This window comes from Camellia sinensis, chromosome 11 (genome assembly GCF_055761805.1).
Source record: "Camellia sinensis isolate YWXY chromosome 11, ASM5576180v1, whole genome shotgun sequence".
Lineage (NCBI taxonomy): Eukaryota > Viridiplantae > Streptophyta > Magnoliopsida > Ericales > Theaceae > Camellia > Camellia sinensis.
The window spans coordinates 49,377,786-49,449,874 of NC_138971.1; the positions used below are offsets into that span (position 1 = coordinate 49,377,786).

The window sequence follows — 72,089 nt, forward strand, 5'->3', positions numbered from 1 at the left end:
CTGCATGGTAATTGATTGAGGATTTTTCATTTCTCCCATTTGAGAGTGGTTAATTGCATCAGTATGTGTGCATGGCTATCAAAGAGGTTTCTTCTGATGTGTGTCATGTGCTATTTTGGTATTATTGGTTTACCATGATTCTGTTTTTTTTTTTTTACTTTTATTTTCAAGCTCTTTGCTTGTTGTATGGTGAATCATGATTAATATTTTAATTTCTCAGTTTTAAATCTGTCATAACAAAGCACAAGTGTAAATCATGTTCAAATTATGAAAGGCAAGGAAAAGTCTGAGACACTTGAAAACTCAATCAACTTATGAAGTACTGACACTTCAAAATAGATGTGTTTGTGTCAAATTTATGGGGCACCAACATGCTAGGGATACATCTCTGTGTTGGACACGTCACATGGAATGAATTATTTGTTTTTTTTAACTAGACAGTTCACAGATACGTGTGTCCCATGTTTAAACATGCCTCAAATCATATTTGTGATATTTTTTATATGATTTACCATGATGCATTAAGATCAAACTAAAATATATAAAAACAAAGAGAGGAAACTGAGAAAGTAAAAATACACCTATATACATTAATGCCTTTTATATCAGTGTCGCCTAAATTGATATGTATATACATAGCAATGGAAATTTAAAAAAAAAACAAAAAGATTTTTTTTGCTGTTTTTCTGTCTTGTTTTGTCGGTATCTTAGTTTTTTACAAAATTCCCATCTCTGCCTCTGCGCTTCTTAGCATTCAACCACTTGCACATAAATAACTAGGGAAGCAATCCAATTCAAAATGGAAGAATATATGTTCCCTTTTGTAAATATAATGGTGTGTTTTGTTTACACAATACACTTATCCCATACCGTAAGTGTCACACCCGTTTACCTGATTTGTTGTGCTTGTCATGTCATCGAACACGTCATCACAGACTACATGGCCTCGTTTATGTCCACTGCGACATCAACACAACCAGGCCCTATGTGTGCTTGTGGGTACGGGCATTGTGTGGTCAAGATTTCTCGGTCCGCCAAAAATCCAGGATGTGCGTACTACCAATGCCCTCGTTGAGTGGTGAGTACAAGCACCTTCACCTTCTTTGGGATTATTACCTTGTCAAACCGTCACTAATAATTTCATAACTTTTTTTAACCTCAGCCATGTGTCAATTGGATTGGGTGGTGTGACGAGTATGGCCGACAAACGGCTGCTAATAATGACAGAGACAATGTTCGTCGTTTTGAGGCGCGTTTGATTGACATTGAACAGAGTCTGCGTGTACTTAAAGTTGTCACATGTTTTTTGTCCATCATCGTCGCTATCTTGTTGTTCCGTATGTAATACATGTATCAGTGTTTAGATGGTTACTGTACTATGGTTTCCGTATGTGATATATGTATCTGCGTGTTGCTTGTTACCGTACTATGCTTTCCTTATGTAATATATTACTTATCCGTGTCATTTTACTATTGCATATGTGTTGGACAAACATAATAACATATGGTTAACACAACTACAAGTAATGCACACAACAAACTAATAAGTAATGCAAATTATAATGTTCTATAGTCGCATGGCTTCAACTCGATCCGGCTCTCGTACCCCTTCCGGGAAAGGGAAGGGCCCAAAACCTTATCACAGAGCCAATTGGGACTGGGAGAACACACGTATCTACTTGGAACTTGTTGTCAAGGAAATAGACGCAGGTAACAGGCTGCACATGTCAATAAATCCGAATGGGTATCGGTCTTTGGCTAAGACTTTTGAGGCAGTGACTGGGTTGACACATAGCATGAAATAATTGAAAAATAGGTACAATCAACTAAAGGCGGAGTGACATGCATGGTCGAAGCTAATGGATAGCCGCAAAGGCCCAACTGGAATTGGGTTCGACCAAGAGACTAGCTTGATCAATGCGTCAAATGAATGGTGGGCTACAATGGAGAAGGTAACGACTTGAACTCATGTTTACATAATTTTGTGTTTCATAATGTCGTTGAAATTGAATCTGCTGCAATTCAAGTATTCATAGAGACATGTTGAATTCAAATACATTTGATTATACGGCTCTAGTAGGCATACCAAACAAGACTATTTACATCTGAAGTGCTAAACTGCATAATTTCGGGAACCTCGTACCATATATATGTACAGTTCAATGTTGATTGAGGGAATATAATGATGCTCACTTTGTGGTTACACTAGTTTTGGCATGACATGTCATGTGTTTTTTTTAAAACCTTTGTTTGATCTTCTTGAAAACTTTCCTTAGCATCTTAGTAATGTTGAAATGTATAATTGTCAAGAGTTGATTTCACTTTTTACTTTGTGGTTGCCTAGACCGTCTCAGATTTCTACCTTCATTTTTCTTTCACAATTGGATCTATTATCATGTGTTTTTCTGTTTCACCGCTTTCCCCATTTTCTGTCATTGATGTAATGACCTCCAACAATGTGTAATGAATGATGACAAGATATGCTTCTATTTTTAGAAGCCTATTCTGTAAGATCCTGGGAATTACAATTTCACTTTGCTATCATATAATAATCTGTCCAAAAAAATAATAATCTGTTACAATAATCTGTCCAGTAAAATTTTCCTGGACAGATTATATGAACCCTTATCTGTCCACTAGAACCCTCTTACATCGCCTTGTTGGTTTTATTGGTTCTGCTTGGGGGGGGGGGGAATTACAATTTCACTTTGCTATCATATAACAATCTGTCAAAAAAATAATAATAATCTGTTATAATAATCTGTCCAGTAAAATTTTCCTAGACAGATTATATGAACCTTTATCTATCCACTAGAACCCTCTTACATCGCCTTGTTGGTTTTATTGGTTCTGCTTGGGGGGGAATTACAATTTCACTTTGCTATCATATAATAATCTGTCCAAAAAAAATAATAATCTGTTACAATAATCTGTCAAGTAAAATTTTCCTGTCCAGACTATATGAACCCTTATTTGTCCACTAGAACCCTCTTACATCGCCTTGTTGGTTTTATTGGTTCTGCGTGGGGGGGTTTAGGCCTTGTCTCATCTTGGTTTGTCTCATTTCTGGATTTGGTAAATGGGTTATCTGAGAATTCAGAATAGTATTGATGGTTTTGGCACTTTGAATTATGGGTTTTATTAATTTGTTAGTTTTTAGGAGTTGAAACAACTGGGTTTTACGTATTTGTCACTTTGTGGGATTGCGTATATGCAATTTTGATCATTTCTGCGGATTAGACCTTCCATTACGTATGCCCTATTATGAATACTATTTTTACATTGCTATATTGAACATTGTTCCTGGACAGATTATATCAGAAATATGTCTGGACAGATTATATCAAAAATATGTCTGCACAGATTATATTCATGGACAGATTATATCAAAAATATGTCTGCACAGATTATATTCCTGGACAGATTATATCAAAAATATGTCTGGACAAATTATCCCTGTTTGGACATAATTCCTGTCTGGACAGATTATAACAGATTGTATCAGATTTGATTTAATAAAATTGTATTACCTGTTAGCAATGTGTAATCATAGAATTGCCCAGGCAGTTGGACAGATCTGTTATTGGGTAGGACTGTCCAGACAAATCTGTTATTCATAATGCCTGATTAATACTTGTTGAATGTTGGTAGTTTAAAATTTTTTTGGTTCATTCATAATGCACAGATTCCCAGATTCATAAGTTATTCATTGTGGTAATGGTGTACTCCAATTGTATTGTATTACAGGTTGACAAAGAGTGTTGCAAGTTTAGAACAAAGAGGTTGGATTATGAGGAATTAATGCGTCGTGTTTTCACGGGGGCTGCGGCAACGGGAAAAAATGCTTGGACGCCTGGTGAGATGCGGAACCTGCTGGAGGTGAAAGAGGAGTCTGATAGTGCAGACTTCTCTACGGACAACAATGAATTGGGTGCCTCTAAAACTGCAAACTTGATGAAATCTACAAACATTACCGCATCCGGTAGTGGCAGCAAAAAGAGGCACTCATCTGTCACAGCCGTGCAGAAGAAGCGAATCACCGGGGCAGAAGCATTGGCAACAAGCATGGATGATTTGCTGAATACAGTGAAGACACAAAGTAAGGAACTCACTGTTAACCATGTTGTCGGTGGACAAAGTGTCACTATGGCCGAAGCTGTCGGACGTCTTTATGAAATTCAAGGACTTGAACAAACTAATCCACTTCTCCATTTCGGTATTTCCCTTATGGAGGTGCCCAATAATAGGGAGATGGTTATGAGTATTCCTTCCGATGAAGGCATTATCGGCTGGTTCCAAGTGAAGCAACAAGACAAAAAGAGGACGACAGCAGTTCCAACTCTTGCAAGCATATTGCGCAATCAAGGACTTCGTTTCTAACTATGCTTGTTGGACTTCTTATGCGTTATGTGTTGGACTTCTTTTCGCTTATGCGTTGGACTTTGCTTATATTTGCTAAAGGGCTGCATTTTAATAAAATGCTTTGTGTTGGACTTCTTTGCGCTTATGTTTGTTTTGTATTTGCTAATGACATGATGTTTTCAACTATGCTTTGTAAGGAGAATTGGTAGGGAGATGGTTATGCTATTCCTTTTCTTTGCCTGGTTTTCTAATTATGGATGTGCATTGGTTAGGTATTGGCTATGGATTTTACAATTTTAAATTTCAATAAACCATGAATCTGATTACACTCTTCCAATTTGCAGCTTCATAGTTATGTAAACAGTGGTTGTAAATCAGCTATACTGGACCATTTGAACAAAAGTGTTGCTACTTGTAGAGAGACATGTCCAGTTTACTGAAGCCTTCAACTTAAAAACTGGAAGTTAGACCCGTTGTAAGGTACTAAAAAAACAAAATAATTTAAGTTATTATTTTTGTATATTTTAATTTAACATTGTGTTTTTGTATATCTCATTGCAATTTCTGTATTGCTTATTAGTCAGAAAAAGGAAAAAAAAATTGCTTATTTATACATCAAGTATATGTCTTCACGATTTCACCATTGCTAACAGAACTACTTTAATACAATAGAAGGTCTCAGAGGAATTTATGCAAATGAAATAAATTGATTATTTATGCATAATACTCCTGTTATTGACAGCCTTTACAGTTGACCAAACAAAAATTAATTTTTGCATGTTTAATTTTGGCAGAGCAGTAGTCTGTCATTTTATGCTTCTGATTTGATTTGAAGTTATATGATTTAGGCATGGAAAGCGACGATGACACCGATGCACAGATGCAGGAAACGTGTGATGATGTCGCGGCGCTCGCAATTGAGTGGCAGACTGAAATGAATAATAATTATGTTGAAGCATACATAATTGCCTCCGACTACTACAGGGCGCACGTGCTTAAAGTTCCATGTCGGACATCCATCTTGACGGGGAGGGCATGGATTTTGGAAATGTATAATGGACACCATGGCAGATTTCGCTATGAACTGTGCATGCCCAAAGTCGTTTTTACCCGTTTATATGCCACACTAGTGAACGACTTCAGGTTGCATGTACCTGAGCGGGAGCACGACTTGCACGTTGAGGAGAGTGTTGCAATCTTCATTCATGTTCTAAAAAACTTGCCTAACCGCGAGCTTCAAGAAAGATTCCAACACTCCGGTGAAACAATATCACGCCAGTTTCATAAATGTTCTGAAAGCAATGAAAAAGTTTACCGTCGCGCACTGTCGGCCGCCCACAGATTTCCAAACATATGAGGGATTCCCACCTGCAGACCCAACCACAGTATTTGCCGTTTAAGGTGCAAAAAAAATGCAACAATTCGAGTTTTTTTTCGCAAATTCTACGAAGATGTGACTTAAAAAAATTGCGCGGCTATAATGCATGTCATCGTGGTACTAATACGTTGCCTACTTGTTCGAATTGTGTAGGATTGCTTAGGTGCCTTGGATGGGACACACGTGCCAGCGTGCATAAAGGAGTCGGAAGCAGCCCCGTATTTTAGCCGAAAGGGTTGCCACACTCAAAATATTTTGGCAGTGTGTGATTTCAATATGTGTTTCATCTTTGTGTCATGTGGTTGGGAGGGTAGCATGCATGACAGCCGGATTTTAAACATTGTCACCGAGGATCCGCAATATAATTTTCCAACTGCAGTGGATGGTACGTACGCACAGTTTATTTGTTCAATGCCATAACTTGTTAAATTTGTTTGCCCACACGTGAAACAAATATGTATTAATATGTACACATTCACAGGTCGCTATTATCTAGTGGATAGTAGATATAGTAATAAGAAGGGATTTCTCGCACCATATAAGGGCAGCCACTATCACCAACCACACTTTCAACGTCACAAGCTGAGGAATCGTGATGAGTTGTTCAACCGTGCCCACTCTTCATTGCGGAGTGTGATTGAGCGAACATTTGGCGCTTGGAAATCGCGGTGGAGATTCTTGCACAACATGCCTCAGTTTGACTTTCGTAGAGTCCAGGTGCCGTTGGTGGCTGCATCTATGGCATTACACAATTTCATACGTAAAAACTGCGAGGATGATGCGACCATTGCTGCTGTCAGAAATGCGGCGGAGTACACGTATGCCGATATTCCCGATCGCGCAGATTTGGCTGCCCTAGACAAAGCCGTCGTGGCTACGGACGAGGACGTTGAAATGGCGGAGGTGCGTCATCGGATAAGGGCTGAGTTATACCAAATTCGGCACAATGGTAGGTAGTCGGACAGTGTTGTTTACCATGACTGCTTTTAAATGTTTTCCATAGTATGTGTTTTGTGAAAACCATCACTAATGTCTTGTTTTGTACTTTTGTATGCATGACGTACAAAACTGTTTAGATATTTGAAGATGTACGAATTTAAAGATGTACGAATTTCGTCACACATATTACATGCATTAACTGTAAAGTCTATAATTGTGCCCAATTACATCACGTAAAAAACATGGCACAAAATTGTCTTCAACCAACTAAAATAAAAATCAGTATTTCAGAAATAAAATAAAAAAATTAATGTATTTGAAAAATCTTCAAATAAACTACTTTCAATATTGCAAATTGACAATAATTAAAATTTTCTTTTCCAAGTTTCATCTATAACACCACAAACATTACCAACAAAAGTGTCAATGTTATTCATTACAAAATTTGTTTTCGAAAATGTTGTGGACATCAAAGAAATTACCATGTATGTGGACCGCACACCTATGTCAATTTTTTTTTAAAAAAAATTGAAAATTTACCAAGTTTACAAAATTGAGAATTTTTGAAAGTATGGGTGTGTGTGGTTTGGTTTTGGGGGATAAATTTATAAAAAAAGGAAAAAAAAATTGGGGAAAACATTTACAAATTTTTTTGGTTTGCTTGGTTTTATATTTTGGAAATAGTTTCCCAGTGTGAGAATTTAAAAAGATTGTATATTAGTCTGTACTTGAGTGGATGTGTGTGAGAGACAAAAGTGATTCAGAAGGAAAGCGGAGAAAAAAAATGATTGATTTATGTGTAGGACATAGAAAATGATTTTGAATTTTTTTTTGCAAAACCAGTAAACCAAATAATATTTGTAAATTATGTCCCCTACATTTCTTTTCCAATTTTGAACCAAACAAGGCCTACATGTTGCATATCTGTTGGTATCAAAATCCTGAAATTAAAAAAAAAACAAAAACCCAAAAAAAAAAGAACACAAAAAAAAAAATTTAATTAAACAATACATCACAATAGAAACCCAGGAATCTGATTTTCCAATTACATATGTGGCCACGTGTGATACTTTGACATTGGTTACACATGAGTCAAAAAGTGTACAGTACATTGTCATATAAAAAAAAATAAATAAATTAAATATTGGTTAAAAGTTCCAACGGGCAGCTACAACGGACAGTAGCTGCATCTGTCTCTATTTCCCAGGATTCGATTTCCGTGCAAGGGCAAAAATGTCAAGTTTCAAACTTCCATTTTTTTATATTATTTCTTTACACATTTTTTCGTAAAAAATTAAAAAGTTCATCCCAAACAACTTAATTTTTTTTAGCTCATATTTTAGTCAAATAAGTAAAAAATTATTAAATTAGCCTGTTCTCAAACGAGCCCTTAATAACTTTTTAATTAAAAAGAAGGGTTCCAAAATGAGGCCTAATTTTCCCTGTCGTTAACATATTTAGGGACCAAATATTCATTTTAGGGACCAAATATTCATTACCAATTAAAACAAATATTTTGAGACCAAATATTTTTATCATTTTAACCGTTAAGAAGTCGGGCCCTCACACAATCCACAGGCTTTGCTCATTCTCTCTTCAACGGCTTTGCTCAATCTTCAACCCTAAAGTCGGGAGCTTCAAGGCAGATTGAAAGAATCCATGGCAGATTGAAAGAATCCATGGCAGATTGGGAGCTCAATCTTCATCAAATTTTGGTGCGTCTCTCTCTCTCTCTCTCCGCCTATACAGACATATTATTTACAATATTGATCTGATGGTCTCTTTTTCTTTCTCTTCATCATTTTCTAGATCACAATCTTCAATCAATGGAAGATTTCATCATCAATTCATGTTATATAATCAGTGAAGTCTCGGTTGTCGATTCACTTCTCTTCCGAGTTCTCTCTCAACTGGTATCGAAAACCCTAGGTCAGTACTCTGTAAACTGTTAAAATTATTGATATATACGAAGTTTAAAACTCTGAAACTCTGATTTCTAAATGTATAGGGACCAAGTAAACTCTGATTTCTAAACTTTGTATTACTTCAAACTCTGTATCAGAGTTTTATATATGAAGTTTCTGATCTTAATTTCTGTAATTTTTTTATATCTTTTTGTGTTTTGTGATTGTTGTTTGAGTTTCTATATATGAAGTTTTCTATATATGGATTTCTATTTTGTTGGTGTTCGATTGAACTACTACAATTTTATATTGTGCTCACTATGTGTTTGACAATATGCCCAACGATGATACTATGAAAATAATGTGTGTTCCATAGATATGAATCACATAGCTGCTTTAATTGTTGGTGTTACACCTGACTATGCATCATCTTTTGCCTAAATTGTTTCGCAATATATTTGAAGGGAAATGACAAACAACATAAGTCCAAAGTACTTGGGCCTTTTTATAGTTCCAACTATGAGCTTCCATAATTTATGTTTAATACATATATCAGCCAAAATCAAATGATAATAATATAGTAATTAAAAATAAATAAATAAATAAATAAAATAAAATAAACTATTGTAAGCACATGAAGCTATGTTGTGCTTAAAAATGAAATCAATTTTAAAAATAAAAAAACTATGTTGTTTAAGCTCAACTCAGGGTCAGTTGTTTGAAATCAAATTGTTATGTAAACAAGTAAGCTTAAATACATTTTGAAGTTCGCTAAGTTGTCAAGCCAAGTTTTTGTTTCGGCTCAGCTCATATATGGCCTTAGAAGTAAGGTGTGTGAGCACCATGGAGCCAATGCGAGGTCAGATTTTATTTTATGTCTAAAAGAGAAGCAAGGTGAAAAACTCAGACATAGATTGTGTTTTGGGACTACTATAAAATCTGGCTTGTTCCTATCAGGTACAGGTTGAAATTTGTCAATTAGACTATTCATCGTATGGCTGCATGTAAAATCGATGTTCATATTAATCATATAAACCGGAAATATATATAGGGTGTGTTTGGCTTGGTTTTGAGAGACAAATTTTCAAAAAAAAATTTGGGGAGAGAGTTTAGAAATTTTTTTGGTTTGTTTGGTTGTATATTTTGGAAATAGTTTTGGAGTATGAGAGTTTGGGATGATTTGATATTTTGTTGTAGTTGAGTAGATGTGTGTGAGAGAAAAAGTGATTGAGAAGGAAAGATGAGTGAGAAAAAGTGATTGATTGATGTGTAGGGGAGAGAGTGATTTTGAAATTTTTTTTCCAAAATTATTAAACCAAACAAAATTTTCTCCAAAATTTATTTCTCAAAATCAAACCAAACCAAACAATATGAGTTTTCAGCATCTTGTTGGGAAGTATATATAATCTATTCTTTGTGCATTTTTATGTCTGTGATAAGTTGTTTTTGTGCATATTTATAAAATAGTGAGAGTAATAACAAGTCAATCCAACAAAAGTAAGAGAGAAATTCTACTAAAAACTATGAAAGGAATGAGAGCAATGACCATCAAAATATGCATAGGGATTCTTTTATTTAAGAAAAAAATCCATTGGAGAAGCATTGATGATAAACAAAGAATCTTTTAAGTCTTTTAATGGTTAATTGTCACATTGTAAAATCTGGCTTGTTCCTATCAGGTACAGGTTGAAATTTGTCAATTAGACTATTCATCGTATGGCTGCATGTAAAATCGATGTTCATATTAATCATATAAACCGGAAATATATATAGGGTGTGTTTGGCTTGGTTTTGAGAGACAAATTTTCAAAAAAAAATTTAGGGAGAGAGTTTAGAAATTTTTTTGCTTTGTTTGGTTGTATATTTTGGAAATAGTTTTGGAGTATGAGTTTGGGATGATTTGATATTTTGTTGTAGTTGAATAGATGTGTGTGAGAGAAAAAGTGATTGAGAAGGAAAGATGAGTGAGAAAAAGTGATTGATTGATGTGTAGGGGAGAGCGATTTTGAAATTTTTTTTCCAAAATTACTAAACCAAACAAAATTTTCTCCAAAATTTATTTCTCAAAATCAAACCAAACCAAACAATATGAGTTTTCAGCATCTTGTTGGGAAGTATATATAATCTATTCTTTGTGCATTTTTATGTCTGTGATAAGTTGTTTTTGTGCATATTTATAAAACAGTGAGAGTAATAACCAGTCAATCCAACAAAAGTAAGAGAGAAATTCTACTAAAAACTATGAAAGGAATGAGAGCAATGACCATCAAAATATGCATAGGGATTCTTTTATTTAAGAAAAAAATCTATTGGAGAAGCATTGATGATAAACAAAGAATCTTTTAAGCCTTTTAATGGTTAATTGTCACATTAATTGTCTTTAAGAATGCACTTGTCATCACAGTGTGTTTTAATTAGCTATAAAAAGGTACTTCAGTCTCACTCTTGATTTAAGCCATCAAGTGTTGGAAATTTGGTTTTTATAGGTTTATTTTAGGCCAACTTTGAGCCCAAATTTGAGTGGGTCCGCATGTCTTTTGAGTTGGGTCCAAAGAGGTGACGTGTTCCTTACCGCATGGCAAGTCACACATTGAAAACGGTTCGTCAGAACCATTTATGAGTGAATAGGAAGTTGATGTCGATTTCGGGTTCGTGGAATGGACAATTCAAGAAGTAAAAAGTGGGTTTCCTTGAAATGGTTATCCCATATTGGAAACTTAAGAGAACTTATGTGCGTATATTAGTTCTAGATGGCAACACTTGGGTTGGTGTCACGACCCAAACCTGCCCATAAAAGTTTGGACATGACCGGCCTGACCTTAGGCCTCAACTTTGTTATCTTAAGTTTTATTCAATGTTGTAGCCTGAACGGAAGCAAAATTATAGTAGAACAAAACATTCATTGAGTTGTGCCTAAATACTAGGATCTTAATGCATTACCATACATAAGTACATAACATTCCATACACCATTCACATTCACTGAATTTGTAAAAAAGGGTAACAACCCAAGAGTTAAGTATTGGCAATATATACATATATCTACTTCCCTAAGTACTGACAAAACAGGCTATCAATGGATTTCCCAAAAGTAAAACAAAAGAGTCACTTCGGGTGACTCAGCAAAACGGGTCCAGCAAAAGGCTCCTACGTTGACCTAAGGTTGTCCCGTGGGCTGATTACCTACAAAACATCCATAAAAATGGAGTGAACACGACTCAGTGAATGATAGTAATACAAACAAATTAAAAGTACGAACATAATTTAGCAGTGCACATTTATAAATCACAAGTTGGTTTTATTCTTATTTCCTTTTCTGAACGGCCTCGGGCCTACATAAGACAGAACGACTTTGAGCCATTATAATAGCAAAACGGCCTTAGGTCCAACGGAATACAAAACGGCCTTAGGCCCAATGAAATATAGAATGGCCTTAGGCCCATTATAATAGCACAACAGAACAACCTCGGGTCCATATTTCCTATGCCAATGTTCAATCAAACAAACTTATGATGTCAAACCCTGACTCTCATAAGTGCAAACTTCCATTTTAGGGCTTTAATCTCGTCAATTGAGGAAGGATTTAGGATATTGGAGTTGATTTATACTCGCTTGAACTTTAATTTTGAATCTCTTCAAACTTCTTCAAGATCTTAGTTGATTTTCCCTTTCCCTTTCTTTCTTTTTCTCCTTCTCTCTCTATCTCCAGGAGATAGTTTTTGTTTTAGTTGTCTCTAATTCATGGACTCATATATATATATATATATCTAACTAAGGCTTATTTTTGAGTCTACAAGTTGAGGTTAACTAAGGTTAGCCCAATTAGCTCAATTTAATTTGTTACGAATCAAATCAAATTTTTACAAAATTTCATATTATGACCTAAAAATCATGTTGATCATAACTGTAAAGTCAATTTCGGATTATCGCGCCTCTAAGACTTCTAATTTCTAATCTAAATGTCTCAATTTTAACAGGTTTTTCGAATAACTAACAGATATAATATCATAAGCATATAACTAACCCAATTAAACACAATTTCACATAAAATTTCTCATCAAGCATATAATCACACATATAATTAAAGTTGTAGAAGGGTCGGGTTATTACACTCTCCCCCCCTTAAATAAGTTTGGTCCTTCAAACTTGTTGTACCTTAGTTGGAAAATAATTCTGGGTACTGTTGCCTCATTTCCTCCTCTCTCCCAAGTAGCTTCTTTCCCATAGTGTTCCTGCCATTCCACTTTTACAATAGGGATTACTTTACTTCGTAGTTGCTTCATCTGTCGGTCTAAAATCTGAATTGGTTTCTCTTCATAAATCAAATTATCATCCAGGGCAATTTGTTGATAGTCTATAATATGGGACGGATCTTGAAGATAACTTCGTAACATTGATACATGAAACACGTTATGCACTTGCTCCATATTTGGCGGAAGAGCAACACGATAGGCTACTAGACCTACTCTTTCTAGGATTTGAAACGGTCCAACATATCGGGGTGCTAATTTACCCTTTTTGCCAAATCTGGAGTGTTCCTTTATTGGTGTGACTTTTACAAAAACATGATTACCCACTTCGAACTCTAAATCCCTTCGCTGGTGGTCTGTATAACTCTTTTGTCTACTCTGCGCGGTCTTTAACCTTTCTTGAATAGTTTTAATTTTCTCTGTTGTCAATTGAACAATCTCGGGTCCGAACAACGATTTATCACCGACTTCGGTCCAGCACACGGGAGAGCGACATTTTCTTCCATATAAAGCTTCGTAAGGTGCCATTCTTATGCTTGAGTGGTAACTGTTGTTGTACGCGCACTCCGCCAACGGTAAATAAGTTTCCCAACTTCCTTTGAAGTCTAAAACACACATCCGAAGCATATCTTCAACGTTTGTATGGTTCTCTCGGATTGTCCATCTGTTTGAGGGTGGAAGGCCATACTGAATTTCAATTATGTTCCCAAAGCATCCTGCAGACTTCGCCAAAATCTTGATACAAACTTTGGATCTCTATCGGATACGATTGAAACTGGAACACCATGTAGTCGCACAATTTCATCCACATATATGGTAGCCAACTTATTTGCGTTGTATTGAGTCTTTACAGGTAGAAAATGAGCTAACTTAGTTAGTCTATCAACAATAACCCATATGGAATTCATACCCCGAGGTGTTTGCGGTGAACCCACAGTAAAATCCATAGTTAAATGTTCTTATTTCCATTTTGGAATTGGGAGGGGTTGAAGTAAACCTGCCGGCCTTTGGTGCTCCACTTTTACTTGCTTACACTGCAAACATTTTGAGACAAATTCTGCAATTTCCCTCTTCATACCATGTCACCAAAAATTCTGTTTCAGATCTTGGTACATTTTCGTGTTACCGGGATGCATCGTAAATTTGGAGTTATGTGCTTCCTCCATAACTGTTCTCTTGATTTCTGACACATTTGGGACACACAATCTACCTTGAAATTTTAATACGGAATTCTCAATTGTGAACTCGGGCTTTGGCTTTGTTTCCATTTCATCACAAATTTTCTGTAGGAATTTATCTTCCGGTTGCCGTTGCTTGATTTCTTCCATAAATGTCGGTTGGGCTGATATCGCTGCTACTATCACATTTTGGCCATGTAACACAATTCCCACATTCATTCTTTCGAAGTCACGTAGTAGCTCCTTCTGCCTCATGAGCAAACTTGCTAAATTTCCCGTACCCGTTCGACTAAGGGCATCTGCAACCGTGTTAGCTTTACCGGGGTGGTAATGGATTTGTAGGTCTTTAATGAGCTCTAACCACCGTCTCTGCCGCATATTCAACTTCTTTTGGGTAAAGAAGTACTTAAGACTCTTATGATCGGTATAAACTTCACACGTAGTTCCATACAAATAATGACGCCATATTTTCAAAGCAAAGACCACTTCAGCTAGCTCAAGGTCGTGTGTGGGATAATTCTTTTCATGGGGTTTAAGTTGGTGAGAGGCATACGCAATAACCCTCCCATTTTGTATAAGTACACAACCCAAACCTTTGTAAGAAGCGTCACTATAAATCTCAAATCCCTCGGTACTCGACAGTAAGGCAAGAACAGGTGCTATAGTTAACCTCGTCTTTAACTCCTAAAAGGCAGATTCTCGTTGTTCTGACCATTCAAACAAAACACCTTTCTGGGTTAATTGAGTAAGCGGCACCACGATTTTGGAAAAGTCTTTAACGAATCTTCGGTAATATCCGGCTAAACCCAAGAAACTACGCACTTCTGACACATTAGTAGGAGTCGGCCAATTCACAATAGCTTTGATCTTGTGCGGATCAACAATAACACCCTCCTTCGTTACTACATGTCCCAAAAACCCTACTTCGTGTAGCCAAAACTCACATTTCTTTAATTTTGCATACAATTTCTTATCCCGAAGAGTCTGAAGAATTAACCGTAGGTGGTTTGCATGGGCTTCCATACTTGTTGAGTAAACGAGGATGTTGTCAATGAACACGACCACAAAGTCATCCAGGTAGGGCTTAAAAACTCGGTTCATTAGATCTATGAAGGCAGCTGGCGCATTGGTAACCCCAAACGGCATAACTAGAAATTCATAATGTCCGTAACGGGTTTGGAAAGTAGTTTTCTCGATATCCTTAGCTTCAACTTTTAGTTGGTGATACCCAAATCACAAATCTATTTTAGAGAAGACTTGTGCACCCTGTAATTGATCGAACAAATCATTGATCCTAGGCAAAGGATACTTATGCTTTATGGTTACTTTGTTGAGCTCTCTATAATCTACACATAACTAGAGGGTCCCATCTTTCTTCTTTACAAAAAAGACTGGTGCGCCCCAAGGAGAAGTGCTCGGGTAAATGAATCCTTTATCGGGGAGGTCTTGCAATTGGACCCTCAACTCTTTCATTTCAGCGGATGACATTCTATAAGGGGTTTTGGAAATGGACAGAGTTCCTGGCACTATATCAATTGTAAACTCAAGCTCGCAATCAATTAACTCCCCCGGTAACTCTTCTGGAAAAACATCCGGAAAATCACGAGCAATTGGAATTGCATTAATGCCTCCATCCACTGGTTGTCCACCCAAAATACTACATAAAAACCCTTGACAACCTTTTTGTAACAATTTACACGCCTTTACTGCGGAAATCAAATAAGGTGGGGAAATCACTCTCTGCCCCTTGAAAGTAAACTCAGGCTGTCCTGGGGGTTGGAAGGTTACTTGTTTCAACATACAATCAATAGTTGCATGACATTCGCTTAGCCAATCCATTCCCCAAATTATGTCAAAATAAGCCATGTCATGAGGTAACAAATTGGCGTCTACCCGAACATCCCCAATTAGGAGTTCACATGCACAATAAATAGATGCACATACCATAGACTCCCCTGACGGTGAGGATACTCACAAAACATAAGGTAGCGGTTCTATAGGTCTATTTAAATGACTAGCAAATGCTTTTGATACAAAGGAGTGGGTAGAGCCCGAATCAAACAACATGTGCGGAATAACCATTAATAGAGAATGTACCTGATACCACAGCCTCGGTATTATGCACGTCCCCCAGAATTAGTGCAAATACTCTTCCCTGTTTAGCGATATCTTTAGCATTGGCGGGTTTCGTAGCTGCCTTTGTGGTTGGGGTTGGAGTTGGAGTCGAACTGGCTGAACTTGTGGTAACCCTATTCCTATTCTGCTGATCTTTTTGTGGGCATTCTCTAGCTAAATGACCTGTCTTGCCATACTTGAAGCATGCCCCTATTACCCGATAACAAATCCCACGGTGTCTCTTTCCACAATCCGGACAAATTGATGCGGAGTCACGAGTAGAGGCGGATGTACTAGAGGTTCCCGAATACAATTTCTTACTTGGTGGTGCCACTGAACCCCTGGTGACTTGGGTATTCTGTCTCTTCCCTTTCCACTCTGAGACCCGACTTTGAGCGACAATATTACCCTCAGCGATTACTGCCCTTTCCAACACATCAACATACGTAGGTAATTTCAGCACATTGATCCGGTTGAGAATAGCGGTCCGTAGTCCACCTTCAAACTTTCTTGCCTTCTTATAGTTCGTATCCACCATATGTGGTGCGAAACGGGCCAATTTAGCAAATTGAGCCTCATACTCAGTGACAGTCCTATTCCCTTGTCTTAAGGTCTCAAACTCGGTCACTTTCTTGTCTCACATACATTAGGGAAAATACTTCTCATAGAACAGCTCCAAAAACCTAGCCCATGTTAACCCTTGATGTGCCGTTCTTGTGAGCATCCACCACTTCCGTGCTTCGTCTTCAAGAGTGAAGGCAGCAAGTTGTACTTTCTGGGCTTCAGTACAAGGAAAAACCTCAAATAACTTTTCTATACCCAACACCCACGCTTTTGCTTTCATTAGTTCAATTCCCCCTTTGAACGAGGACGACTTCATCTTTTTGAATTCCTTCCTGAGCGTAATTGTTCGATCCTCAGCTTGGTAATCCTGTACCTCTGGTGGTGGCATAGGTACTGGTGGTGGTGGTTGTTGCTGTTGCTGTTGTTGCCTCAAGGTTTCTGCCATCTCCATAATCATCCTTTCCATTCTATCCAACCGTATGGAGGTAGAATCTTCCGGATCATCTGTTCTTGTCCTCACCATGATCTACATAACGGTTAGTTATAATACATACAAAAGTTCACAAGTAGGCATGGAGACCATAGTCATTACCAAGATACATGTCAGTGATTATTGCATGTACAATCTAGCTGCTATATATTATTTTGTATCCATCAAAAGTCACATGCATGTAACTTAAGTCTTTTCTAGACACCCTAAAGCTCAACGAACCTGTGTGTGAGGTAACAACTCGTGCTCTGATACCAACTGTCACAACCCAAACCTGCCCCTAAAAGTTTGGACATGATCGGCCTGACCTTAGGCCTCAACTTTGTTATCTTAAGTTTTATTCAATATTGGAGCCTGAACGGAAGCAAAATAATAGCAAAAACAAAACATTCATTTAGCTGTGCCTAAATGCCAGGATCTTAATGCAATACGATACATATGTACATAACACTCCATACACCATTCGCATTTACTGAATTTGTAAAAAAGGGCAACAACCTAGGAGTTAAGTATTGACGATATATACATATATCTACTTCCCTAAGTACCGACAAAACAAGCTATCAATGGATTTCCCAAAAGTAAAACAAAAGAGTCACTTCGGGCGACTCAGCAAAACGGGTCCAGCAAAAGGCTCCTAGCCTGACGTAAGGTTGTCCCGCAGGCTGATTACCTACAAAACATCCATAAAAATGAAGTGAGCAAGCCTCAGTGAATGATAGTAATACAAACAAATTAAGAGTATGAGCATAATTTAACAGTGCACATTTATAAATCACAAGTTGGTTTTATTCTTCTTTCCTTTTCTGAACGGCCTCGGGCCCACATAAGACAGAATGGCCTTAGGCCCAAGGTAATACAGAACGGCTTTGAGCCCATTATAATAGCAAAACGGCCTTAGGCCTAACGGAATACAAAACGGCCTTAGTCCCATTATTATAGCTAAACGGCCTTGGGCCCAATGAAATACAGAACGGCCTTAGGCCCATTATAATAGCACAACAGAACAACCTCGGGTCCATATTTCCTATGCCAATGTTCATTCAAACAAACTTATGATGTCAAACCCTAACTCTCATAAGTGCAAACCTCCATTTTAGGGCTTTAATCTCATCAATTGAGGAAGGATTTAGGGTATTGGAGTTGATTTATACTCATCTTGAACTTTAATTTTGAATCTCTTCAAACTTTTTCAAGATCTTGGTTAATTTTCCCTTTCCTTTTCTTTCTTTTTCTCCTTCTCTCTCTCTCTATCTCCAGGAGATAGTTTTTGCCTTAGTTGTCTCTAATTCATGGACTCATATATATATATATATATATATCTCTAACTATGGCTTATTTTTGAGTCTACAAGTTGAGGTTAACTAAGGTTAGCCCAATGAGCTCAATTTAATTTGTTACGAATCAAATTTTTACAAAACTTCATATTATGACCTAAAAATCATGTTGATCATAACTGTAACGTCAATTTTGGGTTATCGCGCTTCTAAGGCTTCCAAATTCTAATCCAAATGTCTTAATTTTAACAGGTTTTTCTAATAACTGACAGATATAATATCATAAGCATATAACTAACACAATTAAACACAATTTCACATAAAATTTCTCATCAAGCATATAATCACACGTATAATTAAAGATGCAGAAGGGTTGGGTTATTACAGATGGGCCCCAAGGGGCACCTCAAGTTTGTAGAAGGGAGGAGTTATGGACAAATTGAACCTTGGCTCAAATCACCACACGCGCGTGCAAGCCGCCGCCGCAGACCTGCCGAGCTAGGCCTGGCGTGGGTGTGGGTCGGGTCGGGTCGGTCCGAACATTAATTTTTTGAACAAAATTTGTTTGAATTTATTCCAAAAATTATTGCGGGAAATTAATTCAAATTTTGCACCAAATTTGAATTCAAATTTTGCACCAAATTTGAATTCAAATTTTCTGTCCATAATTGTGCCTCTTCCAGTCCAAAATTCCCAACAGATAAACTGTTTTTTAAGAGGTTTTAACTGCCAGAAACTGCCCACCAGTTCCAGACAGTTTTTCCCATACAGATTCAAATCTGAAACTGCTGCAGATCTGTTCAGGTTTGAATTATATCTGTTGCACCTGTTCATTTGAAAATGAGATCTGTTCGGACAGATTGTTTAGTCACCATTTTGCCTATAAATAGAGGACTTTCTAGCAGGTTTTAAACAATCAAAAAACCTCCAGAAAATCTGTTCCCTTCCCTTTTGTTCTCATTTTGCATTATTTATTCTTCATATTATTTTTAGGAGAAATATTTAAGAGAGTATAGAACACAGGTTTGGTTCGCTGTACAAATTGTTTAGAGTGCTACTACAATTTGTGAAGATTATTGTATCTTGGGAGATAGACGCCTTTTATCCGTAAGCACCGTAGCAAGGCGAATCTGTCTTAAGGAAAGAGTGTTCCACAATCGACTTGATCTTTTTGTGCTTTTACATTTCGGTAAAATAAATTCTGTAAGTGATTTATTTTTATTTATTTGATTTGGTTTCAAATTATTTATTTTACACAGAAGATTGTTCCAACATCAAGATCGTGAGAACCACATGCATTAGAAACCAGTCATCCCCTTACTTTATTTTCCCTAGTCCCCGCTTTCCTTCTCTTTTCACATATGTATTCAACATGGATAACAGAATCTAGTTAAGGGAGATCTTTTGCCCCCTTTCTTCCTCTATGAAACCACAATAAAGTAAAGAATGCGATTTCTTTTCTATGGATTCCACCCATGAGAGAGAAAGCAATTAAAAGAGAATGGTAAAGGAAGACGAGGAAGGATGCAAGTAATTAATTCATGCATCCTTAGCAAGAATGTGATTTTGAATATCCCTTAGATTTGCTGCGTCCCTAGAATGGTCAAAGACGTGTGTAAGCTCCACTTTGAAATGGTTAATTGTTGCATGTGGTTCAATGGTTGATAGGAAGAAAAGCTATTGGGTTAAGGTTGGAATTGCTTCTTGCAGATTGACTCCATGTATTCCATCTAATAAAATGTTTGATAGAGTCTCTGTTTTGTCGCAATCGGAATTCACAGACATGTTACCAAAGATTGATGAAATTTCACCATTCAGCCTTCCAACCCCCGAAGTAGTGGGAATCTGCACACACACAACCCCCTGTCCAAAATGCACCAAAGGTTGGAAGAGGAAACATTAATTGGAGAATGATCATACTAATGGATTAAAACATATCTGAAATTGGATCACTGTATGACATTAATTTCTAATAGACAAATGGATATGGACATGAACATGAACATTAATATTAGGTGCTTGAGTCAGCAAATCCCACATAGAATTCATCTCTCATTATTTTATTCTTGAATTTATTTTGCTACCCATACAATTATTTTCAACTGAATCATGCTATCATGGTAGGATTTTAACTTAGCATAGCAAAAAAGTCACTCGCAACAATAGTCTGTGTGCACACCATAATAGATGCCTTGGAACCTTCAGCCATTGCCCTTACGCAGTGTCATATATCTCATCTGAAACTTCAACTTCGGGAATATTGGTGGAGGATATTCTGCACTTGAAGACAGAAGATAGCGATCAAGAATTAGTTGAGGCGCACATCATATTTGGGTGAGTTGCCACTTTATTTACCATCATAGTAAGCACTTTTTGCTCTAGATAGATCTGTGATATTTATAAATTTAGTGTGCTTGTTATTTAGAACATTTGATTATGATAACGTGCTTGGAGTATTAGTGAGCTATAACGTGCTTGGATTGTCAGATGCATCTCCAAGGAGTTTCAGATGTGTGTTGAACTTTAATATCTGTCTAATATGGATTTGGCTTCTTCATATGGCTTATTCACAATTGTATAATTTGTATCACTGTCATTGAACTAATCTCTTATTGTAAACTTCTGCATAGATAGGTATTTACGTATCACTAACTCATGGTATGTGAGGTAATAATTGACATATAAGATGTTATATTTTTTATTTCCTTATTAGCAATTGCTAAGCATTGCAAGTCCAAGGGTTGACTATGTTTTCCTTGTTTTGCTTCTTTGAAAATGAAAATTACTAGTTCATTAATCTTCGAGGAGGTCTTTAATATAATTTAGAAATCCCTTTCATGGAAAGTCTGTTCAACTTTGCAGAGACGCATAAGGTTGCAGAGACAATATTAACAAATAATACTGGATGATGAAATGTGTCCTTGCTTGAACATGATATGTTCTACAGGCTCGTACCTCTGCTTCCCTGGCTTCTAACAGGAATCTAAGCATGATGCCTCAGCCTAAATTTGGTCATTTAGCTGGAATAATCTACTAATGTTTCAGCTAAATGTTGTATAGTTTTGAATTCGTGGGGTTTGTTTTCCTTTGGTTAGTTTTGAATTTGTTATGAAACAACATACCAAGAATCAACCTCGCCACCCTCCAATATTTATTGTCTCTCCCCTTGTAATCAAGAGAGACAGACAGATATACAAATCTCCCTTGGTGGAGGTCCATGTATGATTGTTAATTTATTATGCCAAAAACAATTGATCCCATAAATTAGAGATAACTTGTTCTAATAGTAACTAAAGAATAGCTGAAAGTCCTAGTAATTGCACATAGTCTAGTTGTTGAAACCAAGTTTCAAAAAGCATTAATATGGTTCTAGGTGACTCACTTTCTTGTTGTGTTGATTCTTATTATAGCTCACTACTACTCCAAGTACACTGAGATAATGTGCTTTTCCATTATTTGTAACTTATTTGATTATGAATGACTATTGATTACTTAATTGAGGTTATGTTGTGTTGATTCTTATTATTTGACTTCTTTTTGAATTTTGGGTTGCAAGGATGTCCAAAGGTGTCACACCTAAGAGCAACTTGAAGCCTCTTGTGCCAAGGCTGTCTGATATAAAGCCTAATATTGATGTTGAGAAAATACTTTTTTGGAGATTCCCTTTGAAGAATTTTTTTTTATTATTCATTTGAACTGTTACTACTTTGATATGAATTTAGAAGCTTTCAATTTTAATTTTTGTAAAATTTTACTTTCTGTATATTCATTATGGCTTGGGAATAGAGTGCCTTTGATGCGTGGATGTCAATTTTTTTAAATATGATTGGATGACATTTAATTTTGTGCATTTTTAGCTATGAGATTAAATGATTACAAAATTCCTAACTTTTGACTTTTAGCGACGAAAATGTGTGGTAGAGAAAGCCATTTATCTTTTAGCGACCAAATATAATTGTTGTTGAAAATGTCATCATTTTGTTTTTTGGGACCACATTGGGACATTTTGTGGCGAAGTATTAGCGATCAAATGTTTAGTCTTGTAAAATCAAACATTTTGTGACAATATAAAATTGGTCGCTAATTGTTATTTTCAACGACACTTTCAAAAATTCATTGCTAAAGACTTTTTTGGTGCACTTTTAGTGACATTTTTAGTGACGAATGTAATTGTCACAAAAGCTATTTAGAGACCAAAATAATGATTTTAGGGATTAAAATAATTGGTCGCCAAAAGTCTTATATGTTGTAGTTTATTTTTCTTTCTTTCTTTTTTCTTCCTAATATGCTATTGAATTAGGTTGAAGAAAATTAATCATATTTTTATTTCGTTGAATTTGAATTTTTGCTTCTATATATTTTTGTCTGGAAGGGTGTTGCTTTTATATTAAGTTGATAATTTATTTTCATATGGGATTGGATTGTGTACGTATTAATCTATTTAAATAATTGTTCATTACACAATTTGTCCTCCTTTTTTTTTTTGGGGGGGGGGGGGGGCGCAAAGCACAGCTGGCATGCTTTATTTGTTTGTCATTTTTTTTTCTATTGTGGAGCATTGATTGGTATGCTTATAATTTGTTATTTGTCTTTTTTTTTTTTTTTTTTTTTATAGAATATTGGTTGATGTGTTTTATTATTTATCATTTTCTTTGTATTGAGCACTGGTTGGCGTGCTTAATTTGTTGCTTTACATTTTTTTTTTTGTATTACAGAGCATTGACTGGTGTGTTTAATTTATTTGGCATTTTCTTTGTATTGCAGAGCATTGAGTGGTGTGCTTAATTTGTTATTTATTTATTTTTTCTATGGTTGAGCATTAGCTATTGTACATCATCTGATTTATTTATTTATTTATATGTTTCTGTGTTTTGGGACTTGCACTTTGGTGTTTGTTTAAAATCTTATATTTTTGTTGTGCTTGAATTTTACATAGCATTTATGTGTTTACTTTTCATTATTTCATTTACTTATAAATTTTGAAAATCTATGTTTAAATTTATTTATTTACCAAGCATTATACAATTTGTTTGTTTTTCATTTATTTAATTTTTTTCACAGTAAACTGACCACCAAACCATGGAAATTGGTTGATTTCAACTATTAGATTAAAATTGATGCAAAAGTATAGCCATGAGATCTCTCTTCTTTTTTTCATCCAACGTGCGCTCTTTGAAAAAATGCGGTATATAGAAATTTAATTGGATGGTGTTGTTGATCAGGGTAATAAAGTGCTTATTTTCTGTTGCAAATTGCAGGTGGATTAAAAAAAAAAAAAAAAAGACTACAATAGTAAATATTTGGTGACATGGTCTTTGTTTGCATTTGTATGAGTATAAAAAAGTAATTGTATCATCACTATTTTCATGTTTTCTTAATAAATTGCAATAATTTCCATCATATTACCTCCACAACTACTAATCATGGACACCACAATTTTTGGTCATTTAAATTTATTTTTGACAAACAAAAATGCAACTATTTTTGCATTGAGAATTTGAGTTAAAATATATAATCACAATGGTATTATTGAAATTTGCTTATTGCTAAAAACAAAATTTTCTAGCAAAACGTATTATTAAATTCAATTAGATAGTTTTTATAATCGTTAAGTTTGCAATATAGATAAGGAGGGTCTAATTTTTTCATTAAATGATAGCTATCTAAATTTTATAATTTTGCAAAATATTTAGATTGATGGATCTGAAAAGTGAAATTGTGACAATTTGTTTTAGGTAACTGCTCGAGCGGTGCTCCTAGTAGTTTGTCTTGCAAGTCGAAGGACTATTCAAGCGAACAAGTGGTCCCTCGAGCAAAGATGAGGGGGTTCCCAGTATCTCGTTTAGTAGACAGAGAACTGAGAGGTTTCATTTACCGCTTGAGCGGTGAAAATACCGCTCAAGCAGTTTACACGATATCAGCCACTTAAAATGTATCTTTTAGATCAATTTTCTGTACTTTTTCTTTTCCCTTCTTTCCTCTCCCTCTAGCTCCAAAAACCCTAGCTATTTTTCTCTAGAAATCTCTCATTACACTAAGATTCAAGCTAAAAGCTCTTGCAAAAAGTGAAGTTTACTTGGAAATCTTGGATTCTACTGATTGGATTAGGATTCTTCAAAGAGTTCCTCAAAAACCTAGCTTCTTTGTCTTGATTCTTGAGGTATGACAACTTTTAATCTTGTATCTCTTTGATTTGAAGATGATTATGTGGTATTGCGATGACATTGATGAGTTGATGAATAATTGAGTCTATAAATTGAATTTTTTACAAAAATAGTATTTTTTCTACAATTTTCTTAGGATTTCTACTTTTAGCCATGGATTATGGAAGTTTTTTTATGAAGATTGATATTGTATATGTTGGAGGGGCTAAAGGCCCAAATTCTAAAAAAAAAAAAAAAAAAAAAAAAGCCCTAAATTTGAAGTTTTAGAAATAATGAAATGAAAATGAAATTGATCCTTAATTCTTTAAATTGATGATTGGCATTTAATATTAAAGTGGTATTTGAATGGAATTGTGAACTTGGAATGTTCTTCAGATGTTGGATACTGTCACTTTATATTTGCCACAATTGCTTGGATGGTGAAAGACTACTTTGAAACTTTGAAAAGATTATAAGGGGGAGGTAAATAGCATGTGAGTCTGGGTAAAGAGTTGGTTTTGGGAAAGTGTTGTGTATAGTTGCTACCTGCGCGGGGAAGTTTAGGTGCCCAATTGCCATGTGTAGAGCTTATCGCTGGACAAATATGAGAATATATTTTTGGATGTCCATTAGTCTTGCCGTATTGTAGTCGGTAAAAAGTGAAAAAAATGGATGATTTTGGGTGCCTATTTCCTGCCGCATTAATAGCCAGCAAATGTAGGGATATTTTTTGATGTAAACCTATGTATACATATATATTGGGTCTCTCTTTAGGGACTTCGTGGTATATTTACCCCCAGTGTTGAGTTTATCAAATTTGTAGAAATTGTGTATTCTTACTTTTTCTTTTAAAGTAATATAATGAGTTGAATTAAACATGATTTGGTTGTGATGATGCTATATGGTTCTTTGAATAACTAGATATTTTGTTAAAAGTTTTTCTATCACTACTATAAAAAGCATTTTTGCGACCGTTACATGCTATCGCAAATAATAGAAATACAGTCACAAAAGACCTTTTTTGACTGCCCATGGGACGGCAAATGGGGGCCGTGAATGTGGGGACGACAAATACTATTTGCGACCGCCTAACCTAATTATGGCGACTGATGTTTTGTCGTCGTAAAAATGTAAAAAAAAAAAAATGGCTACAATGTATTAGTGACCATTTTGTTACCGTCACAAATAATTTTCAATGATATTTTATAAATAGTACAATAATAGCTTCAAGCGGTGAATATTTTGAATTAAATCTACCAAATAAGATCCTGCTGAAAACAATAGCACCAAACAATTTATTTGAGACAAATTTGGCAAAACCATCTTAGTTTTTAGGCTTTAAAAAATTCTATTCAAACTACAATTCCTTGTAAAATTACATAATCCAACAAGCTAGCTACATAAAGGGTCAATAACCAATTGTCCTTACCAAATAATGATGCAATCAACGATACAAGGAGCTCTTCCAATTTCTCTTTGTAGCCTTTTTTTCTTGTTCTTCTTGTTCATAGAAATCTGGACAGAAAAAAAAAAGAAAGAAAAAGAACAGTTACACACTAAGATTTTCACTTTTAATTAAGACACAACCAAGTGGATTAAAGAAACAAAATACACTCATAAAAGTGCAAATCTTTACAACCTCAAGCTGGATCACTTGGTTGGAAATCTCCAAACTTATGAGGCACATAGGAATTTCAAAAAGAAACAAAAAGATATTGCTTTCAGTAGTGCTCATAGAGTTGGAGAGGATTCTGATGAGGATTGTAAGATAGATTCCAAGATTACAGCTGCTTTTGTTAAACAATTTAAAAATTTTTTTTTGAAAAAGAATCCAAATCTTTTGGAATCTACTCATACCCATAAATCTAAAGGCAAAGATAAATTCAAAATTAATTCTATAGCCAAGAAGGAGAAAGGAAAGATACAAGGAAACTCTGAAAGAGTTCAATGCTATGAATGCCAAGGATTTGGCCACTTTGCTTCAGAATGCCCCACTCGTTTGAAGAAGAAGAAAGCCCTCGCCATCACTTGGGATGATGAATCAGAATCTGATGAAGACAAAAGTGACAACGAAGATCAAGGCGTAGAGGGACATAAACAATTCCTTGCTTTCATGGCGACTTCCGAAACTGAAGGACGAGCAGAGTATCCGAAGAGCCTGGTTGAGAATGCCACTGATGATGAATCCTCGGGAAGTGATGATGAAGAGCTTGAGCAAGCTTATGAAAAGTTGTATAAGGAATCTCTTAAGTTATTCAAATTGAATGACAAACTCACTATGAAACTCACAGCATGTGAAAGTGAGAATGTCAAACTAAAGGAGGAGATTTCCGAGGCTAGGATTGATGCCATCAAGATAGCTAATGATCGACAAGTTCTTTGTGCAAAACTCTTGACTTGTGAGACAGGGAGGAACGAGCTACAACAAATCTATGCAACATATGAAGAAAAAATTGAAACTCTCGAGATGTCTCAAGTTGCTTTGGAAGAACTAATGATCAAGAAAGAGGAAGAACTCAAGTGTGCTATGGCTACCATTGGTCTTTGGAACAGAGGATTAAAGACTTTGGACAATATCATTGGGTCTCAACAAATTTGTTATGACAAGAGTAGCATTGGCTTTGGTAATGACAAAGAGCAAAAACAGAGTTCATCTACATCTCATGATACAAGAACTCAAGGAAAGGGAGAACAAAAAATTCATCATAAGGATGGACTTCTCAAACTTCCTAGAGTTGGTAAGGTAAAAGAAAAGAAGGTACACCCTGTACACCCTGTTTTTATTTGTCATCATTGTGGTATGCACGGTCATATTCGCCCTTATTGTTATAAGTTGCATGGGAGAGTGTCTCATAAAGATGAAAGAAATTCTAACATCTCATGAGGTAAGAGACACTTCATTGGTCGTAAGGAAGTTAAGGGTCATTGTAAACCTTGCTATTTTGATTTGCTTGAGACCAAACATGAACAGAGGTTGTATTTACCTAGACCTAGAAATAGGAAGTTGGAAACCATGACGAGACAGGTTCCCATTGAAAGGGAAGGGAACCACAATGTCAAGACACCACCCAAGAACCGCAATTCTCACAACTTTGTTTGTACTAAAGCGGTTTGGGTGAGAAAACTTGACTTGTGTTAATTTGTTTTGTCGTTTTAGTTTTTGGATTTTTGTGTGTTTTTTTTTTTTTGGTCATTACATGTGTGCTTGTTCATTTTTTTGTCTTGCTTTATTTTTGAAAAAAAAAAAAAAAATCCCAAAAAGATTTTCTTAGTATGGTTTTGCAAGCTTGAAATTTTTGAGTGGTCCTTGGTGCATATTGGAATTGATGAGAATATCCATTACATGTTAATATATGTGTGCTTTCTGTGGTCATTACTCATTTTGGAGTGTGAGTTTTTTTATTAGTATGTCTCATTCTGTACACACTCTTGGATTAACAAATTTTGGAGTCTTCCGCCTTAGTGATTGTTTTTTTTCTATGGATTTCTGTCTTTGATCTTTTGCGTTTCTAGAGGAATTGACCTATACTAGCATATCATGGGTGATGTTGAGTCTCTTAACCATCTTCCATCTTTTTGCATCTCCAGGGCTTTCCCCTCTACTCTTTGTAGTCCAGCCATGAAGAAAAGGCTACCTCAGGGTCACCAACCAGGCCATCCTTATTATATCCATGCTTCTCTGGTTTGGTTTCCATACTCTTGAGCGTGTCAGCCGCCAATAAGTGTGCAAAAGAAAGAAAATATGTGCAAAAGAAAGAAAGAAAGAAAAAATAAAGGAAAAAATAAAGGATTCATTGATTGAGGGGGAGCCTCCGCCTTTACTCACCAAATACCCCTTGATTCCTAGTGGTTTGACTTTCCTTTGTTGTGCTTAGATTCTCTTGTCGGATGTCCAACTTTCAGATCACTACTAGGATTGAATCTAGTGTTTGTCGAACTCCAAGAGTCACACACACACTTTTATCATGGGATCTATGCTTTTCACGTAATGCATCACTTTCTTTCATGAGGAATCTTCTACAGACTGTGCACATTGTGTTTACTAGTAATTGTGCTTCTTGGATAATCTTGTGTGTTTTAAGGTACAAATCTGAGATTTCTGGCTTGCTCCACCATATTATTTTTGTTGTTTTTCTTCTTGTTCATTGTTTTTAGTGAAGGGGAGTTTGGTTTATCATTACAAGAGTTTGTTAGCATGAACACTTTGATTTGTTTGGTAAGGGAGATTGGCAAGTTGTTTTGTATGTTGCTATGCATTGTTTGCTAATTATTTCCTTCTTGCATGTTCCTGGTATTTTCATCGTCATATCATTGCTTGTGTGGTTTATGATCTTGTTTTTGTTGTTTGAGAGTTGTTTTTCATGAGTCTTAGTTTTCATCTATTTATGTTTTCTATCTCATGTTTCAAGATAATCGTGTCATATGTCTATTGCTTTTTTATATACTCTTGTGGGACTAATAGTTGTTTTGGAGATTGTGGCACTAATAGTTGTTTTGCAGATCATGACCTTGAGAAAGAAGCTTGTTTTTATTGACTGTAAGGGTTGGGGTGTTTAGAATTTTATTTGTTAGGTGTGTTTTGTCACGGCATTGCCAAAGGGGGAGATTGTTAGGTTTTTATTCTTGGCAACCCCGTTTGACAAAACTCCTTTAAGTTGTATTTGTTTTTGCACTTTTATTTCAGTGAGGCTATGAGTGTTTAGATGCGAATCCAACCCGAATTGTGCATTGCAGAGAAGTTTGTGATGTTAATGCTTTCAAGATTGCCACTTCGCTGATTATGACCGGGATTGAGCTGCCCGGTCAGCTCGCGAGGGTCGAGGGGGCAGCGCCTCTTGGCAGGTCGGGGGCAGAGCCCCGAAGCAAAATGCAAAATTGCATTCAAAGTTGCTTGTCCGCCCTTGCTTGCTCGAGTGAAGGCTGTGTTGTGTAAAAACCTGAAAGAGATGAATGTACACTCGAGCGAAGGGTGCGTGGCTCGAGCGAAGCCACTTATGGAAAACACGCGTTTTTGGTTCCTCGCTCGAGTGAGAGAAGCTTCGCTCGAGCGAGCTTCGCAGTCCCAGATTTCTATAAGTACGGGTTTCTGTCAGATTTTAGGATTACTTCTCCAGATCTTCTTTTTGGATATTAAGGTTTATCTCTGGAGATATTTTGCTAGTTTTCTTTGATGTTTTGATTGAGTATTCAACTCATGGTTTTAGAAGTTTACATCAAAGGATTGTTTGTTTAATTCCATACAAAAAAGAAAGTTGTTCTTCGGTGGATTCTGAAGAATTCGAGCCTGAAGTTTTGGTGGATTCTGGAGTGGCTTTGGTGGATTCTGAAGTGGCTAATCGTCAAGACAATTCCGAGGTGAAGACGGGGTTAGAAGAGACACATAGAGGTTGGTTCAATTCGGGCATGGATTCGCTAGGTAATTGAGAGTATACCTGTGTAATTCTTTTATATCTTCTTAGTGGATTGTTTTGTGGCAATTGCCTATGGTTTTTTTATCACAATTGGAGGTGTCCAATTGTGATTTTTTCACATAAAATTGTTGTGTCGATTTGTCTTGATTGTTTGATTGGGATTGTTGTTTACTGCTTAAAATTGATACATAATCACAAATCAACATCTAGGAGATTTCTAGATTTTTCAAAAAGAAAGCTAAAAATAATTACAAAAATGCATTTCATGAACTTAAGTTTCAGTAATTTATCACTAAAAAAATGCAAATGAGACATAATATCACACAATTCATCTAGCAAATGAATGGTAATGAATTATAAATACGTACACAAAATTTTGAAATTACCATATTATAATAAATGAAATATGAAAATACTTTGGTGGTTTTTTTTCAAGAAATAAAACGAGCATAACTATGGTACGCTCTTAAAAATGCATACAGTATGCATTTTCAAAACTACACTATAATGATTAGTAACAAAATCACAGTAGTTAAATAATTTTTTCATATTAGTTTGTTATATAACCATAATAATTTGTAACTAAAACTTCTTTTATGAGGCATTCCTTTGTAACATAATTATAATAATTTGTATTAACATGATAAAAATTCATAACGATTTAACAAAATATACAAATTATTACACCCATATCTTAGGAATCTCACGAACTTAGCAGGCCAGGACCCCTAAAACTCCACTAAAATAGAGGCTCTTTATATATAATATTTTACCTCATTCTCGTTTGACTCACTCTAACTGTTTCTTTTAAAAATAATCATATACTCCTCACATAATTTTAGATTAATTTGTAACACTTAACACCATTAAATTTACTTGCAAAAAACACTAGTACAAACTTGTGCAATATGTAACTGGTATAAATATATATTTTTTGGTATCACTATCTCACACCTTATGTGAATATTTGGTAATTTTTTTGAGTAATTATTTGATAATTCTTATCATTGTTCTTTCTCTCATATGAACCTGACACACCAAAGACTAGAGGCAAGAGTTTCAACCCCCAATAAGAGAGGAAATGATGACTTGACTTGGACATAAATGTATTCTTATTTACATATTTTAATAATTTTTAATTATATACATTATATTATAATAATTATAATTATAACTAGGTGCTTGTGACTTGAGACTTTTTAAAATCATTTCGTGGTAGTTTGGGATGTTCTAAATAATTGTATTTTTTTATTTTTTATAAAAAAAATATGAAAAAAAATAAAGAAAGTTGTTAAAAAAGTAGAGAGGAGATATTGATAGATGTTGATTGATAGGACCCAAATAAGTAGAGTAAACTAAAAAAGTACACTTTTTTAGTTTACCCCAAACACCTTCCTAGTCTTCTTATACAATTTATAAAACTCTAGGCCTCGTTTGGTTTGGTTTTAGGAGATAAATTTTCAAAAAAAATTTGAGGAAAGAGTTTAGAAATTTTTTGGTTTGTTTGGTTGTATATTTTGAAAATAGTTTTGGAGCATGAGAGTTTGGGATTATTTGATATTTTGTAATAATTGAGCAGATGTGTGTGAGAGAAAAAGTGATTGAGAAGGAAAGAGGAGAAAGAAAAAGTGATTGATTGATGTGTAAGAAATAAAAAGTGATTTTGATTTTTTTTTTTCTTTCAAAAGCACTAAGCCAAACAAAATTTTAAAAAATTTTCTCTAAAATTTATTTCTCAAAACCAAACCAAATAGGGCCCTAATCTTTCAACACTAGCATCAAATTACATTCATACTCTCTATGGGCACAACCTCTAGTGCTCTTGTGATGTTATTTGCTCTTTTTTATAATTAGGGGCAGAGTCAAGACTAGAGGAGTCAAAAGTAAAGTATTAAATAAGTCTAAGAAGTTAGATCAAGTCTAATTTAGACGACTAAAATGAACAAATCAAATCACTATTAAGAGAAAGCTAAAAATAATTACAAAATTGTATTTCATGAACTTAAATTTTAATAATTTACCACTAGAAAAATGCAAATGAGAAATAATATCACACAATTCATCTAGTAAATGAATGGTAATGAATTATAGATACGTACACAATTTTGAAATTATCATATATTAATAAATGAAAGATAAAAATACTTTGATGGTTTTTTCTAAAAAAATAAAACGAGCATAACTATGGTACACTCTTAAAAATGCATACAATGTCTTTTTAAAATTACATTACAATGATTAGTAACAAAATCACAATAGTTAAGTAACTTTTTCACCATAATAATATGTAATATTTTAATATTCATAACATTATCATATTAATTTATTATATAACCATAATAATTTGTAACTAAAACTTCTTTTATGAGGCATTCATTTGTAATATAATTATAATAATTTGCATTAAAACTATAAAAACTCATAACAACTTTACAAAATATACAAAATATATACCCATCAAAAATGATTTAGATTTCTAAAAATAGACCTCTAATAGAGTATTAATTTGTCTTTTTCTTCTCCATTTTTTATCTTTTACTTCACTATTTTTTTTTAATAGGTGAACAACTCATTAAAACTACACTGTAACAGCTCTAATTAAAACTCTACAGCATGACTGATATACCCATATCTTAACAATCCCACCAACTTGCTCTTTGTCCAATATCAAAGACTAGAGAGTAGAGTTTCTACCCCCAAGACAGAATGATGACTTGACTTGGACATAAATGTATTCTTATTTACATATTTTAATAATTTTTAATTATATACATTATATTATAATAATAATAATTATAACTAGGTGCGCGTGACTTGAGATTTTTCAAAACTATCTAGCCTTGTTTGGTATAATTTTGGGAGAGAGATTAAAAAAAAAAAAAAAAAAAAGTAGAGAAAGAGTTTAGAATTTTTTTTTGATTTATTTAGTTATATATTTTAAAAATAATTTTGGAGTATGAGAGTTTGGGATAATTTGATATTTTGTTGTAATTGAGCAGATCTGTGTTAGAGAAAAAATGACAGAGAAAGAGAGAAGAAAGAGAAAAAGTGATTGATTGATGTGTAGGAAATAGAAAGTGATTTTGAAAATTTTTTTTTTTTCTAAAATCACTAAACCAAACAAAATTTTAGGAAATTTTCTCCAAAATTTGTTTCTCAAAACCAAACCAAACAAGGCCCTAGTCTTCTTATACAGTTTATAAAACTCTAGGCATTGTTTGGTTTGGTTTTGGGAGATAAATTTTCAAAAAAAAAATTTGAGGAAAGAGTTTAAAATTTTTTTTTGGTTTGTTTGGTTGTATATTTTGAAAATAGTTTTAGAGTATGAGAGTTTGGAATGATTTGATATTTTATTGTAATTGAGTAGATGTGTGTGAAAGAAAAAGTAATTGAGAATGAGAGATGAGAGAGAAAAAGTAATTGATTGATGTGTAGGAGGTAAAAAGTGATTTTGAAATTTTTTTTTTCCAAAAGTACTAAACCAAACAAAATTTTAGAAATTTTTTTCCAAATTTTTTTTCTCAAAACCAAACCAAACCAAACAAGACCCTAATCTTTCAACACTAGCATCAAATTACATTCCACACTCAAGCTATGGGCACAACCTCTAGTGCTCTTATGATGTTATTTGCTCCCTTTTACAATTAGGGGCAAAGTCAGTATTACTCTATTATAAGAGTCAAAAGTAAAGTATTAAATAAGTCTAAGAAGTTAGTAGATCAAGTCTACTTTAGACAATTAAAATAAACAAATCACTATTAAAAGAAAGCTAAAAATAATTACAAAATTGTATTTCATGAACTTAAATTTTAATAATTTACCACTAGAAAAATGCAAATGAAAAATAATATCACACAATTCATTATAGATACGTACACAAAATTTTGAAATTATCATATACTAATATATGAAAGATGAAAATACTTTGATTTTTTTTTTTTTTTAGAAAATAAAAAGAGCATAACTATGGTACACTCTTAAAAATGCATACAGTATGTCTTTTCAAAACTACACTATAATAATTGGTAACAAAATCACAATAGTTAAGTAACTTTTTCACCATCATAGTATGTAATATTTTAATATTCATAACATTATCATATTAGTTTGTTATAAAACCATAATAATTTGTAACTACCACTTCTTTTATGGGGACATCCATTCGTAAGAGCATCCTCATCATGAGCTCTTCAAAATCATTTTTTAACTAATAAGCTTCAAAAAATCAACTCTATCAAACTCGTTTGGAGTTCGTCAAAATTTATGTTTGTTATAGTATCTCGCTACAACAAGCGAGGTACTGTTCATCGCTAGATGAGTTTTATCAGATGTCCGCCCGAAAGTCCGCCCGGACATCTGGCCGGTCAACTGATCAACGGTAATTTTTTTTTTTTTTTAAGAATTGTTTGATTGTAACTTATCAATTTAATAAAAAAAGAAAGACTAACAAATACAATAAAAAAAATAATATTTTAATAAGAATAAGTTAAAATACAGAGTTTGATACAGTAAGTGTTAAGAGATAACTAGCTAAAATAACAAAATAACTTTAATTTAATTAAAAATTTAAAACATTTAGTGTGAATGCTCTAACATAATTATAATAATTTGTATTAACACTATAAAAATTCATAACGACTTTACAAAATATTGTATCCGTGTCTTAACAATCCCACCAAGTTGCTCTTTGCCCAATATGAACCTGACACACCAAAGACGAAAGACAAGAGTTTCTACCCCAAGAAGACGGGATGGCCTTGTTTTTCTACCCCAAGGAGAACACGGAATGGCAGACAACGGATGACTTGACTTGGATGGACATAAATGTATTCTTATTTACAAATTTAAATTTAACGCAGTCACTACAATATATTATGCATCAGTCCCTACAATAAATTTAACGCAGACCAGATTCCACGCGTATTTAACATTGCAGTACAATAAATTTAACGCAGACCAAGTTCATTTAACATTGCAGTACAATAAATTTAATGCAGTCCAAGTTCCACGCATATCTAACACTGCAGTACAACAAATTTAATGCAGTTCAAGTTCCACGCATATCTAACATTGCAGTACAATAAATTTAAGGCTGTCCAAGTTCCACGCGTATTTAACATTGCAGTCCAACTACGTGAGTAAAAGAACAAATATGACCACCCTATGGGGCTTCTATAATAAACATTGGTCAGGAAAAGCAATCTGTATGATTTATTGCAAGCGGTAGTTAAAGCTGGTAGTGAAAAAAAATAAATAAATAAAGACCAAAACATCATATTAATGGGTGAGAACCATCTATTAGAACTTCTTTAAAATTCTTGATTTAGAGCTCTTAAACATTTTTGTATCGTAAGTTTTCAAGTACAATTATTTCATATTTTTATTTTGCAGAAATGATACATTCCTCTAATTTGGGACCAATGATGTGAAAAATCAAAAAAAAAAAAGAAAAAAAAAACTAAAGCTAAAACATCACATCATATGGTACACACATACTAATTAGAGTTATTAGAGCTCTTAATTTAGGGGCAATGATTGGTGGCCACAAATTCTGTTACTCAAATGGCCCGAAAATGTAACGACGTCGTTTTGGGTACAAAACAACTCCGAAAATGCCAAAACGATGTCGTTTTGGCATTTTCGGACCATTTAAGCCACATAATTTGTGGCCACCAAACATTTTCCCTTAATTTAGAGCTCCCAATCTTTTTTCTTCTTTTTGTTATCAATCTGACTCTGAGGTGTCATGGTTTTCTCCATTTTTGTTTTATGTATTTAATTATTTATTTGTGCGTTATAATTAGTTTTTTATTATAAATTCTTTTTTTCTGTTTCTTTATTATAAAAAATAACAAAAAATGCTAATATTATCAAATAATTTAATTTATATTTTTAGTTTACCTTTTAAAATTGTGTCCGATTACAAAGAAATAAATATATATATATATATATATACATATAATTCCTATTGGGATTTTGGATAAAGGAGACATACATTGTGGGTGCTTGGAAAGTGGATTTTTATGTAGGTTTTTTTAGTTGTAAGATATTATTGGATAAAAAATTTTTAGTGTTTAGGAAGATAGTTGAATTTTTTTGTGGTTAGATGTGATGTTTGTGAGAGAAAAAGTGAAATGATTATGGGATTAGATGTAATATTTTGTTTGGATTTATTTTTTTTGATTTTGCAAAAAGTTTGTCTTTTAATGTAAAAAATCAAAAAAAACCCAACCCACAAACTTCCCAAACACTAATCAACCATAACTGCAACTACAGCAAAGAAAAAATATGAATTGTATTTTGTTTATGTAATTGAACACAATTTTAAAGGGTAAAACTATAAGTGTAATTAAATTATTTAATGATGTCAACATGCACGGGACACAAACCTAATAAAGTGAACAATTTATATTATTAAAACAACCACATAACACAAACCTGAGCCATTAATTAACTAGGTGTTCATGACTTCAACTTTTTGAAGCCATCAAGTCCTCTTATACAGTTTCATGAAGTTGATGTTTAAAATTGCAGTGCACAAGTTACCGTTGTTGAGTTTTTCTACGCCCTGGATGAACCATTAAATTAGGGATGGAGTCAGGATTACACTAGATGAGTCAAAAGTAAAGTATTAAATAAGGGCTAGTTTGGTATGTTTAAAAAAAGTTAAAAAGTCAAAAAGTCACTATCCTATTTAAGTCATATCATCTTATTTAAGTTACATCACCTCTCTAACACATCACTTCAAACCCAACCCAAACCCAACTCATATTTTATAAAAAGTCAAAAAGTGTACTTATTTAGATTATCTCAAACAATCCCTAAGTCTAAGAAGTTAGATCAAGTCTAATTTAGACAGTTAAAATGAACAAATCACTATTAAAAGAAAGCTAAAAATAATTTAAAAAATGTATTTCATGAACTTAAGTTACAGTAATTTACCACTAGAAAAATGCAAATGAGAAATAATATCACACAATTCATCTAGTAAATTAATGGTAATGAATTATAAATGCATACACAAAATTATGAAATTATCATGTAATAATAAATGAAATATGAAAATACTTTGGTGGTTTTTTTTCAGGAAATAAAACTTGCATAACTATCGTACACTCTTAAAAATACATACAGTATGCCTTTTCAAAACTACACTATAATGATTGGTAACAAAATCACAATAGTTAAATAATTTTTTCATATTAGTTTGTTATTATATAACCATAATAATTTGTGACTAAAACTTTTTTTATGGGGCATTCAATCGTAACACAATTATAATAATTTGTATTAACACAATAAAAACTCATAACGATTCAACAAAATATACAAAATATTATACCCATTTCTTAGCAATCTCACGAACTTAGCAAGCCAGAACCCCCTAAAATTCCACTAAAATAGAGGCTCTTTAATATTTTACCTCATTCTTGTTTGACTCACTCTAACTGTTTCTTTTAAAAATAATCATATACTCCTCACATAATTTTAGATTAATTTGTAACACTAACACCATTAAATTTACTTACAAAAAACACTTGTACAAACTTGTGCAATATGTAACTGATATAAATGTATGTTTTTTGGTATCCCTATATGTTGGCTTATTTTTCCTACGAAGGAAAATATCATAAATGCGAGCGTGCCAGCAATGATTGAAAAATCCTTACAGATTAAATTCAAGCCAATTATCAAGCGATTGTGTTGACGGTTCTTTTGCCTCAACGAAGAGGACTTCAAATTTGCCAAGTGTAGCGAAAAGGAAAAATAAAAGAAGAAAGAGGGACGAAGAAGGACGATTGAGTGAACAATCAAAGTAATAAATACTTACCTCTACTCCTATGCTTCGAAAAGAAAGTGCATAAAATGCATCGAAATGGAAATGCTGAAAATAAATGCTTCGAAATATAAATCTATGTTAAACTACTCCTAAGATAAGGAAAATGACAAGAAATATTGAAATCAAGTGTCTTTGATTATGAATTCTGGACCTTACAATGTAGCCATAAATGGCTATTTATAGACAAATATTTGTAGAAAAAACTTCCAGAAATAACTACCCAATAACCACCTAAAACTACCCACTTTTCCATCTTCATTCCCACAATGCCACATATCCCTCCATGTCTTCGTAACTTCCTTTAACCTCCAATTAATGCTCCATGTTCTCCACTTTATTCTCCAACATCTTTTTCACATTTCATAACTTCTCATAACCTCCAAATGAGTAGGAGGATGCCACATGTCCTGCAATTATATAAATAATAAATAATAATAAAAATTGCAGATTTATGGTGTTAACATTACCCCCGCGGCCCTTAAAAATGATGTTTACTTGAATTTTTAAAGGGCCGAACCAAGCACATGACTAACCTAAGCAGCAAAGTGCTTCGAATGATGTAACAACACCAATAAAGTGCTTCGAATGAGTATGAAATTATGACTAGATGACTCGAATTATTACTAGTAACAAGCTTCGAAATTGATATAAAGGACCAAAATCATTCTTCGAAGGTCGATGGAACCGACAAAAGACGAATTACATCTTCAAAAATACTCGACAAAGCTTCGAAGATTCACAACCACCATTATTATTTCTTCGAAACTGTTGTTGATGCAAGATAGAGTGCTTCGAAACTTATAAAATTATGGCAAAACGGCTTTCGAAGCTTATAAAATTATGGCAAAACGGCTTTCGAAGCTGTTTTATGGAAAAATGGCTTTCGAAGCTGTTTTATGGCAAAACGGCTTTCGAAGCTGGTTTTGGCCAACCATTGTGGTTTATTCAAAACTTATATGTTCTGGTTCACACATAATTAATGAAAATATTAATTTTGTGTTTCGAACCAATTATTAATTCTTTGAAGACACCAAAACTGTTGTTCTTCGAGCCAACTTATGATGCCAAAAACAGGCATTATTCGACAACTAATTAATTGTCATTTTACATATATTTGAAGAGATGTACACATTTCGAAAGTTTTCAAAGTTTTATACAGTTTCGAAGGTGAAGTAATCAACCTTCGAAACAACTCTTGATGTTTCGAATGTATCTTCAAAGTTTTATACAGCTTCGAATGTGAAGTAATCAACCTTCGAAACAACTCTTGATGCTTCGAATGTATCTTCGATGCATGCTTTGATTGTGTACATACAAACAACTGGCCATCAATTTGAAAAGATAAGTCATTCTCAACCATTTATTTAAATGCACAGGCTTTTTCTAGCCAAGTTCATGCATTTTAAATAGTTATCCCTTGTTCTTAGTGCTTCGAACTCATAAGAACAATTTGTTAATTTTATTAGCCACATCATCATAATTATATTTTGATGTGAACCACAAATCCAAAAAGGATTTTGAACACCAAAAGTCATGGTATAGTGTGACCATGAAAATTTATACTTTTTGACATTTTGAAAAATATCAAAAATTTTGAATTCATGAACAGTGGCTTGTTCATTATTCTTGACCATGTTTGTTTTAAAAACATGACTTTTGCCGAATAGGTTTTCATAATTATTTGGCAAAGTGGGTTGTTTTTCCATGTTAGCCATTAATGGCTTATGAAAATCACCCATAGATATATTATTTTCATGACTTGACTCTCTAAAATTTGGTTTTTGGACCCCTCGAGTCATACATGGAACATCATTCTTAGCCAAATTTGGCTCAAGAACATGCTCTTTCGTTGTGTTAATTTCATAATTTGGCTCTTTTAAAACGAACTCTTGAACCCCCCGAGCCATTGATGAAATCAATTCTTTGCTTTTGCTATTTTTAACCATGGAAAAATTCTGAAAAAATTCAACAATTCCGACCATTAAAGCCTCAGTTAAAGACTTGGTAGTGAGAGTTGATAACTCATCATTCCATTGGCGAATTTCCATATCAAGTTGATGAATTTCTCCAATTAAATGGTGTCTTTTTTCTTCCACCAAATAATATTGTAAGGGATGAAAGTTTATTTCATCAAGAAAATGGATCTCTTCTTGAAGATCCAAAATTTCTCTTTCACGCCAATATATTTCATATTGACAAGTTCGAATGGCGAAATCCAAATCGTTTGTCATTTCTTACACTTGGCTGTCCCACTGGGCGTGCCAAAAATATATGTTGGCTTTTTGGCTTTTCGAAGGGTATTTTTGTAAATGCGAGCGTGCCAGCAAGGATCAATCAGTCCTTACAGAAATTATAATTGCCAACCAATTATCAGACGATTGTGTTTTAGTTCTTTTCAGCCTCAATGAAGAGGACTTTTACTGGTGGCTTGACTTAGGAGAAATTAAGAGAAACAACAGTAATATGAAGAACAATTGAAGTATTTCATTAAAATGAACACTTACAATGGTCCAAACTCAGCCTCGGAGAGGTTTACAACAGCAATCTACTTGAATCTACTTGAAGCTACTCCTATGAATCGAAGTGCAGTGCGGGTATTTAAAGTGCAGGTATTTAAAGAACAGGTATTTAAAGACTGGAAATGTAAAAGACTGGGAAAGAAAATATATGAAGTAAATGACTGGTTTGTATGATCTGAGTCCGTCCCTTTTTTCTGGGGGCTGCCCTGCTATTTGTACTCGTCAGTGATGACCTTCGAACTGCACTTCGAACCGTCGAACTGCTCCTCCATGATCGCTGATCATGCTTCCTTACAAGTAGCTCCACTACGCCATTACTGGCAGTTGAGTTTCCCTCTTGTACTTGAATTTGAATATGAGTAACCGTTGAGGCTATGTCATCTTGCATCCTGTTATTGATCTAGTGTTACTCAGATCATGTGAGAACCAATATTTATTGCCACGTGTACGATCAGGATTGAAGGCTTGAATAATCTTCCTTTATTACCCTTACTCTGCCACGTGTCGAACTGTAACTGGCTTTTACAAAATATGTAGCCAACATTACCCCCCGCACTAATATACCCAATACTTGGTGATATTAGTGGATTACAGTTTTTTCCGCGCCTCTAGAACGTGTATGGAGTCCATATTCTGGAAACACAACCGTCATCCATTTGGAGGTCATCTGCATTAACTCGTCGAACATCCCAATACCTTAGTATTCGAACAGGCTATGGCTGCATCAACTTCCCTTCCCATTGATCAAGCATATGAAGAGCCTTCGAGTGGTGTTGTTCCCCCTCGAAAGAATCTCCACGCATTCATTAGCCACCTTTACCCGCCCTTCTATATTCAGGTAATGGAGGCTTTTGCAGATTATAAACCTTTGGACTATGAACACATTGCCTTTAATCCCTTGGTTTACAAACTTACAGATACAAAGAGTTCTTCCCCTAAGCTCCCTTTGTATTCTGACCGAACTACCCTCGAGCCTTTGCTTCGACAAGTTGCAAATATGGATCTAGGAAACTCTTCTTCACAGACCTATGCATGGGATGAAACTGTGACCTCTTCATCCTCTGGGGCTTCTGGCTGGACAAGCTGGTCAACTCCTGAGACTTATGATTTAAAGGAGCGAATCAATCACCATTTTGTTGAGTTTACTGATCCCTTGGAGTTTCCCTCCTATGCTCGAAGCTCAGTGGTCTATCCTTACGTGCCCATTGACCTTCGACGTAGCTTGGAGGAGAATCTGCTTGTGGCTTGGTATACTTCTTCCATGCCTACAAAGATAATGCACCCTGCCCAATGTCCAGAAGAAGCACAAGGGTACACCCCTTCATTCTTAGCCAAGAAAGCGAAGATTTGTTCTTCTGATTGGCTTGATTACATTAATGCCTTTGTTCCTCCTGCTTCCGTGCCATCTCCCATGATAGAAGCATCCACACCTTCTTCTGCATCTCCTGAGATAGAAACACCTGCTCCTTCCCCTTTGTCTTCTGAAGCAGAATCTTCTCCTTCTCCTTCTCCCATCCTTTCCTGGACAGAAAAGCTAAGACTTGCCCTTCCAATGGACAAGGTTTTTCCATCTTACCAACCTCCGTCACCCCCTTCTTCAGCCGAGCGAAAACAAGCTCAACTTTTGCTCGCGGCTTTCTCCCATCTGCCCTTCAATGTTCTTGAGGATGACATTCCTCTTAAGAACTTTCAATGGGCTTGTGATATCTTGACTAGAGGTCATGTTCTCAATCCTATCGCCCAGGCGGAGCTTCATTTGTTTTTGGACCAACTCCCAGTACTCCTCTACTGGCATCAGAATTCTAAGATCACCATCCAAAATCTGGATGAACTTTCATCTCTCCGAATTCATGCTCAGTATGAAGCAGAGAATTTCATCGAAGAGTTCGATGACTTCAGGAATAAAGATTCTACGTACTGGGATGATTTGGTTATAGATGAATTGGAACAAAAATCGAGGGAAGAGGCTTTCGAAGCAAAGGCTGAAGAACTCTATTATGAAGTGAGAGCTCATCAGCTTATGCAACCAACTTTAGAAGAGATAGAAGAAATAATCAAGAAAGAACAGAAATTTATTGACCATTGCTGGACAAAATTTCATGACCTTGTTATTTATTCTATTCCTTATTTTTATGAGCTTGAATTTGTACCCAGATAGGGTTATTTAATGTAATCATCTTGGCTTCAATATAAACAAAGTCTTTTTGTACTCAACACTGTTTGACTCTGTTTCCTTTCATCTCTAAAAGCTAACTCATAACTTCGAATTGAACAATCTCATCCTTCGAATCAACTGTTTAATGAAGAACTAAAAGAACCAATCATGTCCTTTTCCAATTCATGGAGTAAAATTGACAATTCTGGCAGATATTATTTTAGTACTTCGATTTCAATGACTTTACTTTTTCAACACTAACTGTAACCAATATATGGTCATGGTTGATATAGCCAATCAATTTTAAACTGATCTCTTTTGGCTTCGAAGGGCAACCTATGGCAATTCCCTCTTGCTCATACAGAAACCAATGATTGGTCTTGGATGCTTCGAACAGTGCCCCTCTTCCTTAAAGAGTCCTAGAGTTTGCTTCGAATGTCGTCATTTTGACTGATAACCTTCAAACGGGTCTTTGGATTTTTGAAGTTAGACCAATACTCTGAGCATTCAGGCATTTTTAAACATGTAGTATGCTCTGAACAACGTTTCTCATACTCAGAGAATACTAGAGTTTGCCCCGAAGGTCGTTACTTTGATTTATAACCCCTAAACAGACCCATAATCAAGCAATTTAGCACCTTTAAGCATATACTAGGCTTCGAAGCCGACTTATGTATTTCGAAGCCGTTGTTATTTGATTTTTTGACGCCAAGATCTTGTTTTCGAAGCCAAATATTTCATTTCGAAGCTGGCCCCAATTCCCGGAATAAGCTTTTCCCTCCAAAATTATCAATATTGGAAGAAATTCCTCGCATTCGTACTTTTAGTACTTAACGACTTACGGGGTATAATTTCAGACACAAAGGTTTTAAAACCCTCTCGTTTTGTGTTCCGAAATCTCTTGCCTTTTACAAACCCTTCTCTCTACTGGTTCCTCTTTGCTTTGGTCTTCATCTTCTGAAGAGTGTATCATCAATGGCTTCTTCTTCACAAAAGGTGCCAACCCCAGAGCGCGTAGGCTCATCTTTAGCTTTGAAAAGGCTTATTGACGCAGAATGTGAGAAGTACAAGGCTGGAGAGAAAAGCGCCATCGATGGGCGTATCTTCGTCCCTCGTCATCATGAGCAGCAGAACTACGTGCTCGGACCAATTTTTAAGGAAGTCCTTACTGAGCTCCCAACCTTTTATCCGCGTCTGGTGGACCAACGTCTCCTTTATGAGGGTGGCCTTGACTGGAAGAACTGGAAAAGCAATCGTCCTCATCGATGCTGGCCCACGATAAGACCGGAATGGCAAGAATGGTATGATCGGATCATTCCTGCTAAGACACTGGATCTCCAGGAGCTCTGCCTCCTCGATGCCCTTCGACTATCTAGGGTAACTATCTCTGAGGACCCTTTCCTAGTTCCTACTGCTTTGTGCTTTTGGAACCCCGTCTTCAATTTCTTTCAATTCAGATGTGGGATGATGGCCCCCACTGTTCTTGATATTTGCCATCTATTAGGAGTATCTCCCATTGGTACCCTCATAACACCAGATTTTCCTGACTTAGCAGTCCCTTTCTCCCTCCACTCTCTTAATTCATCTTACAGTGATTTTGTTAGAGCTGAGAACAAAAGAGTGGGTCCAGTAACTGATAGGGAATTCTTTTCCTTTTTATTATATTGGCTTTGCAAATTTTTATTCTGCACCTCCTCCCAAAGAATCATGCCTGAATTTGCTCCTATTGCCAAAGCCTTGGTTTTACAGAAAAGAGTGGCCTTAGCCCCATACATTCTGGGTCATGTATACAGAGTTTGTTCCCTCTTTTGTGAGAAACCTTTAGATGCTAGTCAAGGGGGACCATTTTGGATCCTTCAGCTTTGGCTCTTTGCCTATTTTACTGAACTACAATCCAAATGCCTTAAATTTTCTGGGCTACACTCTCTCACTCATGGCATAAAACTAGCCAATGCTTCACTTTATCCAGCTACTTTTTCCTTTTATTTCTCCTTCTTTCATCAACTACCAGCTGCTCTTCCTGATCACCGTTTCCGTCCCTTCGAAGCTAGCATAGGTCCAGCCTGGTTGAATCACTTCCTTAGTGACAGGCTCTGTGCCTTGCCTATTCACAAAGATATATGGGCTTCCCTACTGATCCCTAGAGAACTGTTTATTGGGACCACCAACCCCAGAGCCTATAAATGCATAGCTGAGCCTTATTGTCCTGCTCAATTTGCTAGACAATTTGGCCTCACACAAGGAGTTCCAATACCTCTCTGCAGCAACACCAACCTAACTCTGACCAAGAGAGATTTGAAGGTTCGAAAGTCAAGGCTAGAAGAGGCAACCTTCAAGTTTATGGATGATCTGGCCACTTTTGAGTATATCCCTTTCATACCTCACGGCTCCTTTTTGAAGAGATATCAGAGTTGGTGGGTAAGTAATATGGAAGTTTATTTAGTTGAAGGTAATCAGAAACAAAAGAAACAGAGACTGCTTGAACCTTTGCTGAGAAGAAAAAAGGCGATTGATTTGCCCCAAGAAGAGACAACCATTAGGAAAGTAGAGGAGGAGATTATTTTTAATGGATCCGAACCTCAGGCTAAAGGAGCTGAGAAAACAATTGAGGGGCAGACAAAGCCAATTCAAAGAAAAAGGAGAAGAAAGATTACTGTCTCTCCTCCTGAGTTTGATATCTCCCCTTCCAGCTTTGATGAGGATTCTGATTCGGAGACAATTGCCCAAGCCATAGGAAAGAGAAGAAAAATGACTGCTTCAACTACTGCTTTGGTTGAAGATCCCCTTCATGAGGCAGCCGCCAAGGCCGTGGAACAAGAACATTCCAAAGCCATAGTCGTCTTTGAAAGGGCTGAGAAAAGACGGCAACAACAAATTTTAAGAGAGAGAGCTGCTGCTGCCAATGCATTGCAAAGGGAACTAGCCAGACAACAACGGTCTGCTGGACACTATTCTCTCCGCAGTTCTCCCATCAGTACCAGTGCCTCTGGAACAAGTAATTTCTTTCATACCTCTGCTGTTTTTTACTTTGTCAGCTTGTAGTATTGAAGTTTAACATTGTTCTGCATTTTTTCCTTTTACAGCGACAACTACTGCCCTCACCTTTCCAATGAGACCTTCCTTAATTTCGGTTGAGGTTGACCAAATGCAGAATGTCAGGGTTGTTCGAGTCGTGCTTCCACTTCAAAAGCCTATATTTGTCATACCTACTTTAGACTCCAGTATTCCTGCATCTCCTTTTCTTGGATTAAAGCCATACCTCCCTTTTTTGGCTCGTAACCTACCTCAATCTACTTTTCCTTCGAGCCTTGCTCTTTCTCCATCCTTTATAGAAACTCCAACTGCTACTCCATCCCCAATGGCAGTTGATTCTTCCACAGAAGACACTGGTAGCCCTTCAATTCATGGTTCATTACCAATGCCCACTTCCAGTCCCTCTTCTCTTGATTTGCTGGTGGCCAAGACCATAGAGGCTGCCAAAGATGCTCCATCTGTTTCTCCCATCCCTATGCAGCCCTCTGCGTCTTCCACCACAACACTCTCTATGCCCTTCATGTCAAGGGAGGAGGTAGACATTTTTGAAGGAAGACTAGCTAGTCTCTTTGACATACTTTCTACTTCTCCCACCTCTACTGCTGAAGCTGAGCCATTAGCCTTGGCTAACTCCTTATTGGAAATCTTCGAGAGTTCTCCTTCCTCCAGTAACAAGCCTTTTGTACCTTCAGTAGATTCGGACACATGCTTGCAACTGCTGACTTCCTTTTCAAGGATCCCCTTCGAGGCTCTACAAAGGCCTATCATCAGGAATGGGTTCCTTCAATGCTGTAATATTGCTGAGCAGTCTGCCATGAGTGTCTCAAGTCATCTATCTCAGGCTGCAGCTACTATTGATTTTTATCTCAACATTTGCCATGCTGCTAAGGCTACGGACGATAAGCTGGCTAAGGACCAGAGTTTTGTTTCTCAAGTGCATACCGAAGTATCATCTCTGAAAGAACAACACTCTTCTGCCTCCCACTTTCGAGTCCAACTTCTGGAGAAGAAAGCTCAGCTCGAAGAGGAGTTAGCCGCAGTAAACCAAGCCTTGGTTCGAACTGATAAGAAACTGCACATCACCAATCAAGGGCTGGCTAATCGAAAAGAAGACATGGCTGCGGCTATTCAATTATTTCCTTCCCTTAGCAATATGAAAGCTATTGTACAAAAACAACTAAAGCATTGTAATGATTTTTGGGCCAATTTGTGGCACAATGTACTTAATTCTTTATGAAAGCACAATATTTTGAATATTACTTGAACAAGCTTGTGTTTTTGCATATGGTGTTCACTCTATCCCTTGTGTTTCCCAAATGGTTGGAAAATAAAGTTTTAAATATCTGCCGTTAATCTTTTTGGGATGTACATAACCATTCAAATTTCTTAAATGGTATGCTCCAAAAGGTAGAACCCTATGAATTTGATATGGTCCTTCCCAGTTAGGTGACCATTTGCCAAACTTATGGCTTTTAATCCCAATTGGGAGTATTGTCTTCCATACCAAATCACCTTCATCAAAGCCAATGTGTTTGACTTTCTTATTATAATTCTTGGCTGCTTTCTTCTTTTGGAAAAGAATGCTATTTAATGCCAAAATTCTGGCTTCATCTATGCCTTCTAATTCTAAGCACATACTTTGATGGTATTGCTCAGGATTCAATTGATCTTGACATCTTACTCTCAAAGATTTAACATTAATCTCTACTGGTAAGACTGCATCATGTCCATAAACCAAGGCATAAGGAGTAACTCCTGTGCTTGACCTCGGTGAGGTTCTATATGCCCACAAAACATCCAATAATAGGTTATGCCAATCCCTGGGATTGTCATCCACAACCTTTTGTATTCCTTTTTTCAAGGACTTATTGGATGACTCAGCTTGACCATTAGCTTGTGCATAATAAGGTGTGGAATTAACCAGACTAATTCCAAATTCTGCCACAAAAGACTTCACCATCTTTCCATCAAACACAGTTCCATTATCAACTGTTATGGTTTGTGGGATGCCAAATCTATGGATCAAATCTTTAATAAAACCAATAACCTCTGTTTGGTCTATAGCCTTGTATGGCTTAGCTTCGACCCATTTAGTGAAGTAGTCAGTGGCCACTAGTATGAAACAATGATGTTTCGAAGAAGGTGGGTGTATTTTTCCCATCATATCCATGGCCCACCCTCTGAATGGCCAAGGCTTCACTACTGCATGTAGGTCAGTTATGGGTACGTGCCTTATTGTGCCATGCTTTTGACATGCCTGGCACCCCTTTGCATATTCTATGCAGTCTTTAAGGATGGTTGGCCAATAATAGGAATGCCTTCGAAGCAACCATCTCATTTTTACACCAGGTTGATGAGCACCACAGATGCCTTCATGAACCTCAGCCATGGCTGTTAATGCTTCTTTCGGGCCTAGACATTCTAACAATAAGCCATCTCCCCCCCTTTTGTAGAGAGCATTACCATATATCATATATTGCATAGACTGTAATTTAACTTTTCTACTGGCCTTCGAAGATGGACCAGCTAAGTACTGCATTATTGGATGCCTCCAGTCTTGTTCTTGTAAGTCATTATGATTGACTTCCAAGATTACATTCCTTTTATTCAAAGGTTGTATTAATCTCTGATATGTTGTTTGGCTTATGTCCCTTTGGGTATTATCCCTTCTCTTGAAGTTCGAAGCTTTTTGAGCCACATCATTGGCTCTATTGTTCAAGAATCTTGGAACATGGGTTACATTTGCTATTTGAAACTGAGAAAGCAAATGTAATGCAACAACATAATATGGCAGGATACTTATGCTTTGACACTTGAAAATTCCTTTCACTTGGTTAACCACCAATTGAGAATCTCCAAATATGTCAACTGCATGTACTTGTAATCCAATAAGAATTTCTAATCCCACAATTAAGGCTTCATATTCAGCCTGGTTATTGGAACAGGTAGCTTCATCTAATCTAAAACCATGGGTAGTTTCTGTCCCCTGTGGAGACCTGATTACAATACCAATTCCAATTAACCCATTTGCTTTCGACCCATCGAACCACATTTGCCATGGCTCAACACTGGCCATACCAAGTTCCATTATCTCCTGGCTCTCTGTTTGAGATGGATGATCTGCCAAAAAATTGGCTAAGACCTGCCCTTTTACTGCCCTTTGAGGGACATATTCTAGATGAAATTCTGATAAGGCAAGCATCCATTTGCCAATTCTTCCCCTCAACATTGGTCTAGATAACATATATTTAACCAAATCTGTGGTTGCAATTACCAAGACAGTTGTAGGCAAAAGATAATATCTTAATTTTATTGCAGCAAAGTACAAAGCAAGACACAGCTTTTCAACAGCTGAATATTTACATTCACAAGAATTTAAAAACCTACTAAGGTAATAAATAGCTTGCTCCTTGCCTCCTTCATTGTCTTGGGCTAAGAAAGCTCCCAATGAATCTTCTGCTGCGGCTATGTACAACTTCAAGGGCTTGTTCCCCTTTGGTGGCATCAGCACTGGAGGGTTAGCCAAGTAGGCCTTGATACCTTCGAAAGCAATTTGATGCTCTGCTGTCCACACAAATTCCTCTTCATCTTTCAGCCTTAACAAGGAAGAAAATACTTTAGTTTTCCCTGCAGTGTTAGAAATGAACCTTCGAAGAAAGTTAACCTGCCCAAGGAACCTTTGTAATTCTTTCTTACTTGATGGGGGTTTGGCTTCAATGATTGCTTTGGCTTTATTCTGATCAATCTGTATTCCTTTCTTGTGAACAACATAGCCCAAGAAATTTCCAGATGATACACCAAAAGCACATTTAAGAGGATTGAGCTTCAACTTGAACTTTCTCATCCTTTCAAAAGCTGCTTCTAAGTGAAGCAGGTGTTCCTCCATGGACTGGGATTTCACTACAATGTCATCAATATAACATTCTAAATACCCTCCAATGAGGTCATGAAAGATGGTGTTCATAGCCCTCTGGTATGTAGCTCCAGCATTCTTCAGGCCAAATGGCATCTTAACCCATTCGAAGGTGCCAATATTTCCAGGACATCTGAATGCTGTCTTATGGACATCCTCCTCTGCAATACAGATTTGATTATAACCAGAGTGTCCATCCATCATTGATAAAACTCGATGCCCCGTTGAACTGTCTACTAGCAAATCTACTATGGGCATAGGGTACTCATCTTTTGGGGTTGCTAGATTCAAATTTCTGAAATCGATGCATACCCTCATTTTACCGTTCTTCTTGACTACAGGCACAATATTAGATAGCCATTCAACATACCTGGCTGTCCTAATAAAACCTGCCTTGAGTAGTCTGAGGATCTCTTCCTTGACCTTCTGAATTACTTCTGGACTCATCCTTCTTGGTTTCTGCTTATATGGCTTGAAGTTAGGCTTCATAGGGAGCCTATGTTCCACTAATGACCTGTCCAATCCTGGTAGTTCATTATAAGACCATGCAAAGCAATCTTTGTATTTCTTCAGAACAACCAAAAGCTGGTTTCTGTCCAGAGCATTCAAACAAGCACTTACATAAGTGGGCTGTTGTACAGAACCTTCCCCTAGATTTACTTCTTCTAAAGGGTCTTGTGCATGAGAACTCCCTCTGGTTTCTGCTACCTTTGAAGTGATCTTCAAGCTTGGTTCTGCCCCCAGGTTCTTCAATTCAATATCTCTGTCCTCCTCCTCATAGACAAAATCTGTCCACAAGGCTTCCTCTTCCTGTATCTCCTGGACTTTTGTTTCAATGTCCAAGGCACAGTACTTACCAAGAGTCAAGACTCTAGCCTGTTGCTGCTGCTGTTTGCAGCCAATTATCATGGCCTCTCTCTCCTGCTCCTGAACTTTCTGGACTATTGCTTTTATATCCAATACTGAAAATTCAATCAAAGCCAAAGATCTGGCTTCCTGTGGTTCCTCTCTTTGCCTATAACCAGGCATCATTGTCATCTCTAAGGACAACCTCTTCACCAGCACTTTTTTGGACTAAGTGCTTCAAGTGTGCCACTTCCTCATCAGCCGTCACTTCGGCTGAATCGTCATCTTTCATTAGTATACTGAGCGGCGACACCCCCTCAATATACAATTTAGCCTCCGCAAAGTCTGCACAGGCTATGAAGGGTTGAGGATCTGCATCGATTTCCTCTGTCTCCCCATTGCCTAAAGCCATCATGATTTTCTGATGTAAAGAAGAAGGCACACATTTGTTAGTGTGGATCCAGTCCCTTCCAAGCAAAGCATTATATTTAGCATTACTGTCGATTACGAAGAATGCTGTCATACAATCCCTGGTTCCCACACTTAAATTAATGGGTAGAATCCCCTGAGCCATTTGCTTATCTCCAGCAAAACCAGCAATGGTTGTGCTGGTTGGTATCAACCTGGGATTCTTTTTCCCTAGTTTCTTCAAAGAAGATTTCGGGAGTAGGTTTACTGCTGCCCCATTATCTATTAGGACTCGGTTCAGCTGTATTCCATCAAAGAAAGCCTTGATATACAAAGGCTTGACGTGCTGCGTTATCAAATTCGAGGGGTACTCAAATGGATATGATAGATTGATGCTGACCACTTCCTCGCTTTCATATTCATCTTCCATCGAGGTAACCATTTCGAAATTATCTTGCACCATACTTGCTTGTGAGTCTTCACTGGAGATCTGAACTGGATCAGCTTCCTGCCCTTCTTGATTTTCATCTCCAGCTTGGAACTCCTGAGGTAGTATGTGTACCATGTTGACTGAGACTGGGGGAAACGAGCCAAACTGGATGGCTGGCTGTACTTGTTCCCCCTCTTGGTTACTTTGGTTGACTCCCTCAGAAACATCCTGCATGATGCATTCTGGTATTTCATTGCTAACCGATCCCTTCGAAGGATCTTTCTCAACTGGCTCTTTAATCAGAAATGTTTGCTCAGCCATGAAGGCTTCGAACATCTCTTCTTCCACGACCTCTTTCTTCTGGCTTACGCTACTCTCTTCTTCGGTCTCGCTATCTGTCTCCATCAGAGTCTTCTCCAATCCAACTAGACTGGACTTCTCTTTGGCTGTTAGTTCGGCATGAACCTTAGCCAATTGTTCTTGACTGCAGACCACTTTGCTTTGTGGAACCGGCTTTGGAGCATGGTCTGGCTTTGGGTTTTTCCTTCCTTCCGTTTTGACTGGTGAAGAATTTTCTCCACTTTCCTTCAGATCTTTCTGGTATTGGGTGTACCTGCGCTGAATTTTCCTCCTCTGTGATCTTGAGATGACTGGGACCATACCTGGTTCCTTCGTCTTTGGGTGTTTAAGCAGCACCCAGCTATTCGGAGCTACCATAGGAGGCCTGATCATCCTGCCTTGGTTTACAACATCTCCTCGAACAGGCAATTCTCTAGGTTTGTTTTGCATTACAAACCAGTCTGGGACTCCAGGTACCCATGAACTTGCTGATTCAGACGCTGAACTGCCCTTTTCCACCTTCGAAGCCATCTTCGAAACTGGCCGTAAAGGTAAGTGCTTGGTTTTGTCCTCATGTTTTGAATCTGATTCAGACCTTCGATAAGGGTGACCATTTTCTGTCCTGCGTGAAACTGGTCTAGGGGGCCAGTCTCTGGCTCTGATTCCATGAACTGAACCTCTCTCTAGTTTTCTTTCAGAATGGCTACTCTCCATTCTATAATAATTATGTGGTCTGGATTCATGCAAGAGCCTCTTGCCTTTGTCATGCATTCTGTTCACCACAGGCTCAACCACTGGTGGTCTCTGCCTATCACTAGCCGGATACGGCCTTTTGTTGTAAGCATTGGCTAACTTAGGACGTCTCTGAACATCCCTGTAGTATTGCTTCCCATCAGTTGGGAGCCCCTTCAACCACTTGTAACTGAGTCTGCACCTGGGGCACATTCTCTGCATCACCGCTGCTTCTAAAGAATCATCATCCAGTGATTCTTTATCAGAGTGTTCCTTCTGGTGCGAGAAACCTTGTTCAATAACTGGTGGGCTTCTAGCATTCTTCTTGATGTTGGTTTGATTAGCAACATGCATCTGCACATTGACTTCCTCCAATTCTGTCAAGGACAAGTTCTGAAAGTCTGATGTGATGACATTGGCTGCTGCCTCTCCAACTTCTGGAAAGGGATCACTGTCAATTCCCATGGCTTTTTCTGTTTTAGCTGAGAACTTCAAACTTCCTTTTCGAATCTGTTCTTGGATCCTGTCTCGAAAAACAATGCAGTTTTTAGTCGAGTGAGACCAAGAATTATGCCATTTACAGTATACTTTTCCTTTCAGTTCATCTGGAGATGGTAGTTTTACTCCTTTAGGTAACTTAAGGAAATTAGCCGTGAGCAAATGATCAAAAATGTCATCTGCTTTAGTTAAATCGAAAGAGTATTTTCTGTGAAAGTCTTTCTTTTTAAACTGCTGGTCTATAGTTGTATCCTTATGAATCAATGCTTCACAGATTACAGGTTCTTTGCCTATAATTTCTGCTGCATCTATTTCATAATTAGGATCTCTATAATATGTCTTATATGATGCATTATTTCGATCTTGTTCCTCTTCTAATAATGTTTCATATCGAAACACCTTATAGGTCAGTTCGACCAAATCTCTGAATTCAGTTAAATCAAACTTCTTTCGAAGCCTGAATTCTAAACCATTTTGAGCCAATCTGACGAATTCTGGCTCTGGCAGGATGACTCTACATTTATTTCGAGCCCTTTTAAATCTGGCAATAAACTGAGTAGCCTTTTCTTCAGGCCTTTGACTCAATCTAGCCAAATCTGCCATAGATACTTCTGGCTCTGATTGGAAGAATTGGGCATGAAATGCCTCTTCCATTTGTTGCCAATTTTGAATGGAGCCTGGTGTAAGGTTGATGTACCATACAAATGCTCCCCTTGTTAGGGAATTTGGAAACAATCTCAGTTTCATATAGTCATGGTTAGTAAATTCGCCGCATTGAGCAGCAAACCTAGCAATATGTTCTATCGTTGATTGATTTCCAGTCCCATAAAAAAGGATAAAATCTGGTATCCTGAATCCCCTCGGGTATTCATGTACCCTATCCACCCATTCTGGGTATGGTTTTCTGTATATAGGAGTCTGGACCCCCCGAGCCATTGGTCCACATATCTCCCTAACAATATCAGCAATCTGGTCTCTAGGGACCATATTTTGTGCCTGCTGAACCACTAGTGGAGGGGCAAACACAGGATTTGGTGGACAAACTTGTGCTTGTGGTGCTCTTGGTCCATAAGGTGGTAAATTTGGGGCTGGTTGTCCTTGCAGTGCAGGTTGCTGTTGAGGGTATGGGTAACCTCTTTGAGCATGACCTACGAAAGGACCTGCAAAAGGTGCTGGAACAGGTGTTGTGTCTCTGCCATTTGTGGGAAACCCCTCCAACCCCCCGGGCGTAAATTCGAATAAGGGATTAGTGTACCCCCTCGTGCCAGGTATGGCTTCGAACATGGGATTTGTAACCATTCTTATGCCAGTTTCTTGTACTTGGCCAGATCCACCAACTTGTGTGGCTTCATTATTAAGTACTGAGACATTTTGGCCTGCTATAGGCCTTGAAATGGGTTCATACCAAGACTGAGGCGATGGTCTTTCCAAGTTTTGGGTACTAGTTTGACCATTAGCATGTCCATTAACTTGCATAGGCTGTTTTTCTCTAGCCAATCTTTGTTGGGGGACATTTACGACTTCCTCCGTGGGTCTTGTGTTTGTTGGTTGGTGGTTATTCATTCGATCCAAAAAGGATGTTGCCCACCTTTCCATTGTGTTCATTAATTGTTGTCCCATGGCATTTACTAAACCATCCCATGGATTCGTTGGTTGAATAAATGGCACAGTGGACGGTCCAATTCCTTGGTTTTGTCCAATAATATGAACATATGGTTCTTGTCCAGAAGTACTGGTTTGTTCGACCATAGGCTTTGACAATATAGGAGGTTCCACAGGATGTGTTACCACATTATCCTCTGGATTTGGTATTTCTACCTCTCCTTCCACGCCTTCTTCGAAGCGTTCATTTTCTCCTTGTCGTCTTTTTCTAGCCATTTTTAATTAAGTCCCACTGGGCGTGCCAAAAAATATATGTTGGCTTATTTTTCCTACGAAGGAAAATATCATAAATGCGAGCGTGCCAGCAAGGATTGAAAAATCCTTACAGATTAAATTCAAGCCAATTATCAAGCGATTGTGTTGACGGTTCTTTTGCCTCAACGAAGAGGACTTCAAATTTGCCAAGTGTAGCGAAAAGAAAAAATAAAAGAAGAAAGAGGGACGAAGAAGGACGATTGAGTGAACAATCAAAGTAATAAATACTTACCTCTACTCCTATGCTTCAAAAAGAAAGTGCATAAAATGCATCGAAATGGAAATGCTGAAAATAAATGCTTCGAAATATAAATCTATGTTAAACTACTCCTAAGATAAGGAAAATAACAAGAAATATTGAAATCAAGTGTCTTTGATTATGAATTCTGGACCTTACAATGTAGCCATAAATGGCTATTTATAGACAAATATTTGTAGAAAAAACTTCCAGAAATAACTACCCAATAACCACCTAAAACTACCCACTTTTCCATCTTCATTCCCACAATGCCACATATCCCTCCATGTCTTCGTAACTTCCTTTAACCTCCAATTAATGCTCCATGTTCTCCACTTTATTCTCCAACATCTTTTTCACATTTCATAACTTCTCATAACCTCCAAATGAGTAGGAGGATGCCACATGTCCTGCAATTATATAAATAATAAATAATAATAAAAATTGCAGATTTATGGTGTTAACACTATCTCACACCTTATGTGAACAATTGGTAATTTCTTTGAGAAATTATTTGGTAATTCTATCATTGCTCTTTCTCTAATATGAACCTGAAACACCAAAGACTAGAGGCAAGAGTTTCAACCAATGTTGTGAAACCCAGACCGGACCGGCCGGTCGAACCGGTTGGACCGGGAACTGGGCCTTCTTCCGGTCCGGTCAACCCTCTAGAACCGGACTAGGAGCAAAACCGGCCTGGAAATGAAAAACCGCCGGACCCGGCGGTTGAACTGGGAGAACCGGTGACCCGAACCGGGTTTTGGCGGGTTAGACCGGTGAATTTTTTTTTTTTTTTTTTTAATTTTCTTTCTTTTCTTTCTTTCTTATATATATATATATAATATATATATATATATATATTATAAATATATTTTAAAATTTTGACTAAAAATTCTTACTTCAAGAGTCTCATCTCATAAGGAAGAGTCTCATTAGAAGTTGGAGAAGATTATGAAAGTCTATTCCTATTTATAGGAAAAGATTTTTCAAAAAGAACCTACAAAATTCTATGTGGGATTCAATCAAATTATTTGAAACATATTGATTGGAGGGAGAGTCACTACAAAAAAATACACTTTTGGTGACTAATGTTTTAGTCGCCAAAAGCATTAATTTTAATCGCCGAAATGATTTGCCGACCAAAAATTTTCGTCGCCAGCTTTGTCGGGGATACATCGTCGGCGAAGGTATTGGTGACTAAAATTGTTTTAGTCGCTAAAAATCCAACAGAATGGAGACTAATCTGTTAGTAGGCAAAAAAAGGCAGCAATTAGCGACTAAACCACTGTTAGTTGCTGATAATGAAGCATTGGCGACTAAGATGTTAGTCGCCCAAAGGGAACATCAATACATCTTCAGCTACTAATCTTTTGTCGCCAAAAATTCAATTATAAATGGCGACCAATTTAGTAGTCGCCAATACTGTCATTTTTAGCTACTAAACATTTTGTCACGGAAAGGTTATTCTAGTTTTAGCTACTATACAGTTTAGTCGCCAAAAGTGTTTTTGGTTTTAGCTACTAAACAATTAGTCGCCAAAACTATTTTCAATTTGTTTTAGCTACTAAATATTTAGTCGCCAAAAGATTTATTTCTGTTTTTTGGCTACCAATTTTTTTGTCACCAAAAATGTCATTTTTTATTTTGTTTTATTTTTTTCATTTTAATATTTTTTTTCAAAACCTGTATATATCAACCGCAACCTGTAATAGGTATACAAACAAATCAATATATATATATTATCACCTATTCCGTAATGCATGTTTCACTTACAACCATCAAACAAAAAGAACACTTTACAATGTAAACTTACATACAAACCAATTAATATATTCCAATTACAAATAATGTCATACATTCCAACTATGTTACCAAAACAATGTCCTCTATACACAAAACATTGTTACTACACTATGCATTGTAATGACCATTTGGTATGGTACAAATTACCATGGTAATATGTACCACGACAAAAGGTAATCTACATATACCACCATAGCAATTAATACAACTTCCAAAAATACTATGTAACGCGTGCTAAAATTATATGTACGATTCATCCAATTTCCACACAAAAAGCTGAGGACGACCCAAAACTTCCTAACTTTGCAAAGCTGTGAATTATCGTCCGGACAAAAAATAGAAGATCCACATGTCAATGCCAAAAGCCATCTACACAACAAAAATGACACCCATTAGTTCCATTGTAAACAAAATTTTTTAACAAAAAGTATGTACAAACGTTTAAGGGGGCATGACCCCACTTGATGCGCCCTTCCCTCTGCACCTGGCATCATGTATGTAAACATAAACAAAAAAAAGGGTGAACCACATGAGTTTACAGTTTACAGTTTACAGTTGTATGTAAGCATAAACAAAAAAAGGTTAAAGTTGAATGATCACCACAGATTCACAGTTGCCATGAAAAGATTATGACACCGGTCTCGTTTATTAGCTCCAACAGTTTCTGAATTTTTATGCAGCTTCACAGTCATTCTTTTATTGAGCAAAACACTTAAAATTCCAATTCAACATGAATGATGTTCAGCCACAACAGTGATCATGTAACAGATGAAGTGTATATAGGCCATGTGTTTCGCAGCATCATACAATTTCAAGAGTGTATTTATTACCCAGTGACTTGTATATTTCACATTTCCAAGATTTGTTTCTCACACTTAAAATCTAACATCTAAATCTCCATAATGATCAACAAACCTTCCACGTTCTAGGTCATCACGGTAACTACAATTCCTGAGCAGTCAACAACCAATAATTTTTATTCATAAGAAAGCCTTCATCTTGGTTCTCTCTCAAGGTGTGGACTAGGTCACTTTCCATAGGACAATATTTGCCCCTCCATTTATCTGTATTGGTATCCACACAGTTTAAGGCAAATTTGCCTCCAAGTTATGCATGAGCCCCAAGTCAAGTTTAGTCTAAACTGTACACATATATATTTTATTCATGAAACTAAATATATAGAGATGCTTATATAACATATATATTTATAAGCTGTAATATATAAGCTTTAATATATATTTATAAGCTTATATATGCGTTTGTCACGGCAACCCCCAACGTACACATGCTAATAACGTCCCACCTTATAAACCTTTTGACCTTTATCTATTATTAATATTTTTATCTATTATTAATATCATTATTTATTAATAATTTTGTCAAAACTTACTTGGATCCTTATACGCACATTTGAAATTTTATACACATGTTCTTGATAAGATTGATTTGTTTGACATTAAATTAACAATTCTTGGTTTGTGCTGGGTTTACTTTTGGATTGTACACTTGTCTGCCTTGATGTCTCAGCCAGAGAAGAAGTATTCTATTCCTGCAGTTCAATATCCTGAGGTTATACCTATTGTTGACCCATACATTACTGTAGGAAAGCTCAAGTTGATCCAGACAGAAGGGAGTTTTTCGAGGGTTGTTTCTGAGGTACTGAATGCCTTCCAAATGTGAGCCACTTTGGAATGGTTCAGTATGTTCAATACAAATTATTTGATTTGCATGTGTCCTTTTAATTTTTTTAATGCATTTATGTATTTGATTAATTTGACAATTTTGGAAGCAGTGGTTACCTTATGCAAATCAGATTACGGTTCGTCTGCTGCAAAGTCTACTCACATTATGCCTCATAACCTATTCCAAGCACATAACAAAAAAAAAAATTTGCATAGCAACTTTAGAAAACAATTCTATGCCAATATGATCAATATTTTTGTAGAACTTGTATTAGCTTATCAATAAAATTATGTTTACCGAATAGTAGCATGACCATCTGAACCCTGCAAGAGGGTTGTCAGCCGTGACACCACGTCGTTCAAATGATTGAGTTGTACTTGTTGTGCCTCATGTGCTTTTTTTCCTTCCTCAATTTCTTTCATCAGCTCCTCTCTTTCCCTCATAATTTCCTCCTTATTTCTTTGTCGCTCCTCTTTCTCCTTGACCAACTCCTCATGATCTCTTTGTCGCTCCTCTTTCTCCTTGACCAACTCCTCATGATCTCTTTGCCGCTCCTCTTTCTCCTTCAGTAACTCCTCGCGATCTCTTTGATGCTCCTCACGAAGAACCTCCAGTTCCGCTCTCATTGACTCCATATGTTTATCACGTGCTCGTGCCGCACTGGAAGCTGTTGAAGAGGGTTGTGGGCCTACCCCACATCCACGCAAGTAATTTTTTTTTTTCCCGAGCACTTGCCTTGATAGTTCTTCGTGGGTCAATGGCAACCCCGCATCGGTGGCTACGACTTGTAGATTCACCATATCATCATGTCATGGCAAAAAAACAATAAAGTCAAGATGGTTGAAGGAATTGAAAACAACTTTACTAATATGTCTGCAACAAAATTAGTTTCAACATTCAATACTCACATGTAGCTCACTACATTTGGGGTCAATCCAGTCTCCCGTCTTCTTGGACTTGTGTGATTTTTTATAAAATTCAGGGAAATCTATTTCTCCATCCTCATTTGCCTATTAGGTTTGAAAAAATACCATTGATGAAGTAGTACATAGTAATATTCAAAATGAAGAATAATCAATCATCCATTACATTACTAAACAAATAACTACTTCTCACCATAAGCGACATTGCTATAGGAAATGATCGCGATCCACTTGTATGATTGTAGGGGAGCATACCCCTATTTGCTTTACCAACTTTAGAGCATTTCTAACAAGAAAAACAAAAAAACAAAAAACAAAATTACAAAAAAAAAAAAAATTTGTAAAGAATTTTTATTTATATTCACATAAATGAATTTCAAGAACGGGGTTTCTAATTAATTTGTTACCAAGTGAGATTCGTCTTTCCAAGCAATATCAATAAGATATTTCCAGTCGTCCAAGCTCACTCCACTAGGCGGATGACTATAGGGGTCATCAACACCCTTTTCCTCAAGTTTGAGGAACTCTTGCTTTAGATTGTACCTCCAATCCTTGTATAGCAAATATGCCTTCCTATCGAGGATTTGTTGAGCTTGTTCATCATTATCAAAATCATCGCCGATAACAAATTTGTCCTACAAACATAATAAGACAATTAGTTCATCAATTAATTTAAGCAATTACAAATAACATAATAATTTAACCAAGATGAATCTCATACTAGCACCGCTTGGATGACCGCATCTTTGGTACTTTGATCGATTTTTCTCCATGACTTCACGCTTTGAAGAGGGAACAACCGTCTAATTTGCAATCCCAGCTCATTTGTCGCTGGGGTTGCATTCCCTCCTGTGATTGCGTTCAACACACGATTGACATACACATGTAATTTCTCTCCTTTTTTCCTAACTATTCTTTTTTGCACTCCTTTGCCTAATGTACGTCCTCGCACACGAGTCGACCTTTTTCACCCTGCCATAAAAGGGGAGGCAAGTCACAAATTACAAACAAAGTTAATGAACTCAACTAGTATGAGTTGTTGCTTCATTTAAAAAAAAAAGAAAAAGAAACACATTTTAAGCATTGTAACAGCAAAGACATAATTAGTGACTATCAAACTAATATTTAAGTGTACAGCCCTTGGTTTCTTTTAAGTTTAGAACTCAAATAAATCTAATAGTGGGCTGTCAATTTGGGTCGATGTGATATGCAAGTGGGCAAGCTGGCTGCAATTTATGGCTGCAAGTCCTGCATGCTGTTCTGATATGGTGTTCTGCAAGTGTTCTTGCTGAGCTGTTTAACTGATTTGCTAGGCTTAGTTGTGGGCTGTTAAGTGTGGGATGATGTGTTATGCTATGTTGCTGGACTGCTGGTGGTCTGTTGTTACATTGTTTGGCTCTGTTGGTCTGATGGTGGACTACTGGTGGCCTCTGGGCTGCTAAGCTAAGGTTTGCTAGTATGCTATGGTTGAATCTGCTGTGCAATTCTGGGCTGATGGCAAAGGGTCAAGTATGCATTTTGAATTGTTTTTGGCTTAGGTTCATTTTTGCAAAAATAGGTCTTTCTACTGCTGTGTCTGCTGTACTTGGTCTGTTTAGATTTTCTGTTCTGCTTTGGTTCACTTTGTCTGTGTTATGTTCTCCTTTTTTTTCCTTTCGGGTTTGGTTCCTCACCAAATTCCTTCCCTTTATTTGATGTAATCTCATTGTATGGTTTTCCATCTATACAGGTTCTTTCTCTTTTGCTGATAAAAAAAAACTAAATCAATGAACTTTATGTACAACAAAATTTACATATTTTAATTTTAAATATGTAAAGCACAATAAAGCTATAATATCACCTCAACCAACTATAGGCCAACCGAAGAGTACATGTGTTGCCTCTGTTAAACTTGAGATACAACAAAATGAGTTGAAGGGTTGGGTACTATATGCTGGTTATGTGGTCACTAAGGCATTCACATTGACTAACAAGATTAACAAACAGATTAAACTACAGATGAACAAAGGCATTCCTTACCAATCAGATTCACAAGCCATTCACATTTTCTTTATTTTCTTTCTATTTATGGGGTTTTCATTTCCGTCAAGACCTGACTTATTCACCCCAAGAAAAAGAAAAAAAGATTTGTAAACAACTACGGAAATGCTCTTACCCACGCCACCTGGCTGCGTCTCCTCCACCACTATTTGTGTATCATCTGGTGGCTGCGTCTCATCAGATAACGTCAACAGGGTGCCAATAACTGCTAGACATGCTTCGGAGGCTGATAATAGGTTACCACTTGTTGCTGTCTTCCGCCGCCCCGTCTTCATTCCAAGAACCATGGTACCTACATAAAAAAATAACAAAATGACATGAGTAATACACATCACTCACATCATTTACATACATTTACAACAATAAAACTAAAATAGTAGCCAGCAGATTAAGCAGCTAGCAGATTAAGCAGATTAACCATGATTAAGCAGATTAAGCAGCCAATGTATTACGCTTGACATGAGCATCTTTTTTGCAATCACAATCAAGTAAGTTTAAGGGTTCGATTAGCATTGCTTTTTGATGTTTACCGAAATAGTAATAACAGATCGGGATGTTTTGCCTATTTGTCAATTGCATATAGTTGGTTAGGAGCTTGGTAGAATTGGATTATAATTACAAATCAACGGTGTACAGAAAACAGGTTTTTCATTAATAAATTTCAAGGCATCAAAACAACCAAAAAGTGTAAAGAATGTAAAGAAGACAAAGCAATACTTGCCTTTTCAACTAATTCCTTCGGTGGTGCAAGCCTAAAGTTTGGAGTTCCACCAAAGTGACCCGAGAGATATCGAACCTCTGAACTGTAACAATGAATTTGCTTAATAAACTATAAATATATAATGTAAAAAAATGTACCTTAGAAACTGCTCATGCCTTTGTACATTATTAAATTAGGAGATAACAATGGTCTAAATTCAATGTAACTAAAAGGATAACATTGTCACAAGAGCACGTCAATGAAACATGCCCCATGGTTTCATTATCAGCTAGACACCTACAATAGATAGTATCTAAATTCATCCCTTTTCCCCTTAGATTCCAACAAATTGGCAAAATATTGTACAAGCATTTCTAGATAAAGATACTTCATTTTCTCCTAATTTCATGAACATTACAATGATAACACAAGGAGAGAAAGAACAAGGCAAATTAAAGGGAACACAACCCCAACTCTCAGATCGATTAAAGCAAATATGGATTTCAAGTGATACAAATTTTAGAGAGGCTTAATATCAGCTTTCTAACCTGATCACAGCATTCAATTCCAAAAAAAAAAAAGCAGAAATGGAGAAGCAGAAATCCAAAATGGAGAATCATCACAACATTCAATTTCCCAACAATGCATATATAATGGACCAGCTATATCAAGGTGAAGAATATATGGAAAAATATCAGATAGATTTATCTAAAATGGAAAAATAGTTGCTTAACTTCCCCTCATTGTGTTCATAGTCTAGTTGATTGGGACCCTTCAGTATTTTTAAAAGCTGCCATCTACCTAAAGGAGAATGAGGAAAAAGTCTCCCTTTTCTTCAAACACAAAGACTGAACCAAACATGGTTTCTGTGATAAAAAATAATAATAATACAATTTTTACACCTATCTAACTAAATGTAGATGATCTTAAAAATCAAAATAAAAAGTACAAATCAATTCTTACTAAAAATTATTGTTCTGGCACAAGAAAGCCAAACAAATAGAAAATATTTTTATGAACCTTCATTACAGCTAGATTGGTATCAATGCCCTCCACTTTTACTTGGTCCACAGTTGCTTGTGCAGCTTCTGCCCTTCCTGTGTTCCGCTTGGACTGTTTCACTGCGTTTTCTAATGGATTTATTTCACCAATACAAACATCTACAGCTGCATCAAACGCTTCCCCATCAACATCTTCCCAGTGTTCTGATATAAGCCCAAATCTGTGTAGTGTCAAAACTGAAACTGGGAGTTTCAACCCTTGTTTTGCATTTAAAACCCCAACTGAATAGCGTTGGCAAATGCTAGATTGATAGAGTTTCCAAGATCACATCTCCCCCCGGAAACAGAGGCACATTCGGATTATCAAATGCTAAATTGATTAAATTTTTAGATTATATATATATAGGGTTAGTTTGGAATATTCCAGAAAATAGAGGCACATTCGGTCATATAGGTGAACAATAGAAAATGGAGAATCAGAAATCCACAATCCGAAATTTCAACCACCCATTCACGAAATCAGAAAAAGCCCTAAAAAATTGATTACGAATTGAACAAAAAATGAAAGAAAACAAACATTTAAAACCCTACACAAATCGTGAGACACAGGGATGGGAGAGACAGCGAGAAGGAGATACAAATAGACAGACACAGATCGACAGAGAGGGAGAGAGATGAGAGAGAAATACCTGTAATCAGTGGTCGTGGTGGCGAGCGCCGGTGGCCAGCGATGGTGATGATCGGTGGTGGTCAGTGGTGCTGAGGTTTGGCATCGAGTGCTCTGTATGTTGGTGTGTGTGTGAAATAGAAGAAAAATAAGGCGCCAATATATTAATGAGTTTCCCTCTAAAAAAAAATCGAAGCTTTAGCGACTAAAACATTTTTTTGTCGCCAAATGTCGTGAACAGCGACTAAAATTTGGTCGCCAAAAAGACCATATTTTGGCTACTAAATTGAAATTTTCGTTGGCAATGTTTATTATACAACGACTAATCATGTTGTGGTCGCCAAATATTCATCAAAATACTCCCAATTTTTGGCGACAAAATTTTTTTGTCGGAGAATGTAATCATACGGCGACTAAATGGAATTTTAATAGCCTAAAATGGTTGCCAACAGCGACTGAAAGTAAATTTGGTCGCCAATAATACTATACGGCGACTAAAAGAATTTAGTAGCTAAAATTCCGTAAATGAATGCCAACTAAAATTGCTTTGGTCGCCAATTTTAGTCGCCAATTGTGCAATCTGTTGTAGTGAGTTGAAAATTTCATTTCCCTCCAAAATTAAACCTAACATTCAATCAATTTGTTTGGAGGGAATGTTTAAAAAATTTAATTTTTTTAAAACAAGTGACTTTTTTTTTTTTATCAATTATGACTTTATTAAATATTATTAATAAATATTATGCAACAATTTTTATTTTTATTTGAGTATTTATATATATTTTTATTTATTTATAATTTTTAATTATATTTTTTAATTATGACGTCACGGTTCGACCGCTTTGACCCGACAGTTGAACCGGTGACCCGTCCACCCGGTCCCTTTTCCGGTTCGCTCACCGGTCCGGTTTTCAAAACATTGGTTTCAACCCCCAAGAAGAGGGAATGATGACTTGACTTGGACATAAATGTATTCTTATTTACATATTTTAATAATTTTTAATTATATACATTATATTATAATAATAATAATAATTATAACTAGGTGCTCGTGACTTGAGACTTTTCAAAACTATCTAGCTTTGTTTAGTTTGGTTTTGGGAGAGAATTTAAAAAAACAAAAAAAAAAATATTAGAAAAAGAGTTTAGAATTTTTTTGATTTATTTGGTTGTATATTTTGAAAATAGTTTTGGAGTATCGGAGTTTGGGATGATTTGATATTTTGTTGTAGTTGAGTAGATCTGTGTGAAAGAAAAAATGATTGAGAAAGAGAGAAGAGAGAGAAAAAGTAATTGATTGATATGTAGGAAATAGAAAGTGATTTTGAAATTTTTTTTTTCTAAAATCACTAAACCGAACAAAATTTTAGGAAATTTTCTCCAAAATTCGTTTCTCAAAACCAAACCAAACAAGGCCCTAGTCTTCTTATACAGTAGAGGTCTTGTTTGGTTTGGTTTTGGGAGATAAATTTTCAAAAAAAAAAATTAAGAAAAGAATTTAGAAATTTTTTTGGTTTCTTTGGTTGTATATTTTGAAAATAGTTTTAGAGTATGAGAGTTTGGGATGATTTGATATTTTATTGTAATTAAGTAGATATGTGTGAGAGAAAAAGAGATTTGGGGATGCTACGCGCCCAAAACGGCATTGCTTTGGGCTCCAAGGTTATTTTAAAAGTTTCAAACAATTCCAACGGCACCAAGGTTTGATCCCATGACCACGCCCGCACATGCAGCGCTCTTACTGCTATGCCACTTTGCATCCTCAATATTATATACGACACATATATTATTTATTATATTATTCAAATGTTACCCAACTGCAGTGTCATCAAAAAAAAAAAAAAAACTATATGTATATAAATCTAATTAGGTGAATGTCATAATCTCACTTTATTTTGTGGTTCTTACTTTCATAGTAAGAGAATAAATAATGTACATTTAATTTATATTTTATATGAATTGATGACACCACTCAATTCGATATATATTTGCACTTATTCATCTAAACAAGAAGCAAAATGGCTACTTCAAGAATAAACAATATAATTCATCAAATCAATAATTACAATATTGAAGAAAATAAAAAAATAACTCATAACATTCTACAGGGGAAAAAAACCAACCAATCACAATTACAATATTGAAGAAAATTATATGTTTTTTGTTGAGGCCTACCAATATTCAAAAAGCAAATATGTTGTATTTGTACAAACCTGAATAGTATGGTGCAAGCGATAGAGAGTCTCCGACGAAGGTAGATAGATGGTTAGCCGATGAGAACAAACTTTTTAGGGTTTTGAGAAATTGATAGTTAAGAGTTTGTTTGAGATTATAAAAACAAATTAGAGTAAAATAAATGATAAGATCTTAAATAGTGTAGTTTTGATTTTTAAGATTTTTTAAAAAAACAAAATTCCAAAACAGAACTGGTATAAAATTTCCAAAATGGAACTGTTGCGTACTGTATATTTATAAGGTATAAATAATATATGTTATAAGGTATAAATAATATGTGTCGTATATAATATTGAGAACGCAAAGTGGCGCGGAGGTAAGAGCACTGCATGCGCGGGCGTGGTCATGGGATCAAACCTTGGTGCCGTTGGAATTGTCTGAAACTTTTGAAATAACCTTGGAGCCCAAAACGACGCCGTTTTGGGCGCGCTACAGGTGCTGCTCTGAAACTTTTGAAATAACCTTGGAGCCCAAAACGACGCCGTTTTGGGCGCGCTGCAGGTGCTGCTGTGCGGCTGCGCAGCAGTATCTCCAAATCTGAGAAAAAGTGATTGAGAATGAGAGAGAAAAAGTGATTTTAAAATATTTTTTTTTTCCAAAAGTACTAAACCAAACAAAATTTTAGAAATTTTTTTCAAATTTTTTTTTTCTCAAAACCAAACCAAACAAGGCCCTAATCTTTCAATACTAGCATCAAATTACATTTCACACTCAAGTTGTTGGCACAACCTCTACTGCTCTTGTGATGTTATCTGCTCTTTTTTACAATTAGGGGCAAAGTCAGGATTACACTATTTGAGGAGTCAAAAGTAAAGTATTAAATAAGAAGTTGGATCAGGTCTAATTTAGATGACTAAAATAAACAAATCACTATTAAAAGAAAGCTAAAAATAATTACAAAATTGTATTTCATGAACTTAAATTTTAATAATTTACCTCTAGAAAAATGCAAATGAGAAATAATATCACACAATTCATTATAGATATGTACACAAAATTTTGAAATTATCATATACTAATAAATGAAAGATGAAAATACTTTGATGTTTTTTTTAAGAAAATAGAACGAGCATAACTATGGTACACTCTTAAAAATGCATACAGGAGGTCTTTTCAAAACTACACTACAATAATTGCTAACAAAATCACAATAGGTAAGTAACTTTTTCACCATAATAGTATGTAATATTTTAATATTCATAACATTATCATATTAGTTTGTTATAAAACCATAATAATTTGTAACTACGACTTCTTTTATGGGGGCATCTATTCGTAAGAGCATCCTCATCAAGCTCTTCAAAATCATTTTTTAGCTAATAAACTTCAAAAAAATCAACTCTATCAAACTCATTTGGAGCTCGTCAAAATTTATGTTTGCTATAGTATTTCGCTACAACAAGCGAGGTACTGTTCATCACTAGATAAGTGTTATCGGATGTCCGCCTGGAAGTCCAGCCGAACATCCGGCTGGTCAGCCGATCAACAACAAATTTATTTATTTATTTATTTATTGCATTTTTTAAGAATTATTTGGCTGGTAACTTATCAATTTAATAAAAAAAGAAAGATTAACAAACACAATAAAAAATAATATTTTAATAAGAATAAGTTAAAATAGAGAGTTTGATGCAGTAGGTGCTAACAGCATCTCCAAGGGAATAGTTAAATAAGGCTTGTTAGCCATTTTAGCCAATGTAAGTCTAATTTTGAGCTCCAATGGGCTAGCTATTGGGCTAGCTATTTTACCATCCTATTTTTTTGGTGGCTACAATTGAAGAGCCCCAGAGGCTCTCCAAACAATTATATATGTATATATTTTAGATTTTTGTATATTTATGTCTTGGATTTGGGATTTTATATATTTTATGTATTTTATATATATATATGTGTGTGTATATGTAGCAATTTTATATGTTCTTTCAATTCTGTTTGATAAATTACGGAATAACTTATTTTGTATTTTATATATTTTTTTCTCCTCAGGTTTTGTATGTTTGTATGGGCAAATTTATTATTATTGCAAATTTATATTAGTAAAATATCAACAATTAGTATTTTTTTATTTTAAAAATTAATTAAGTTAGTTTAAATAATTAGCTAAAATAAAGACCGTGGTTGGAGAACACAATAACTAAAGTAATTAGGTAAAATAAAGAATATTTTTTTTGTACTTTAACTGGTGAAAAGTAGAGAGTGTGGTTGGAATTGCTCAAGATGTGACTAGCTAAAATAACAAAATAATTTTAATTTGATTAAAAATTTAAAAAATTTAGTGTGGATGCTCTAACATAATTATAATAATTTGTATTAATATAAAAATTCATAACGATTTTACAAAATATACAAAACATTGTATCCATATCTTAACAATCCCACCAACTTGCTCTTTGTCCAATATGAACCTGACACACCAAAGACAAAAGGCAAGAGTTTACTGCACCCAAAAGACGGAATGGCCTTGTTTTTCTACCCCAAGAAGAACACGGAATGGCAGACAACTGATGACTTGACTTGGACATAAATGTATTCTTATTTACAAATTTTAATAATTTTTAATTATATACATTATATTATAATAATAATAATTATAACTAGGTGCTTATGACTTGAGACTTTCCAAAACAATCAAGTCTTCTTATACAGTCTATAAAACTCTAGTCTTTCAACACTGGCATCAAAGAATTATATTCCACACTCAGAAGCCATGGGCACAACCTCTAGTGCTCTTGTAATGTTATTTGCTCTTTTTTTCATTGAAAGACTTGAGTTCATTTTGTTAGGATCAAACACACCCAGAAAATTATCTCACACACACAGAGAACATAATATTTACGTGGTTCGGTCCAATGCCTACATCCACGGACAGAAATGAGAATTTTCACTAAAATGGAGCAAAAATACAAATATAGAGGAGGAGATGAAACTCACTCAACTCACAGCTCTCACTCTCCAATTTCTGATGATATCAACCCCTCCTCACTCATCTCAATTTATAACCAAGAGAGGAGGAGTAGGTGAAGTGCTAGCCATAATTGGCCAAGGTGGTGCCACCCTCACTATCTTCCTTTAGTGAGTTGGTGTTGCCCTCCACCACCTTCTTTTACCACATGGTGCCACCCACACCATGTGGATGGTGGGCTCCTTACCATGTGGGTAGTGGATGGAGCCAACAATTCTCTCCCTCCACGCCCACATGGACAACTGACTTCTCACTTGAAGTCCATCCTGATCAGATGCTTGCAAACTTCCAGTTTGTCTCTGGTGACACCCTTGGTCATCATGTCAGAAGGATTCTTATCTGTGTGGATCTTGATCAGTTCCAATAACTGCTTGTCCATCACTTCGCGTATCCAATGATACCGAACATCAATGTGCTTTGTGCGAGAATGGTACATCGAATTCTTGCTCAGGTCTATGGCACTCTGACTATCACAATGTACCGTGAACTTTTCTTGCTTTAATCCCAACTCTTAGAGAAATCGTTTCAACCACAACATTTCTTTCCCGGCTTCCGCTGCGGCAATATACTCTGCCTCAGTTGTGGATAAAGCAACACATTTCTGCAGCTTGGACTGCCAAGACACAGCTCCCCCTGCGAAAGTGAACAGAAATCCTGATGTAGATTTCCTACCATCAAGATCGCCTGCCATATCTGAATCAGTATAGCCTTCCAAGAATGGTTTAGCATCTCTAAAGCACAAACACATTTTTGCTGTACCCTTGAGGTACCTCAGAATCCACTTGACTGCTTCCCAATGCTCTTTTCCTGGATTGGAAAGAAATCTGCTTACAACTCCAACCGCATGAGTAATATCTGGTCGGGTGGACACCATTGCATACGTCAAACTCTCTACAGCGGATGAGTAGGGAATCGCCTCCATCTCTTGTCTTTCCTTCGTAGAGGAGGGACAAGAAATCTTGCTCAGCTTGAAATGATTAGCCAACGGAGTACTGACTGGCTTGGCATTTTTCATGTTGAATTTCTCAATCACTCGTTCAACGTACTTCTCTTGTGATAGCCACAACTTCTTGGCTTTCTTGTCACGCACAATATTCATGCCCAAAATTTGCTGTGCAGGGCCTAGGTCCTTCATGTCAAAGGACTGTAATAACTCCTTCTTCAGTGATCTGATTGTTGTGGCATCTTGTCCAACGATCAACATGTCATCAACATAGAGCAGAAGTATGATAAAGTTTCCACCGGGAAATGTCCTGACATAAACACACTAGTCTGCAGCAGTTCTCTTGTACTCATGACCTACCATGAATGAGTCAAACTTCTTGTACCACTGTCTCGGCGCTTGTTTGAGGCCGTAGAGACTCTTCTTCAATCTGCAGACTAAGTTTTCTTTCCCTTTGACTTCAAAACCTTCTGGCTGCTCCATGTAAATTTCTTCCTTCAGATCACCATGGAGAAATGCTGTTTTCACATCCATTTGTTCAAGTTCCAAATTCAAACTAGCTGCTAGTCCCAAAACTACTCGAATGGATGTCATTTTCACAACTGGCGAGAAGATTTCATCAAAATCAATACCTTTCTTCTGCCCAAAACCTTTGACAACCAATCGAGCCTTATACTTGACTAGCTTTCTGCTGCCATCTTTCCTCAACTTGAACACCCATTTGTTCTGCAATGCTTTTCGACCCTGGGAAAGTTTCACCAAATCATAAGTCTGATTCTTCTGCAAGGATTGCATCTCTTCTTGCATAGCTTGCCGCCAGCTACTCTTCTCCTTATGATTTTGAGCTTCTTGAAAACTTTCTGGCTCCCCCTCATCGGTAAGCAAAATATACTCAGAAGTAGGGTATTTGGTTGACGGCTTAGATTCTCTTGTTGATCTTCGTAACTGTGGACCAACAATCTCTGGTAGAGGGGGTTGTGGCTCCCCCTGCTCAACACCCTCTGCTTTTGGATCTTCTTCTTCTAGAAATCCATCCTGCAACTCTACATCATTGACTGCATGCTGCGGTAACTCTTCTTCATCAGTGGCATGCTGTGATGGTGCAGGGTTTGGAATAATTTCTGAAACATCATCAACTTTGGGTTTGACTGGTTGCCCAAAGTCTTCAAAGGTCTGGCCTTCTTGAAACACCACATCTCGGCTTCGAATGACCTTTTTGTGTTTCGGATCCCACAATCTGTATCCAAATTCTTTATCTCCATAGCCAATAAAGATGCATGGAGTGGCTTTGTCATCCAGCTTCTGTCTGTGCTCCTTGGATACATGTGCAAATGCTTTGCACCCAAACACTCTCAAGTGAGAGTAAGAGATCTCCCTTCCAGACCATACTTCTTCTGGAATCTGAAAATTTAGTGGAACTGATGGCGATCTGTTGATCAAATAGCAAGCAACACGAACAGCTTCTCCCCAAAATGGCTTTGGTAGCTTTGCCATTTTGAGCATACATCTGACCTTCTCCACAATGGTTTAGTTCATTCTCTCGGCTATACCATTGTGTTGTGGGGTTCCAGGAACAGTCTTCTCATGCCGGATGCCGTGAGTAGCACAGTAGGCTTTAAATTCCTTTGACGTGTACTCGCCTCCATTGTTTGTTCAGAGACATTTCAGCTTCTTTCCAGTCTCCCTTTCCACCATAGCATGGAATGTCTGAAAATGCTGGAACACCTCAGCTTTGGTCTTTAAGACATAAACCCATACCTTCCGTGATGCATCATCAATGAACATCAGAAAGTATTTTCTACCACCCAAAGATTCCACTTCAATGGGACCGCAAACATCAGAGTATACTCTGCTCAACAACTCTGATTGTCTTCTGGATGATGAATGGAAAACGACTCTATGATGCTTCCCAAACAAGCAGTTGTCACAAGGATTTAATTTTGCATCTTTGGCAAAGGGAATAAGTGACTTCTTTGCCAAAATCTGTAACCCTTTCTCACTCATGTGACCCAGCCTTTTGTGCCACAAATTTGGTGACGTCTCATCTTCTGCTGCGTTGAGGCTATTTGAATTCACCTCCACATGAGTCTTGTATAGTGTGCCAATTGCCTGTCCTTTGGCTACCACGAGAGATCCCTTTTTCAACTTCCATATGCCTTTGCCAAAGTAGTTCTCATAGCCTTGTCGATCTAAGACTATCCCTGAAATAAGATTCAGGCGTAAATCGGGAACATGCCTGACATCTTTCAACACCATC

The 72,089-nt window shown here is 36.1% G+C and overlaps 2 protein-coding genes and 1 long non-coding RNA gene across 3 annotated transcripts; all 3 read left to right on the plus strand.

Annotated features, from left to right (window-relative positions):
• Positions 1-1,859: 1,859 nt before the first annotated feature.
• LOC145802316 (uncharacterized) lies at positions 1,860-4,380 on the plus strand. The gene is made up of 2 exons (XM_082895009.1): positions 1,860-1,952; positions 3,748-4,380. Exons 1-2 carry the CDS (start codon positions 1,860-1,862, stop codon positions 4,378-4,380), a joined length of 726 nt encoding a protein of 241 aa, XP_082751135.1.
• A 1,343-nt stretch (positions 4,381-5,723) lies between these two features.
• On the plus strand, positions 5,724-6,824 carry LOC114309504 (uncharacterized). Its single transcript, XM_028255234.2, has 3 exons — positions 5,724-5,763; positions 5,894-6,125; positions 6,222-6,824. Exons 2-3 carry the CDS (start codon positions 6,017-6,019, stop codon positions 6,695-6,697), a joined length of 585 nt encoding a protein of 194 aa, XP_028111035.1. The 5' UTR covers positions 5,724-5,763; positions 5,894-6,016; the 3' UTR covers positions 6,698-6,824.
• A 1,341-nt stretch (positions 6,825-8,165) lies between these two features.
• LOC145801936 (uncharacterized) lies at positions 8,166-22,277 on the plus strand. The gene is made up of 4 exons (XR_014343870.1): positions 8,166-8,394; positions 8,489-8,608; positions 20,581-20,790; positions 22,013-22,277. It is a non-coding gene; the product is annotated as an uncharacterized LOC145801936 (long non-coding RNA).
• The last annotated feature ends 49,812 nt before the right edge of the window (positions 22,278-72,089 follow it).

Coding starts and splice junctions, on each gene's coding strand:
- LOC145802316 (XM_082895009.1), top strand. CDS start 1,860: ATGGATAGCCGCAAAGGCCCAACTGGAATTGGGTTCGACCAAGAGACT. Junction 1,953..3,747: donor GGTGGGCTACAATGGAGAAG/GTAACGACTTGA, acceptor ATTGTATTACAG/GTTGACAAAGAGTGTTGCAA.
- LOC114309504 (XM_028255234.2), top strand. CDS start 6,017: ATGTGTTTCATCTTTGTGTCATGTGGTTGGGAGGGTAGCATGCATGAC. Junction 6,126..6,221: donor TTTTCCAACTGCAGTGGATG/GTACGTACGCAC, acceptor ACACATTCACAG/GTCGCTATTATCTAGTGGAT.